Source organism: Brachypodium distachyon, chromosome 1, assembly GCF_000005505.3.
Source record: "Brachypodium distachyon strain Bd21 chromosome 1, Brachypodium_distachyon_v3.0, whole genome shotgun sequence".
NCBI classification, from domain to species: domain Eukaryota; kingdom Viridiplantae; phylum Streptophyta; class Magnoliopsida; order Poales; family Poaceae; genus Brachypodium; species Brachypodium distachyon.
Genome location: NC_016131.3, coordinates 52003021 through 52054738, shown reverse-complemented (window position 1 = coordinate 52054738; position 51718 = coordinate 52003021). Strand labels below are relative to the sequence as shown.

The 51718-nt window shown below is 47.0% G+C and overlaps 8 protein-coding genes and 3 long non-coding RNA genes across 13 annotated transcripts; 7 read left to right on the top strand and 4 right to left on the bottom strand.

Annotated features, from left to right (window-relative positions):
- The first annotated feature begins 548 nt into the window (after window positions 1-548).
- On the top strand, window positions 549-9233 carry LOC100845721 (protein RETICULATA, chloroplastic). 2 transcript variants are annotated; one of them, XM_024456627.1, is made up of 10 exons: window positions 1010-1789; window positions 1864-1951; window positions 4992-5278; window positions 5386-5484; window positions 5581-5804; window positions 6011-6080; window positions 6358-6437; window positions 7623-7687; window positions 8404-8623; window positions 8789-9233. In XM_024456627.1, the coding sequence occupies exons 1-9, from the start codon at window positions 1025-1027 to the stop codon at window positions 8595-8597; spliced, it is 1872 nt and encodes a 623-aa protein (XP_024312395.1). In that variant the 5' UTR covers window positions 1010-1024; the 3' UTR covers window positions 8598-8623; window positions 8789-9233. The 2 variants fall into 2 exon arrangements, with proteins under 2 accessions (XP_003561280.1, XP_024312395.1); XM_003561232.3 differs by lacking the exons at window positions 4992-5278; window positions 5386-5484; window positions 5581-5804; ... (3 more) ...; window positions 8404-8623; window positions 8789-9233 and adding an exon at window positions 2107-2336 and having other exon boundaries at window positions 549-1789; window positions 1864-1947.
- A 621-nt stretch (window positions 9234-9854) lies between these two features.
- On the bottom strand, window positions 9855-10967 carry LOC100846335. The gene has a single exon (XM_003557305.4). It carries the CDS (start codon window positions 10784-10786, stop codon window positions 10208-10210), a length of 579 nt encoding a protein of 192 aa, XP_003557353.1. The 5' UTR covers window positions 10787-10967; the 3' UTR covers window positions 9855-10207.
- Window positions 10968-11525: 558 nt separating this feature from the next.
- Window positions 11526-14688, top strand: LOC112269715. The gene is made up of 3 exons (XR_002961622.1): window positions 11526-12213; window positions 13025-13066; window positions 14214-14688. It is a non-coding gene; the product is annotated as an uncharacterized LOC112269715 (long non-coding RNA).
- Window positions 14689-16762: 2074 nt separating this feature from the next.
- Window positions 16763-17915, bottom strand: LOC112269714. Its single transcript, XR_002961621.1, has 2 exons — window positions 17803-17915; window positions 16763-17143 (listed from the first exon to the last, which is right to left on the bottom strand). It is a non-coding gene; the product is annotated as an uncharacterized LOC112269714 (long non-coding RNA).
- Window positions 17916-17938: 23 nt separating this feature from the next.
- On the top strand, window positions 17939-21186 carry LOC100831203 (UDP-glycosyltransferase 76B1). The gene is made up of 2 exons (XM_003561231.4): window positions 17939-18554; window positions 20191-21186. The coding sequence occupies exons 1-2, from the start codon at window positions 18020-18022 to the stop codon at window positions 21069-21071; spliced, it is 1416 nt and encodes a 471-aa protein (XP_003561279.1). The 5' UTR covers window positions 17939-18019; the 3' UTR covers window positions 21072-21186.
- A 185-nt stretch (window positions 21187-21371) lies between these two features.
- On the top strand, window positions 21372-23691 carry LOC100830893 (DIMBOA UDP-glucosyltransferase BX8). The gene is made up of 2 exons (XM_003561230.4): window positions 21372-22578; window positions 22707-23691. The coding sequence occupies exons 1-2, from the start codon at window positions 22086-22088 to the stop codon at window positions 23585-23587; spliced, it is 1374 nt and encodes a 457-aa protein (XP_003561278.3). The 5' UTR covers window positions 21372-22085; the 3' UTR covers window positions 23588-23691.
- A 1420-nt stretch (window positions 23692-25111) lies between these two features.
- On the top strand, window positions 25112-27059 carry LOC100845422 (DIMBOA UDP-glucosyltransferase BX9). Its single transcript, XM_003557302.4, has 2 exons — window positions 25112-25805; window positions 25987-27059. Exons 1-2 carry the CDS (start codon window positions 25298-25300, stop codon window positions 26868-26870), a joined length of 1392 nt encoding a protein of 463 aa, XP_003557350.1. The 5' UTR covers window positions 25112-25297; the 3' UTR covers window positions 26871-27059.
- A 1572-nt stretch (window positions 27060-28631) lies between these two features.
- LOC100845114 (UDP-glycosyltransferase 76C2) lies at window positions 28632-31667 on the top strand. The gene is made up of 2 exons (XM_003557301.4): window positions 28632-29601; window positions 30636-31667. Exons 1-2 carry the CDS (start codon window positions 29112-29114, stop codon window positions 31526-31528), a joined length of 1383 nt encoding a protein of 460 aa, XP_003557349.1. The 5' UTR covers window positions 28632-29111; the 3' UTR covers window positions 31529-31667.
- A 998-nt stretch (window positions 31668-32665) lies between these two features.
- On the top strand, window positions 32666-34418 carry LOC100844806 (DIMBOA UDP-glucosyltransferase BX8). Its single transcript, XM_003557300.4, has 2 exons — window positions 32666-33290; window positions 33367-34418. Exons 1-2 carry the CDS (start codon window positions 32804-32806, stop codon window positions 34257-34259), a joined length of 1380 nt encoding a protein of 459 aa, XP_003557348.1. The 5' UTR covers window positions 32666-32803; the 3' UTR covers window positions 34260-34418.
- Window positions 34419-35738: 1320 nt separating this feature from the next.
- LOC104581681 lies at window positions 35739-37738 on the bottom strand. Its single transcript, XR_729756.2, has 3 exons — window positions 37546-37738; window positions 36553-36979; window positions 35739-36475 (listed from the first exon to the last, which is right to left on the bottom strand). It is a non-coding gene; the product is annotated as an uncharacterized LOC104581681 (long non-coding RNA).
- Window positions 37739-40352: 2614 nt separating this feature from the next.
- On the bottom strand, window positions 40353-47609 carry LOC100830583 (glucose-1-phosphate adenylyltransferase large subunit 4, chloroplastic/amyloplastic). 2 transcript variants are annotated; one of them, XM_014897884.2, is made up of 16 exons: window positions 47311-47609; window positions 47031-47180; window positions 46689-46862; window positions 46495-46587; window positions 46322-46405; window positions 46181-46236; window positions 45777-45870; window positions 45493-45605; window positions 44414-44486; window positions 44182-44262; window positions 44008-44094; window positions 43642-43746; window positions 43059-43165; window positions 42470-42530; window positions 41924-42051; window positions 40353-40727 (listed from the first exon to the last, which is right to left on the bottom strand). In XM_014897884.2, the coding sequence occupies exons 1-15, from the start codon at window positions 47467-47469 to the stop codon at window positions 41950-41952; spliced, it is 1539 nt and encodes a 512-aa protein (XP_014753370.1). In that variant the 5' UTR covers window positions 47470-47609; the 3' UTR covers window positions 40353-40727; window positions 41924-41949. The 2 variants fall into 2 exon arrangements, with proteins under 2 accessions (XP_014753370.1, XP_003561277.2); XM_003561229.4 differs by having other exon boundaries at window positions 40353-40743; window positions 47311-47607.
- Window positions 47610-51718: the final 4109 nt, after the last annotated feature.

Sequence of the window (51718 nt, the reverse complement as noted above, 5' to 3'; positions counted from 1 at the left end):
CGAACTTAGAGAAAACCATACGGTTTTAATGATACCACTAGTTAGATTTAGTTTTGTGTGAAAAATGCATAGGTAACTTAGGAAATGGAAGAAGACGATGATATCTCCATGTTTTCCGGTCAATCCTGATTCACTTGGTGAAATTTTTATGTGAATTATTATTCATATTGTGAAGTCTGGATTTTTGCAGCATACATTTTTATCTGTTTATTGCAGCATTTATGAACAGATTTTTTTTATATATTTGAAAAATCTGGACAGTGAACAGATGAACGAGCGGTTTGACTGGTAAAAACTTGAATCGAGAGTCTCACCGGTTCGACCACTGATCTGATTTTTTGAACCGTGGGGTAAGCTTGGCAAATATTATGAAAGTTTTCTGTCGAACAGATCAATCTTTGCAATTGATTTCACATGTACTACGTACTAGGTATGGAAACTTAACACTGATTTCCATAATCTTTTTCTGAGCTACTCGTAATCTGGCTATAATTAGAGTATCCTACCAACGGAAGCCAGAAATTTTAATCTCCGGACCACCTCTCATCACCACCTGAGTCCGGTGGGCCATCCGCCACATTGGTCCACCACCATGGCGACGCCGTGCCATTGTCGTCGACACGCTCTCGGCACCTTTGCGGCCATCTACGTCTTCCTCGCCATCGTAGCGCAGCCGTTCACGACGACGACAGCAATCGGCGTCAACTACGGCACCAAGGGCGACAACCTGGCGCCGCCGTCGACGGTCGCGGCGTTCCTCGCGAACCGCACCCGCATCGACCGGGTGAAGCTGTTCGACACGAACCCGGACATGCTCCGCGCCTTCGCCGGCACCGGCATCTCGGTCATGGTCACGGCCGCCAACGGCGACATCCCCATCCTAGCCACAACGCAGGGCGCCGCGGCCTGGGTCGCGTCCAACGTGGCGCCCTTCTACCCGGCCACGGAGATCTCCCTCGTGGCCGTCGGCAACGAGATCATGGACACCCACGACCCGAGCCTCATCGACAGCCTCGTCCCGGCCATGCGCACGCTCAAGGCGGCGCTCGCCGCGGCCGCCTTCCGGAGGATCCGAGTCTCCACGCCCAACTCGCTCGGCATCCTCGTGGACTCCTCGCCGCCGTCCGCGGCCCGGTTCCGCGACGGCTGGGACGTGGCCGTGTTCACGCCGATGCTGCAGTTCCTGCAGAGGAGCAAGTCGCCGCTGGTGGTGAACGCGTACCCGTACTTCGGGTACAACGGCGACACGCTTCCCTACGCGCTGGCGCGGCCCAACAACCCCGGCGTGGCGGACGCCGGGACCGGCATCACGTACACGAGCATGTTCGAGGCGCAGCTCGACTCGGTGTACTCGGCGATGAAGAAGCTCGGGTTCGAGGACGTGGAGATCCTCGTCGGGGAGACCGGGTGGCCGACCAAGGCCATGGACGGGCAGATCGGCGTGAGCCCCGCCGAGGCCGCCGAGTACAACCGGTACCTCATTAACGAGGTCGGCTCCGGGTCCGGCACGCCGCTCATGCCCAAGCGGACCTTCGAGACCTACATCTTCGCGCTCTTCAACGAGGACCTCAAGCCCGGCCCCGTCGCCGAGCGGAACTTCGGCTTGTTCCAGCCGGATTTTACTCCAATGTACGACGTCGGCATCATGAAAGGCCCGGTAACAGCGCCCGCGCCGGCTGCACCCGCCAAAGCCGCTCGTGAATCCAAGGCCTCGGCGCCTACAGAGGTCAATGGCTCCAGCAGCGCGATGGCTCCATCCATGGGCGAATCGACTGATCACAAGACGCCGGTGCGTGCCCAGCCCAGATGCTCCACGTCTCGGATTTGATATCGGCAATTCTGATGAGTGGCTGCGTTTTGTAGGAGGCGGCGGAAGGAGGGGATGCTCCTCCGTCGTCAGCGAAGAGCGGGCCGGGGGACAGCGAGTCATCGGAGGCAGCAGCCAAGGTACATTCTAGTTTAGGCACGCCGAACGCATTGACCAAAACACAAGGAACGTGACTTGAATATCTTCCCAGTTCCCAGAAAAATATTTCTAGTCCCCCAATATATGCTTGAATGAAACAACACAGCTTATTGTTCGTCGTTTTTGTTGAACCTCGACAGGACGACCAAGGAAATAGTGAGAAAACCAGTCCCAGAGAAGGCAGTACAACGCCGCCGCCGGACGGAGCTGCTTCCAAATCCACCAGCTTTCTCTTCCACGTCTCTTGCATACTTGCAATTGCTCTGTCTGTAGTTATGCATGTCTAAATTTTCTTTCATTTCAATCCTAACACTTAATTAGATGGGTACTTCTATATGTATGTCTATATACCAAAATGAGTTCTCGCAAATGCAAACAATCTGAATCGTTCCTCCAACTAGCTAGAATTCCAATGAAACAATTTGTTTTTGTAATCTTGCAAAGATGGCCTTAATTGCACACTAACCCCCTTCCCTCCGTTGCATGATATAAAACATGCAAGATTTCATTAAGGCATGATTTTGATCAACAACACCTTCGCTCACATGTGGTTTATATGAAATTTGTATCGCTGGATTCATTATCAAAAGTACTTACTAATAGTTGTGATTTCATCTCTTACAAGCCACGCATTAATAAAATAATTATTACTCAAAATCTTGTCTAACCAAACCTAATATGCCTTATGAAACGGAGGGAGTAGATCTTAAAAGTTAAAGCCTTCAAATTCAATAGTATCAAATTGACATTCTTTAAGCTACTTGATAATATCATTTTCGTCTAGATTAATTGCTTGATGATCAGATCCTACTATTTGGATGTTTTTATTGCAACAAGTAAATTGCATAAAACTACATGGGCCCAGTTTGGTGGCAAGACACATACTTGACCCCGCCACAGTCTAGCATAGAGAACGCTATCTCCCGAAGTGGTGGTGGTTGGGGGTGGGGGGGGGGGGGTCGGCAGAGGGGACGACCAAGATAGTGCCATGTGGCTCCATTGGAGGGTCGGGCTTGTTTCTTCCTCCGTGCCGAGGGCCTCTGGTTTTTCCCCTTGACCAGTTTGAAAGGGCCTTTCGATGCCTCCGTCTCTATCACGGCATGTGCCAACTGGTGTTGTGCCTCCACCTGTTGGCCACGGATAGGACGTCACACCTTCCTCCATTCTCCTTTTAGCCCTAGGACCATTCACGTGTGGGACCAAGGTTCGAGCAACCCCGATGGCTTGCACGTCGTCCGTGGGTCTGCAATCAAGTGTTCCAGCACTGAGGCCGAGGTGCTCTTTCATTAATAAAATGGCGCCAACATTCTCCCCTAAGGTCTACACAACCGCTTTTCTACATCTTTGGTGAACTGAAGACATGCGTTGACCGTTAGAGGGCAACATTCAAGGTTTTTAAGGTGTAAGGAGCACATATTACCAAGCTGACCATAACTTTGATCATGGTTATTCAAATATATTTAACTCTGCGGGGGGTGTACAACCCTACCCTCACGACACAACTACCCAACAATTCCACTCTATCAATATAAAACACACTCCTCCAGGTGTTAGTATCGAGCAACTATACGTGAATAGTACCGGATGTGAAGACGACGAGACTTTTTGTAGAAAAACTCCAACAACAACTTACCTTGGTCCTTCCATGGTTAAAAAAACCCTGGTCATGCTTTGTGATTTATCTTCTCTAGCCTAAAGAACGATCTCCTTTGTTTTGCTTGTTGTTCGACTTGCATTGCTTGATCTCCTTGTAGGGCCCTCTAGGTCCCTTATAAAAAAATAAGACGCCTGGCCTTAACATCCACTACCCATTGCACATGTGTAGGGTAGAACTCCATCTCGAAGTAGAATTTGAGGACTGACATAGAATACTTGAAGGAACACTTTGGTTGGTTTTACATTAGATCTAGTACATAGGAACGGATCATTTTAGAGGAAAAAAGCAGTAGTTGTTTTCAATTATGGTTTTATACCATCATTTACTCTTGTTTGTAGTCGTTAGCAAGCTGGAGTATGTTTTAGCACGAGAGTCGAGAGAGATTAAAAACAATACACATATGAAGAATTCCCACGAGCCCAATTGACTGGAAAGTCGAGCAAAACCAAGAAAGCGCCACTTGCAGCTCATCAGCCGCCAATTCCATCATTCCATTTCCATGTCACCTTGACCATGACAATTACGAGTACATGATACTAGTCTAAAAAAGAAGAAAAAACCCCAACAAGAGCCTCCACCAGCCCTGTTGACCCAAAGTCAAACAAACACAAACAGAGGAAACCCCACCTGCAGCCTCTCAGCCGCATGTCCAGCAGACGCAGAGCCCACATGACAATGACACGACTGAAAAATCACTAGTGTTAGTGTACAGAGTACAGACCGCTGTAAAGACCCACGTGCCAGTTCAACAAAGGCCGCCTCCTCACGATGCCCACGGCCACCAGCCCAGCGCCCCAGCCGCTACAAAAGCCAGCCAAAACCTGAAAAAGGCTTGAAAAGCCTGAAAGCCCTCTCCGTGCACGCTTGTTCCTCGCCGCGCCGCCGCCACCAACTCCTCCGGCCGCTCTACCTCTCACCCAAATCGAACCCGCCGGTTTAGAAGACCGCCCAATTTCTCGACCTTGCAGGTGTGCGCTTCTCCCCCCACATGCTCCGATTTATTCCCTCAATGATTGCGATTTTGCAAGTGTTGCTTCATTCAATCTGAGCATTTCTGCCTGTGCGTTGCGGTCGCAGCTGTAGTGCGGTGGGGGAGCGTCAGCATGGCCTTCTCGTGCGCGAGCGTGCGCCTCCAAGGCAGCGTCGGCGCCGTCAAATGCCGCGCCTCTGCCCTGGCCAGGCCGAGCGTCTGCTCGTACCCAAGTGCCCGGAGGTGGAGCGCAAGGGCAATTCGCTCCCAGCTGCCGCCGCGGGCCAGCGGGGATGGTAGCGCCGCCACCACCTCCGACGCAGCCGTCGGCTTGCCGGAGGCGGCCCAGGTTGTTGGTCCCACTGAGGAGGTCAGCGCGGCCACCCAACCCACTGTACTCCCGGAGAAAGTTGGGGAGATTGCTAGCGTGGATGGGTCCGGTGGGAATGGGAAGTTCCCGCCTAGTGGCGGGCGTGGAGATGGGGATAATGGCGGGGGCGGCGGGGGTGGGGATGGCGATAAGGAGGGTGATGATGAGTTTGGACCGATCCTGAGCTTCGAGCAGGTGGTCCAGGAGGTGGAGAAGCGAGGGGTTAGCTTGCCCAGCTTGCCTGCCGAAATGATTGAGGCGGCTAAGAGCGTCGGGATTCAGAAGTTGCTGCTGCTGAGATACCTGGACCTGCAGGTATTGGAAAGGGCTTTACTATTTTGTATGTTTTGTTTGTATGGTGTGTGTGGAAGGGGATTTGTATGTGGCTAGCTCACAGTAATTTTGCGGTTTGCCTTTGGTAGGCCTCAGCTTGGCCGCTGGGTCCTGCCATTAGATCCTGCGGGCTTCTCCGGAACAGGATGTTGGTTGATCCTGCATTCCTCTTCAAAATTGGGACGGAGGTAGGTTGAGTTCTTTATTATCTTAGGTACTTTTTCAGAATGGTAAGTGTTTATGGGTAGAATTGCTGATTGATTGTTTGGTGGGACGTTTTGCAGATAGTTATTGACACATGTTGCGCGACCTTTGCGGAGGTTCAGAAGAGAGGCGATGAGTTTTGGTCAGAATTTGAGTTGTATGCAGCAGATATGTTGGTAGGAGTAGTTGTTAATGTAGCTTTAGTTGGCATGTTGGCCCCATATGCTCGATTCCGTGGGGGATCTGCATCAGGAGGAGGTCTTCTTGGGCGTGTTAGGCATGCTTATGATGCTCTCCCAAGCAGGTGAGTTATGAACTATGCAAACATGGCTGTGAAAGTAAAATGTGCATCCCAATATTTTCTGAGTTGAATACTACTACCTGTGCATTCTGGCCTCATTTCCTACTTTCATGGCCCTACTACAGTATGCTGACATTGTTCCTCATTCATCATTTAGTGCATCCAACTGTTCATCCTCCGTAATTCTGATGAAATCTCAATTCATGTAGTGTTTTTGAAGCTGAAAGACCAGGATACAGTTTTTCCGTTCAACAACGGATAGGATCATACTTTTTCAAGGTGAATCTTATACTCACTGCCTTGTTTTCACCAAGAAATATTACAAATTACAATCTCCTATAAAAATCTCAATTGATGATGGTGGTCCATCACCGTCATACTGTGCCACTTGTTGATTTGGACATACCATTGAGATGAGAAAGAATACGAATTATTTGGTTTCAGACAATAAATCATTTTAATTTTTTTTAAATATGCAGTGTATTTTTGAAGTCTGTGCAACGCACAGGTATTGTGCTAGTCTTTGCTAATATCTGAAATACCTTTTTGAGAGTAGGGGATTTTATATGGTGCAGTTGGATTCTCTTGTGGTCTCGTGGGCCAAGGCATTGCAAACTTGATAATGACTGCAAAACGGTATTGTGCTTATCTTTATGGTTAAGTCATTGTTGTCACTAATATGTTAATAGTTAGTTGGCTCATTTCGCTACTCTTTCTGTCTATGATATGGTTCCATTTGGTTAGGCCCTGTCGCAATAAATATAGCACGAGAGCTCAGAAACATTTGAAACCCATTTTGGTCCTTTGTTGAATCATCAAGAGACATTGTAGGAAACAAGAAACATTACCGTGCATTAGTGCAATTATGATGGTAAAAATTGGGCCTGTTTTCTTTAGAGACAACCGTGCTATAGTTTGCCAAAAAGTTACTGCCAATTTGCGCAAGGCTTGGTCAGCAAATTCTAAGCCATACTTCACCTAAGAGAGGCTTGAGTGTATGACACATGTCCTAGCTGCTACAAATGGAATCTTGCCATGATTGTGACTTGAGCCAAATATGTACCCTTTTTTTTATACCTAAAACATGGCAAGGTAAGGGTAGGAACCAAACATGCCCATTTTATCTATCGTAACATTTCTGGTATGTTAGCAAAATCATTATACAACATTGAATAACCATAGGTGTGCATGGATCACTGATACTTAGTTTTTCACGACAGCATCTGATAGTTCAGAAGTAAGAATGAAAAGAAAATCCCATTATCATGTGGAAAATGCCAAAAGCTCTTTTGATTTAGTTTACTTGTAAAACACAAGAATAGGAAAAACATAGGTTCATGATGTCGTGGCCTTTTTGAATCTTACAGGAATTTGCACCAAATAGTGTTTGGTTACACCCTAGGAAAACATAGAAATCTCTCCAAGAGGTTCAAGTGAATGGAAGTTTTCCATTAAATGCAGTGAAAAGGAATCCATATGAAAAACTATATTTCTGCTGTAATTTCATTGATGACTGGGTTGCCACTAGTAATTCTGTTTTCAGATCTACTTCTATAACTGATACTCCCTCCGTCCCATATTAAGTGACTCAAGTTTGCTAAAATATGGATGTATCTATGTCTAAAAAGCGTCTAGATACATGTAATAGAAAGTCACTTAATATGGGACGGAGGGAGTATAATTATTCTCTGCCTCCCACAAAATTCAATGCATCCTTTATATAAGTACTTTGCTGAGAACATTTATGCAATATGTCCACATCCTTTTGTGTACTATTTATGCATCTCACAACTTATTATTTCCTTGAAACTTGTAATGCAGGAGTGTAAAGAAGTCAGAGCATGATGTACCTGTTCCACCTCTTCTAAAAACTTCTGCTTTGTGGGGTAAGTGACGAGATATTTTGCCTTTAGCCAGGATATACATTAAATATTTATAAGTGTACCTCATTAGATTTATGTTTCTCTTCTATTACTTCAGTATACTGAAATACAGAAGTTTCTTTATCTGTGTCAATAAAAAGATAGTCATGAATATTATTAAATTAATCACAGATGAGACTTTGTTTACTTATAACCATGTGTCATATCTTGTGTTACTTTTTGCTAAATAGGAAAGTGAAGGAAAAATTAGGATAAAATTTTACTTAAATGAATCCTATGCACTTCTAAACTTTTGTGCTTTGATGCCAATAGGTGATTTGGTATCTTCAAAGCTGATTATATATTGTGTTTTCAATTGAAGTATCTCCTAGAATAATTGGGCAGATATGACGCGGAACTATGTGATGTGCTTATTTATATGAATTTATTTCGAACATGTGAGGGTGCTACATTTAATTTGGTATAACATGCTTTAACTATCAAAGCGACCATAGATGTAATAGCACGACTAAGCTTGACAGACATATATCATCATGTAATACAATTTGCCAGTAAATTTTGGTTCTTAGTCGAAGCCATGGTAGTGTGATGAAAACATCTGAGCTAGTCAAATACATGACTGAAATAACTCTAGCTATTTATCTCTATATATTTGTACTTCCATATGCCACATTGCATCTATTGAAGCTCCCTAAACATAATCTTCCTGATTATTTCAGGTGCATTCCTTGGTGTCTCGTCCAACACTCGTTATCAGGTTATTAATGGACTCGAGCGCTTGGTTGAGGCTTCACCTCTTGGCAAGCGTGTCCCAGCTGCTTCTTTGGCATTCACTGTCGGCGTGCGTTTTGCAAATAACGTTTACGGGGGAATGCAGTTTGTGGACTGGGCCAGATTGACTGGTTGTCAATGAGGTGCATGGTGTCCATGTTTTTCATGGTGAGTTCCCTTTTCTGTTTTTCACATATACATTTAAGCGTTACAATTGCAAGCATCCCTTCACTTCATGTTGTGACAGGATTGGACATCATGAGTAATTCGTGATCAAGACAAGTTATCTCATATAACTTTTACTGATATGAACCTTCTGATTTTTTTTTGCAGTTACTATTCACATTGATGCTGTTGCATGTGATCTGTTGTTTGTCATAACCATGAAATTCGTCGAAGTTGCTCCTTCCCAAGGTCAAGATGACATACTATTATCAATAACGGTTTTGGCTGCACAATTCCAAAATAAAGTGAAGTCTCTCCGAGAGGGATTCGAAACTTTGTATGTTCTCCTTATGTTAGGCTTCTAGGGAGTACTGTCGGAAATTGACAGAAAATCTACCAGGCATGGATAATTTGTTGAAGCTTAGCATGTCCAAGTGCTTAGTCATGGATGCAATAACTGCTAGCTCCAACAGTAAGAAGAGATCGCTTAGCTGTTCATATTGTCCAAGCTTTCGCCATGTTGATTTGCATTCGGGTAGTTGAATATTTTGATTGTGGTTTGTTTTGAGTATGGCTTCTGTTCGATGCTTGGGAATCATGATCAGTTTGTGCTGTCCAGACTTTGCCTACTTGCATGCCACATGTCCACCACATCACCAAACAAATCACCTGTCCTTGTGGATACATCAGCATGTAAGACGGAATATGATGGAGCCACAAATCAGTCCCTAACATCTTCCCGAGATAAAGGAATGGCGGCAGTAATGCATTGCAACCATGACAATAATATTCAAGTTCTGGCATAGCCGACCGTCAATTTTTGAACCACAGGCCACAGCCAGAGCAGAAGTGAGTTTCACGCCTACAGTACCATCTCTAACCTAACCTTTTGGGCCTGGATTTCTACAATGGTTGAATCTTACAAAGGAAATGGTAGCTTCCAAGTAAAACTAACTTCATGCTTTCCGAATGTACTGATATGGCTACTGTTCTTTCAAAATGACTTCCAAGAAAGTTAACTGACGAACATCTTGTGGGCTTACCGAAAGCGAATGAAATTTACACAATGATAAAGCTGCAGCCTGCACTGATATGCTCATTCTGGAGAAGTAACGGACCTGGGATCATCTGGTGTTCTGAAAACGACGTGAGGTTTACAGTAAATGGTGCCATTAACAATAGTGGTCCTAGAATTTCCCCCGTTGATAGGCAAGCAAGAACAACAGTACGATTGTACAAAGAGACGAACACATAGCAGTGTCGGCCACTGATTACCAGACAAACAAATACGTACGTGCACAATGCACTTGGAAAAATCACTGAGGATCTGCGGAAATATATACTGTCTGTCAGTTGTTTTTCCGATAAAATGATATTGTCTGTCACTCACTATTGCCTAACATACACAAAGTTCGATGGAGCAGACGACAACACTGGTTAATCACGAAGTAAAGATCGGATCGGATAGGTCAGTTCAATCTTGGAATTCTTTTCGCCAACCCAATCTTGCAATCTCAGTACTGTATAATCACAATCACAGGCAGATCTAAAGCATAACAAAAATGCAACGGAAGCCGATCCAGCTAGCTAGCGGGTGAAGGCGTAGAAGACGATGCCGATGTAGATAAGCATGGCGGCCGGCACGAGAGTGACAAGCGGGATGACGGCGCCCCAGGCCGCGTTGCCGCCGGCGCCGCAGCCGAGGCGGCCGAGCTTCACCTGCACCACGTTGACGAGGGCCATCATGAGGAATCCGCAGCCGCACACGGACCCCACCGCGGACGCCAGGATCCCGACCCGGAGCGCCGCCCGGTTGATCCGGGCCGTCCAGCTGACGGCGGCGGCGGAGCGGCGGTAGTGGGGGAAGGTGCGGACGATCTGCTTGAGGCAGAGCGCGACGAGGCTGGAGAAGAGGAAGCAGGCGAAGGCGAGGACGTGGAAGGAGACGAGGTCGGACTCGATGCGGTCCCCCGCGGCGCAGGCGCCCAGGTGGTCGGCGCCGTCGGCGAGGCCCGGCCCGTCGGAGGAGGGGCGCCACGCCAGGCCCAGGAAGGCGGCGAGGGTGAAGAGCGAGTTCACGTTCACGATGCCGTCCAGGGCCGTGACCTGGATGCTCGTCCCCCCACCGCCGCCGCCGCCGCCGGTCGCGGTGTCGCCGTGTTCCATGGCTTGGTCAGGGCGGTCTTGGATTTTGGAGGCGGGGGATGTGGAGGGTTTGGGGATCGGGCTCGGGGCTGTCGTCTTGTCGGTGAGCACGTGCCCGGAGAGCAATTTTGATGAGCTGAGGTGGTGGGAAAGGAGAAAGCGCGTGTTGGGGCCTCGACACCTTTGTGCTGTGCGGTACACGCAGCAACCTGTTGTGCCTTCCCCCAGCTCGTGCTGCGGATCCTACTTGGCATAGATCTATTTGAACATAAATGCTTAAAAGTGTCTATGTACTTTTTGTCGTCGTCGGGTGCACAAGATTCATCGCCGTCCGATGCGTCGACGGGCGAACGGACCGCAAGATTGAATCTCCTCAGCAGCGCCTTCTTTTCGGACATGACTGGACGCAAGTTTTGGGGCGGGGCCCAGCTATCGGCGTCCTTATTTTCCTGTGTCGCCCTGCTCATCTCTCTCTTCCTTCCCCCTTCCATTTTCTCTCCTCTGCACAAGCATTTTTTCGGTGGCGATTTCAGGGACGGCTGGTTTTTCGACGGCGAACGGTGCCGCTGCGCCGAACAAGGAGGCGCGCGTAGCAGGGTACCACCAGCGGCAGTCGTGGTCGGCATCGTTTTTCTGCGCCACCACAAAGGGAGCTCAGGTGAGTTCGTTAGGGTTGGGGGGGGGGGGGGCCGAACTGCATGTTGCGGGGGGAGGCCGGCCGCGTGCCTTGTTGTGTTTTTGAGAAGAGTTTAGTGGGGTTTAGTGCCACATCAAGCCCGGCGGCGACAGATAGAGGATAGAGCAGAGTGGGGGCGAGTTCGAGCATGTTTTACCTAAGGAATTATTCAGGTCGCTCCCGTGCAAATCGAGCAGCGTTCGTGTCGTTTTTTGTAGCTCCTAGGTCGAATCCATGCGTAGCCATTTTGTCCGCGGTTTTTTATGACGGTGGGTTGCAATCCATCGGAGCAGTTTACTTGCTTTTGCTGCTGGATTTTTGGGGAGGCAAATCATGCGAGCTATTCTACTGTAAAGAGCACACGGGGGGATCTCTGTGTTTGTCAGGGGGGTGTGCTTCATCTGTTCCCTAGCCTAGATGTGCTGCTGGCCCAATCACCGCCAGCGGCATGAGGTGCTGCTGCAGCGGCCACAGGCACAAGCTACTACTTCCCTCGCAGCAGCCTACGAACGCCCCAAATGTCTGGGTGGTCTGACGATGATGGCGTGGACTGCGAACTGTCTTCTGCCGCTGCTCCCTTGGCGTCCTCCTCTTCCAACGTCTCCGCGGGAGGGGTGTCATCCATGAATGCCGGCGCAGGCTTGGTGCACCAGGGGACTACGGCTAGTGCAGGAGTGGAGTCATCTACCTCGACACAGCAAGACAGTGCCACCCGCACTGTCCGGCCGTCCGCCTCGCACAGCATGTGGCTGACTTGATCCTGTACCGGCAGGTGTACCCTTAGTTTCTTTTCATTCGTTTTTGTGTGTTCTGTGTGCTAATGTGCCTGCTAATTGGGATGCTAATTTTACCCATAACTTACCCAACTTGATGCTAATCGTTCAGTAATTTTGGGATATTTTATTGCTTACTTCTTCTACTATGCATGTGTTTTGATAGGGGGTTGTTTTGGTTTGATGTTTATTTACATGATATTAGGATGATTATTAGCGAAATTGTTTTTGCTTACTTTTATGTATCCTGCGTGTGTTTTCATATAGTTTTGTTGATGTAATTAGTCCCTAGTAGTTGCCGGACTAGTGATGCTTTTTAGCTTACTATGCAATAAAAGTTGCTTACTATCCAGTTTTTGAACTAGTAGTTGCTTGACTAGCGATGCTTCTTAGCTTTTGATTATAACCTTATAACTTGCTTTTCTCGCATGCAACATTTGACAAGAAGTTGCATTATATAGCTAAAATATTGACTAATTGATAATTAGCTGTAGCAGTTTTTGCTTCATCGAGATTTCAGTTTCAGCTTTTTTTTCTATGCTTCTGTAATAATAAGTTGATCCCCTAGTTGAAACTAAAGTAGCAAATAAATAAGGCTAACTTGCTCGTGGATCTTAGCAGAGTTGCAAAGTTGGTTTTCGTTTTTAAGCAGAGTTTTTGCAAACAATCAATGTTAAATTTGCTTTTCTGATTTCAATGGAGTTGCAAAATGTATATCAGATGCATGATTTTTGTACACTATTCCCGTTAAATTCTTGAAACTGAAGTAGCAAATAAACAAGAGGCTAACTTGCTCATTGATCTTCGCAGACTTGCAAAGGAATTGTCCAAAATCTCACTAATTTTGATAAGGTAGAATTGACCACATATATCTCATCTTTAGCTTAACTGTTTCCATTCATAGATACAGAAAATTGCAACTGACCTACATTTGTGTCACCTTAAATTTGCTAATTTATTTCCATTAAGCAAGTTTCAGATATATCTATGTACACTTTGTGTTTACCTACATACACATCTGAGTTACAATTTTGTTGTTGCAAAGCTGCTTACTTGCTTATGTATAGTTGCTTCGTTTTATTATAGTTGCTTATGTATATGTTTAGATCTACCTATTTAGTCGCTTTTTTTCTTAATAATATAATTGACCACTCCCGAGGTCGAAGTTGCTTTTTAACTTAGCTAATGTAGTTTGGTTTTGATTATTAGTCGCTCACACACAATGCCTTAAAGTTGCTTTCTTCGTTTTAGTATAGCCGGCAGTAAGCAAATATAGTTGTTTTTTTTAATGCAACTTTGTGTTCTAGGTAACTTCTTATGACCTTTTCTTAATTACTTGCTTATACATATGTTTAGTTTTATCTTTGGCGCTTTTTCCTTCTCAATATACTTGCTCATACACACAAACACACACACCCTGAAGTTGCTTTTTAGTTTAGGTAATATAGTTGATTTTAATTATTTAGTCGCTCATGCAACGCCTTATACTTGCTTCTTTTTAATATAGACGGCATGATGCGATATAGAGGCATGCCTCGGTAATATAGTTGCTCTTTTTAATGCAACCTCGTGTTCTAGGTTACTTCATAAGACCTTTTCTTTACTAGGTTGCTTATACATATGTTTAGCTTTATCTTTGTTACTTTTTTCTTTCTCAATATAAGTGATGTAGGTGCTTTTAATTATTTAGTTTCTCACACAATGCCTTATAGTTGCTTCTCTTTCTTTTTGTCAATATGCTTGCCTAACCCACGCCGGCTATATGAAATTAGATTGTTGTTTTCCCCCTTTTCTTGCTTTATCCAAATCGCTCGACCGCAGGTTCATCATTGAGATCAGTAGACATTTCATTCAGGTTAATTGCATCCAACTGCAAAAATAGAATCAACACGAGCAATTTCAGTTTTTCAATGAAAACTTGCATGTTAAAACTACCTAAACTATTCTACCAACTGTTTCTATTTTTTTGATGTTCTTTTTTTTTTTGCTTTTTGAACAGGCTTTTTTAGGAGCGAGGGGCAATTTTGTGTATATGTTGTGGATAACAAGTGAAGCAGTAAGTAGCGGACTGCAGGGAGACACAAGCTTTTCCCCTACATGAACACGAGCTTGGCAAGTTTCAGGATGCGACAGTGCAGTGTTCGCAAGAATCTACTGTGATATTTGCTTTTCAAGTTGCTGAATCATGTTTGCGTTTACCTTGGGAAAAGAACCAGGAGGAGTACTCAGTGGGAGCATGCAAGCAGGGGTTGCAATGCTACTGTGCATGATCTAAACAATCGGGTGGACTATATACTCTGCTCGAAGCAATTAAACCATGCTGATGATACAAGAATATGTGAAACTGTTTGAAACAAGTTTTGTGTAGATATTTTTCTGCTTCTGTTTCATGCCTATGCTTCTACCATGTACGGGTTTTGAAAACAATGCTGCATCTCTAGGATCTGAATCTAAACCTTATCTGTCTCGTTTTTGCTTTATTGTTTTTCTGAATGTGAACTGTATAGTATCCTTGTTTGAAACAACATGGTGCCCATGTTGCAATACAACAGTTAGATTAAACCTGTGAATCTTTGGATCTTTTACAAAGAACTGGTAACTTCTGTGTTTGCAAACAGTAGGAGGATTTTCTTTGAAAAGATGTCCAGATCCAAACAGTACAGTTAGATTAAACGGTACTCTGGAAGAGATATTTTGGGGGAGGAGGATTTTTGGCACTATGCCTCTTGTTCTTGATGTTGCCGTTTTCCTCTATTTCCCTATGGCATCTAGGCAAGTCCCATCGAACATGCTTTGATAGAGAAAAGCAACTTTTTATATGAAGAAAAGCAACTTCTTATGAGAAAGGGGTGTCACGGGTCTGCTTTTGATATAGAGAGTAACGTAGAGAGGGGGGTGCTGGAGGGGCGTGTGCGGTGTGCCAAAGGCCGAGGACGATTGAAGCAAACTTGAGTCAAATATGGTGCCCAAGAGCGCGGGGAATCAGTAGGAGTACCGTTGGGTCTGCGGCCCAGTGGAATCCCATGAGAGCACGCAGAATTAGCCCGGGGGGACCAGATCTATCTATTTTGGGAAGGGGGGACCAGGCGGGTTTCTATAAATAGGTGTGCACTTTGGACTACCTAAAAGCAAACGAGCACCCGGTAGCAGCGTCCCTATTTGAAAGTAAAATGCACGCTCAATATATGAAACTTGACACAAATATACTCAGAGGGAGTATACATCAATTTTTAAAAGCTGCATTGGGCAACTATAACTTGGCATCCGTGATTATAGTTTAGTAGTACAAATCTGACCAGGGACGGATTTAGGGAGGGACGAGCGCTCCCGAAAATTGTAGACCATTTTGGATTTAGCAATTTCTTTTAGAACAACGATTTGGCTTTACTGAGTCATGAAACACGTAGTACAAAAAATTGATACACGAACTAACACAAAAGAATGAAGATACTCAACAAAACTAAAATCTTCAATGTAGTCCTTCGAAATAAATTTCTCTTGATCCACGCTTGCATCCTGATGCTTCTCCACGTATTCGTTGACAAAATTGCAGAATGTCATGTTTCCACAATCTGAACTAATCTCATAGGTTTTGAAGAGCCGCATGAGCCGCCTACCTCAGAAGGTGAAAATCTAAGATCATTGACGCACCAAGGCCGGGGACATACCCTTGCAAGACAAACTGTAAAACTACTTCTCTGTCGATAAATCAACAAAAAAAATCAAAAACATGAAAAGACTTACGTGAGAACCACGGACTCGATAGCATAAGTTGTAATGCCTACACCATGACGTGAAGAAACCAGGACACCAATCTTCTAGACAACGACGTCTCCATCACCAAGACGCTTCCGAAAAGAACACACAAACCTAACAAAAGAAGGTTGCAAAACTAGATGCCATAAGTTTATTCGTGGTTCCCCACGTCTCTCAATGTCAGATCGGCCGTGCGAGACGAGGTGAACCGCCGGAAATCAAAACTTCCTTGAAAACGGCGGCTAGGGTTTTCTCAGCTTCCCGTGAACTTCTTTTTGCTCGTCAGCAACATAACAAATTGCGATTTGGTCTGGCGTTTAGACAATTTAACCGCTGGGCCCTGGCCTCTAATTTTGTAAAGCCTAGCATGGGAGCAACAGAAAGGGCGTCCCATCCGGGCAGCCAAGCTGTCCGGGACCTGTGTCTAAAAAATACTATCCGGGAAGTGTGGTTATCAGAACTGAGGGCGGCACTCGGCGGTCCATCCCGATCGATCGGATCCCCCGATCATTTTTCCTCTCAAATTTCAGGGAGTTTCACAAGAATATTATGCAGGTTCTCCACTGAATCATTGAAGTTTAATCAATTTTATGAGAGATTAAAAAAATAAGAATGCAAAATAGACATCTAATTCCTATTAAAATGCTCCAAACCTTTTGAAGTGAAAGAAGTGCTCCAAATTTCAGATGAAATTTAGAACAACACAACTTACTGCAAGAAATGTAGTCGCATCAAAATGAGGTATGTTGTTGTCCAGGACTGCTTACAAGATCACAGTTAGTTAGTACTCCATTGTGCTATCTAATTTCACATTATTCTCGACACTGGGGGTACAATATTGGTGTATGTATCTACAAGCTCATAGAACTATGAAGGAAACATTTGTTTTAGACAGTTCTCATCAACACAGGCTCCCACTGTGCTATCTAATTTTACATTGTCCACCTCTTGTGTACGCAATTGTTCCTCCACCCATGCGCAACATTGCTTGGCGTCAGCCAATTGGTTCACCATAGCACACATGCCTTTCTTCTTTTTTTGCGAGTAACGCCATAGCACGGAGTTCTGCTGATCATCTGAAATTGAAATAGGCGTCTTGGTTTGCTGATCCTATCGAACGCTTTTGCTGCCTGTTCAGAAAGTGGATGCAAGTCGAACACCAACTAGAATAACCTGCATTTATATATCTTAGCAATTTAAGTTCATTGTCTATTTATTTTTTTAAGGTGCAGCTGCAATAGAGAGGATCTGAAAGTGGTCAAAAAAGAAAGAAAGAGAGGATCTGAAATGCACGAACATCATCCAATTTTAGATACGGGGTACATAAACCCACTGAAAAGATAACACGAAATGATTATTCAATGGCTTCAAATTGCTATGCGCGAGGAGACTAGTGTAGCTCACTTTCAAGGTTTCAAACAGAATCCTGTTTCTACACAAACTTCTAATTTTCCATGCCAGATTTTAAACACAAATTTTCGCCAAGTCAGTTAAACGGGATAAGCAAAAACCATTTGTACACTTTTCGCCATCCAACTGCCGGGAGTCACGCGGGGGAGAAGAGAGACAAATGTTTAAGGATATTCGGTGAACCTGTACAACACTTAATGCCACGAATAGTATATGTAGCTGCATTGCAACTACTTTAAGGAGGAGTACAATCAAAATCAAGTGGTTTAAGGATTTCCGGATAACCTGTACAGCCACACACGTCTACCGACCGACAGCACGGTGAGAGCTGTGCAGGCAATTTTACTCTCCAGGCTTTGCTGGAGTAGAGCGGAGAAAAAACAAAAACAAATAAAACGAGCATGCATGCGAGTGCCACGCACCTTTCCAAAACTAACCTGGCACCCAAATCCTCGTGAAGGCCTCGGGCATATATCCATCCATCCCGGCTGTACTCAATTTAATGCGATCATTAATCAGCCCCCTTTTAATTCGAGTTTATCCGATCCAAACTCCCAATATATCCCGTCCATCTTTTCTCTATGATTGGAAGCCACCATTACTATCCAACGATCTCTCTTCGTAGACGTAGCTACAGCCATGGCCAGCGCCGCGGAGAAGGCCCCGGCAATTGCAAGCTCCGGGTCCGGCGTCGTGCTGATGTTCCCGCTGCCGTTCCAGGGCCACCTGAACCCGATGCTGCAGCTCGCCGACGTGCTCCGCTCCCGGGGCTTCGCCATCACCGTCTTCCACGCCGCCTTCAACATCCCGGACCCCGAGCGCGCGGGCGGCTGCCGCTTCGTCCCCGTGGGCAGCGAGGTCCCGGTCGGCGACCTCATCCCCACCGGGAGCGACGCCGACTTCGCCGGCGCGATCCTGCGGATCAACGAGCGGCTGCAGGGGCCGTTCCAGGACGCCCTTCGCGAGGTGCTGCTGGAGGAGGAAGAAGAGGGGAAAGCGCCGCGGCCGGTGTGCCTGGTGGTGGACTCCAACTTCCGGGGGATGCAGGCGGTGGCCCAGGGGTTTGGCGTGCCGACGCTGGTGCTGCGCACGGGCGGCGCCGCTTGCCTCGTGGCGTACATGTCCTTCCACGCGCTCTGCGACAAGGGCGTCCTCCCGCCGCCACCGTCTCAAGGTAACGCCACTTGTCACTGGTGTCTCCAGCACGTAACGCTACTCGTAAATTCGCACTTTGAGACTCTGTCCGCGTGGCGAGAACGAGATAGCCCCAGATTTTTTTTATTTGCGACAATAGCAGGTTTAGTCTTATTTAAAACGGACCTTCGCTCTCTGGCCTCCTGGAACGAATGCCCTGCGATCCACCGATCGGGAATACGTGGCTGCGATTGTGTCATGTTATCCGGACAACTGCAGTGGAGCGTTAGTGTGCCGTGGTGGCTATTTTAGTTTGCACTTTTGTCTTGTGGAATGATAACTTTAGACCGTCACACCATAAACATAAAAAACAAACATTCGCCCCCTATGCATTCCTTATTTAAAAAGGGTTCTTTTGTTCCAAGCGCACCGTGAGGGCTGACGCTTGAGATCGGTCTTAGAGATAGAGATTAATCACCTAAATAATAAGTAAGAATCCCTAAAACAAATAGTTACTCCTTCCAGATATATACTGTTAACATGGAATTTCATGTACTGAATCAAATTTTGCACTAGAGACTTTGATTTGTGCCAAGTTAGTGCCTAAATTTTTGAAAATGGGCGTTCGTGTCCTAATATTTTTCTAAGTTGTTCATGCGTCTTCTTGTCTGACCAAGTGACGTGGCCGTTTGACCAGTGCCACGTAGGCTTGGGCCAGCAGTCACGGCCACGTCACCCGGTCAGACGAGGAGACACACATACAACGTGTGGTGAACAACTTAAAAACGAATCAGGATCCAAAGGTGCATTTTCAAAATATAAAAACTAACTTGGCACATTTCAAAAAGTGTCAGGACCTTTAGTGTTTTTTACTCGCTATTAAACTGGTAGTATAAGGTTTTATGACACAAAAGGTATATCATTTGGTTCATATTAAAAAAACTATCTTCCAATGCTAGAACATTTATGCACATATGTCAACTACCATTTCTCTAATAGTATAGGTGGTCAAAGTTTGGCATACTACCCTTATTAGCATTCTATAGTTGGAAGATCAGAGCAGTACTCTCCGGGAGAGAACGTTGGCTCAACAAGTCCACTCTTTGCGCAAAAGTCTTAAGCTTTAAATATGTGTTTAGGCCGTAATACCCTCCCAATGTCCAATTTCTTTAGCGCTTTTTCCAAAATTAGTAATCATTTAGTACATTTGTGAGAGAAAACTTAGCCTTATAACTTTTTTTATTAATTACAGAAAAGTTTATTTTTGCTCCATCAATGATAGCAAAGTAAAAAAATGGTCACTCAACTCGAAATTGTATGTATTTGGTCAATCAATTGGCAATGCCCGATACTTTTAGTTCCTCTCCCCCGATTTCGAATTGTTCTGACTAGTTCCCACTACACATGTCAGCGTTTTTTCTTAGACTTTTTTTTACTTCGGATCCCATGGTGCATACAGTTTTAAGTTCAGACTGTTAATTACAGTGAAGGATTGATGCAACTGGACGGAGATGATTGCACCGTATATATTTAACTAGGATGACCGGCGATTCACTAATGGACAACATAATTATCTTCATTTCCACTTTATGTGATCAATGAACTTTAATTCTCTGAGTCATAACGTTGCAATAAAAATGGTTTGTGCAACTGATCATTTCCTTACGAAATTTCAGATCAGTCGCAACTGGACATGCCCTTGGATGATCTCCCACCGCTCCTGCTGCGAGACATGGTGTTCTCAGCTACAACACCACACGAGACGATGTCGACCTGCCTAGAACGCATCCTAGAGTCAGCCAGGTCTTCTTCCGGCGTCATCGTCAACACATTCGCCGACCTCGAAGGCGCCGAGCTCCGGAAGATCGCCGACGGCGTGAGCGCCCCCGTGTTCGCGATCGGTCCGCTCCACAGGATATCTTCAGGCGCAGACAGCAGCCTGCTGATTCAAGACCGGAGCTGCTTGGATTGGCTGGACAAACAGGAGGCAGGGTCTGTTCTCTACGTGAGCTTTGGGAGCTTGGCGTCCATGAACCAGGAAGAGCTCGTGGAGACTGCGTGGGGCCTGGCCAACAGCGGCGCGCCGTTTCTTTGGGTGATCAGGCCGGACCTGGTTCAGGGTTCACAGAAGGTTAGTACCCTGCCTGGCGGATTCGAGGAAGAGACACGTGGCAGGGGAATGGTGGTGAGCTGGGCACCACAGCAAGAGGTTCTTGAGCACAGCTCGGTCGGCGGCTTCTGGACCCACAATGGGTGGAACTCGACGCTGGAGAGCATCTGTGAGGGCGTCCCGATGATCTGCAGGCCCCACTTCGCCGACCAGATGATCAACGCGAGGTATGTTCAGGAGGTATGGAGGACGGGGTTTGAGTTGGAGGGCAAGTTAGAAAGGGCCAAGATTGAGAGGGCTGTCAGAAAGCTGGTGTTTGAGGAGGAAGGTTTGGAGATGAAGCGAAGGGCAAAGGATCTGAAGAACAAAGCAAGAAGGTGTATCGAGAAAGGAGGCTCCTCAGAAATTGCAATTGACTCGTTGGTCAACTGCATAATGTCATTTTGAACATTCTTTCACCTAGATAACATTGGTGTTAGACGTGTTACTTTTTCCGTATTGATTCATTGGTGAACTTTACCGTGGATATTCTCTTTTCCATGTTATTGCACTTTTACATCTATCTCTAGTGTACTTATAAAGGTACCAACCTTTTTTTTTCAACTTTCACCCCACAATAAGAACTAACAAACACATTAGCTTCTAGTTGTGTGCATTTAGTGATTACCCATCGAGCCTGACAGTCTGCCTGGCAGAAGATAAGCCCGAAACGAGTGGTTGTCTTGCCTCTGCCTTGCGTCGCTGCCGTCGCCCTGTCCCGCCGCTGTCCTAGTCCTGACTCGTCGTCGTTCCCATCTCAGCAGCCGCCGCCCTGTGTCCTCTCAGTGCTCCGGTGAATCACGACGCCGTTGCTGTGCATTTGACACTCTTTGTAAGCTCTCGACATACATTGTACTTTCTTAATCGATGAATCTCAACGCCCATTGCTTTTCATAAAAAAAAACTATTTGTAGACAAATTTAGAATATAGTATAAATAGATGGTATGATCTAAGCACTCCTCTTTATGATCGATGTAGGCCGAAAATAATTTCTAAATTGATAGGGTTTTGATCCCTTGACATTTTGGTTCTCGTATCATATTAAAATATACGTCTTGAACTGTGTTGTCCGAAAGCTTGACCCGGCAAGGAAAATAAGACGGTGATTGGATGATATGTAAATAAGGCCGAATTGATAAGTAAATGGTCGGGGTTGTTGGAGTTGCTTTTGCCAGATTCCGTCATACATGTTTGTCCTGTTTCCCTCAGATTCCGGATCTGTGAAAGGGAAACGAGCCCATCTGAGGAGGCTGTTGTTTACGCTTGGTGTATCTTTCTGTATCGACAGATTTGTCCTCATTCTCTTCTGTACCTCTACTTGGGTTTAGGCTCGTACAAATTCTGAAGTAACCATCGGTTCTCCTCTCACTGTGACAAAGACAACCCCAGCAAGCAGAACTCCGGACGCCACAACAACAGCCATGATTTCCATGGGCACGGAAGGGAACCTGCGCCGCCGCGTGCTAGTCTTCCCTCTCCCGTACCAAGGCCACCTGAACCCCATGTTCCAGCTCGCAGGCCTCCTCCACGCGCGGGGCTTCGCCATCACCGTCTTCCACGCCCACTTCAACGCGCCCGACCCGTCCGGCCACCCGGCCTTCGACTTCATCCCCGTCCCCGACGGCATGCCCGCGGGCAACCCCGAGTCGGTTGAGGTGACCGTGGAGCACATCTTCACCGTGAACCGCGCCTGCGAGGCGCCCTTCCGCGAGCGCCTGGCCGCCCTTCTGGACGCGCCGGGCCGCAGGGCCGAGGTCGCGTGCCTCGTCGCCGACGCGCACCTGCTGACGCTCGTGAACGTTGCCCAGCAGCTAGGCGTCCCGACGCTGGCGCTCCGCACCGGCAGCGCCGCCTGCTTCCGCAACTTCATGGCCTACCCCATGCTCTGCGACAAGGGCTACCTCCCAGCTCAAGGTATCTCGTCACGCAACGCTCACGTGCTCCTCTGATCTCCCTTTTACGCTGAACACGTGCTGCCACTGGCATGTGGTTTTTGCTTGCCGTTATTGATTTGTGCGCTCGGGTCGGATGGATGTATGCAGAGTCGCGGCTGGACGAGCCGGTGGGCGAGCTGCCGCCGTACCGCGTGCGGGACCTGATGGCCATCGGCAACGGCGGCGTGGTGCACGATATGGCGCGCAGGCTGATGGCCCGGGCGGTGGAGGCCGTGAGAGCCTCTGCCGGGTTCATCCTCAACACCTTCGACGCGCTCGAGGCCGACGACCTGGCCACGACGCGGCGGGACCTGGCGCTCCCCGTCTTCGACATCGGCCCGCTCCACAAGATCTCGCCCGCGGCGTCCAGCAGCCTGCTAACGCAAGACCCCGGCTGCCTGGAGTGGCTGGACGCGCAGGCCCCGGCGTCCGTGCTCTACATCAGCTTCGGCAGCCTGGCCAACATGAGCGGCGCGGAACTCGCCGAGACGGCGTGGGGCATCGCCGACAGCGGGCAGCCGTTCCTCTGGGTCCTCCGCAGGGACCTCGTCCGCGGCGCTGCGGAGGCCGCGCTCCCGGCAGGATTCGACGAGGCGACACGCGGCAGGGGGAAGATCGTGGGCTGGGCGCCGCAGGAGGACGTCCTGGCGCTCGCCGCCGTCGGCGGGTTCTGGACGCACTGCGGGTGGAACTCGACGCTGGAGAGCGCGTGCGGGGGCGTGCCCATGCTCTGCCGGCCCTGCTTCGGCGACCAGATGGGCAACGCCAGGTACGTCGAGCACGTGTGGCGCGCCGGGATCACGCTGGACGGGGAGCTCGTCAGGGGCAAGGTGGAGGCGGCCATCCGGAGGCTGATGCGGAGCAAGGAAGGAGACGAGATGAGGGAGCGTGCTCGGGAGCTCAAGAGCAGAGCGGATGAGGCCATCGCCGAGGATGGGTCTTCTCGGCGCAGCATCGACAAGTTGGTCGATCACATTCTGTCCCTGTAGAAGTCTTACTCCGTACTGCAAGGGCCTTTCTGGACCAACGATACTCTAACGATGTTCTGTTTGCAAAGACCTGGCGCAACGATGTTCTGTTTTTCTGTTTGCAAGTGTCTTTCTCGACCAAATTGTTCGGACCTCGGTTTTTCTCTTTCTTCTCGGTAAGGACGCACGTCTATTATGGGCTTCATCAGAATTACAAAGCAACTCAAATATAAATCAAGATGTCGGAATCACCGGATGATCATTGCCGCAGTCAAAATGAGCCGATGACGCACCATTGTTTCTACTAGTTTGAGAACCTTTTAGCTCTAATTGGAAATATAGCCAACTACTCCATCTGTTTGTAAATATAATATGTTGGGGTTTGTTCTAAATGAAATTTCTGAGAGTTTGACTAAATTTGTAGAAAAATCTGTCAACATTTATAACTCTAAATAAGTATAACTAAATTCTTCCTGTTATATATTATCACAGTATACATATTTGATATTGTAGATGTCAATATTTTCTATAAAGTTGGTCAAATTATAAGAAGTTTAACTTATGACAAAGTTAAAACATTTAATATTTAGAAACAGAGTTAATAACTCATTAGTGCAAGTGTGGTCTTCTTGGGACAACGAAGTGGAATGAGTAATTGGTATGCATAATTATTTTGTCTCGAGGATTTTGGGTGCTTTGCTTGCTGCTTAGCAAGTCCGGCATGATAGTTAATCATAAAACAAAATTTATAAGGAGCGAATGTCCGCCCTTTCATCTCCTGCAGTAGACGCTCTGTTGTTCGTCCGGTCAGGAAAAGCGTGGCTTTGATCGCACCACGCGTCTTCATGTTCGGCGACAACTTTAGTGTTGCGATGGTGCCAACTTGTCTTGCGTAAGTGGCAACTTCAGTTATGCGGCGGTGGCAAAAAATTTAGCTCATCACGCGGCAAGGCTAGTGAAGTGAGCCATCTTTTTCTCTCCCTACGAATTCCCATCATAAAAATCTTATCTTAACAATACCTAGTTATGTAGCCGTGGCAACTTTATTTTATAAGATGGTGTAATTTTGTTTTAAATCAAGCTTTTTAGAGTTTGACCAAATTTACAGAAAACTATACTAATATTTGCTACAAGATATATATCATTAACTCTCTTTTTTTTAAAGTGAGATATATGCATAGCATAACTGATTTAATAAAGCTAATATTAAATGTACGACCTTATTAAAAAGGAACTGCGAAAAAATACTGGTGAAAAGATACGAAATAGTACAATTATCTATCTTTCGCAGCCCTAATATTGAACGACGAATGCCCAGACAGGATCCAGATCCATACCGAGTTAAATAAATCGGCCCCTAACGTTGACTCGCGCGACTGCGGAGACCGAGAAAAGACAACGTCATCCATGACGTGAAATAGAGCGGCCAACGAAGACATTGCCGGCGGGCCGGCCAAAGTAGCCAAGCGGGTGATCGATCGCTGTCAGGCCCAGCACTTTGGACGTAGCAATTGGAATTTTGAACCAAAGTACCCGATTCATTCGATGACAATACTACGTACTGTAATAGCCCATCACTAGCTATGACACAGTGAGACAGCGTCTGAGTCCGACAGGTAAGAAAACCACATGTGCGTATAATGTAAAAACTCTCGCACGGCCGTATTTTTGCCTCTCGCCAAAGACCAGAATCTCCCCGTCCCCGATCTTAGATTCAGAGATCAACAATCAATGGCCAGTGTCCAGCAGGAAGAACCAGCCAATTGCGATGGACGCGCGCGCCGGGTGCTGCTGTTCCCGCTGCCGTTCCAGGGCCACATCAACCCGATGCTGCAGCTCGCCGACGTGCTCCACGGCCGCGGCCTCGCCGTCACCATCCTCCACACCGGCTTCAACGCGCTGGATCCGGCGCTCCACCCGGAGTTCACCTTCGTCCCCGTGCCCGATGGCATCCCCGCGGACGTCGCCGCGTCCGGGAGCATCATCTCCATCATCCTCGCCATGAACGCCGCCATGGAGGCGTCGGGAGCCGTCCGCGACGTCCTGGCGTCCGTGCTCGCCGACGACGGGCAGCCCCCCGCCGCGTGCCTCTTCATCGACGCCAACCTCCTCGCCGTGCAGAAGGCCGCCGCGGCGCTCGGGCTCCCGACGCTGGTGCTGCGCACCGGCAGCGCGGCGTGCTTCAGCTGCTTCCTCGCGTACCCCATGCTCCACGAAAACGGCTATCTGCCTCCCAAAGGTCAGTCAATTGAGTAGTATGCCACAATTGGGATGAGACCTGAATTTAATTGTGATCCATGTTCTGGTTTTCATCACTAATTATACCATTTTCTTCTAACATTTTAGAAAAAAATCAACCGGATATAATTTTGCAACGGTCAGATTCGGCTATTGAATACTTGAATGTGTATATGTTTTAGAAGCGGAGCTCTACACGCCGGTGAAGCAGCTGCCGCCGCTGCGTGTAAGGGACCTGTTCCTCTCCAGCAGCAACAACCACGAAATGGTGCGCAAAGTCCTGGCCAGAGCCACCGAGACGGTGAGGAACTCCTCCGGCCTGGTGATCAACACGTTCGACGCCCTCGAAACAGCTGAGCTCGAAAGGATCCGCGGCGAGCTGGACGTCGCCGTCGTGCTCGCGGCCGGGCCCCTCCACATGCTGTCCGCAAGGAGCACGGGGAGCACGCTGCTGAGCGAGGACCGTAGCTGCATCGAGTGGCTGGACGCGCAGGCCACGGGGTCCGTGCTGTACGTGAGCTTCGGGAGCCTGGCATCCATGGACGCCGGCGAGCTCTCGGAGGTGGCCTGGGGTTTGGCCAACAGCGGCCAGCCCTTTCTGTGGGTCGTACGGCGGGATCTTGTGCGGGGATCGCAGCACGGATCGGATCTGCCGGAAGGGTTTGACCGTGCGGTGGAGGGGAGGGGGAAGGTGATCCGGTGGGCCCCGCAGCAGGAGGTGCTGGCCCACCCTGCAGTGGGTGGGTTCTGGACCCACAACGGGTGGAACTCGACGCTGGAGAGCATCGCCCAGGGTCTCCCCATGATTTGCAGGCCTCAGTTCGCGGACCAGATGATGAACACGAGGTACGTGGAGGCGGCCTGGGGTATCGGGTTCGAGCTGGAGGGTGAGCTCGAGAGAGGAAAGATCGAGAAGGCGATTCGTAAGCTGATGGAAGAGAAGCAGGGGGAGGTGATGAGAGAAAAGGCAAAAGAGCTAAAGGAAAAGGTCGTGTCGTGCTTGGGGAGTGGCGGATCTTCTCTGTTGGCCGTCGATAAATTGATCGATCATATCCTATCTCTGTAATGTTTTTACCTCTATCTTACTAGATAATACATTCTCGTAGTTGAATAATTTCCGCAAAAAAAGAAGAAGAATTGACGCCACCGCGCACCACAGATCATACTGCAGTCTCGTTGAACGTAGTTACTTTTTCCCCATGTTCTTTTTCTTTTTAGTGAAATCTCCATGTTCGTATTGCTCCATTGGTTTTAATTTTCCTTAATTTGTATCGTATTATTTGCCCAGCGGCCCTGAAAATGGGTGTGGCCAGCCAGCTCTAACCAGGGGCGGATTTAGGCATCAGGCTAGGGCAAAAGTACTAGTTTTAAATTTGACACTAATTTATTCAATTTGTGGATTTATAAAGATGAGAACATATGTGTCATGTGAAATTTTTAATTTAGTGAAAACCACGTAACATCAATCCTAACCGTTAGATCTTGACTAAATTGATGACATGAAAGATGAAACCTCTATCGCTTAAACGTTTTTTTGTGCATATAATATGTGAACTTCCAGCTTTCATCGCATACATGAGATCTAATGGATAGAATCGATTTTTTTTAATTTTTTCTTTAAATAAATAATTTTACATGATACATCACCTATGACTAAGATAGTAATAGTGGAAACACTAGTAATTATTTTTGTAGTGTTGTGTTTTCAGGCGAAGGGCTGATCTTATTATATAGTCGGTTTAGGTTAGGAAATCGACTATGCAAAAACTGTATCTCTAGATTCTCGATTCACAAGGGCGAGCAACGATTTGGAGTGAGGGCGTATGAAAAATGCTCTCTCTTTTTTTGCTTGAATATGTCCAGATTTTCTCTCTCGCTAGCTTCCTATGTAGTTATCTACTGTGTTGGTTGTGTGCATCGATCGATTGCAGAGGCCGGGGGTTGCCCTCCTAACAAAAATGTTATCTACCGTGTGGACTACCTTCCTTTATACTCTCTCTGTTCCACAAAACGACTCACATAGATTTTTCTGATTTGTTCCGCAATATAGCTCTTTTTCTCTTGGCTCCTGCTCCCGGCCAGTACAGTTCATATCCATTTAGTACTAATCCAATATGAATGGTCAAACACTTGGAATGAAAGCTGAGTTGTCCAAATGCACGAATTTATATGATGTATTTTGTGGAATGGAGGGAGTAGCAAGGTTGGACACAATCTCCACTAGCAAGGTGAACTAAAAGTCCAAGTGCTTGTTTGATTTGGTCCCAAACACTAGCCAAGCCGAAATATTGGCAACAAATATTATTTTCGCACTTATTTGGTTTGTGGACAAGGTTGCTAAGCTTGTGTTTAGATTAAACATTACATTTGCCGTACTAAATTTTGGCAGGCCAAATAATTGCTTTTAGTTTTGGTTGCTCTAGAGTTGGCCAATTTTGGCCAAAAATAAACTAGAGTTGGCTAAAGAAAATTGGCTTGCCAAATAGTTGGCCACCATGCAAACAACACCAAATTTTGGTAAACGACGACCAATTTGGCATGGCACATGTTGGCACCAAGGGACTATTTGGTTCGAGCCCACGAATGACTTGCCAAAAATTTGGTTGATTTTTTGTTTGCCTCTTGAGTTAGCCAACTTCGACTAAAAAATGAACTAGAGTTGGTAGTGGGGGCATTGGCTTACCAAAAAATTAGTTTTCATCCGGTAATTTTGTAGGATGAAATTTTGTCACCATCCAAATCATATATCCTAAAATCTTATGCCATCCACCTAACCGGCCTTTCAGATTTATTCTAAATTTATTGTTTTGCAGGCATGGTCCATGGCCCATTACCGAAAATTCCCAAAAGCTCTCCCGTTTATGGCTGCACGCGATAGCTCCCCTAGCAGGCAGGCTAGCGGCGGCACTTCGGCAAGCGAAGCCACGGAGACGCCGCGCGTGATGGCTACCTCAACGAAGTGGAGGAAGAAGATAGAGAGAGGCTAGATAGTGTGTTACAGTGGGACGACATGACACGTGCATGAAACCGCATGGTTCGCTGGTTGCCGATGACCACAGAAACGGTATCTCCTGTATTCTAGTACTAGTCATAGTCCACGGTCATGGTCAACAGTCGGCACTACAACATTACTTGAACTGACTCTGTCTGTAGCCTCTCAATCTCCATAGTTACCTTCATACTTACCTGGGTCCTGGGACTACAAGATCCAGCAGCAAAAAGCTGAACTTTGCTCAAGTCTCGAATAAACTCAAGGACTTCATTCGTTCGTCCCAACCCCGAAAAACTCAGCCGTTCGGCAAGGAAAATGGCAGGAGCCAACCCACAAGACCGCGGCCGAATCGCGCTGTTCCCGCTGCCGTTCCAGGGCCACCTGAGCCCGATGCTGCAGCTCGCCGACGTGCTCCACGGCCGCGGCCTCGCCGTCACCATCCTCCACACCACCTTCAACGCCCCGGACGCCGCCAGCCACCCGGAGTTCGCCTTCATCCCCATCCCCGATGAAGGCGTGGCCGACGCGATCGCCGCGGCCAAGGACGGGATATCCAAGATCTTCGCCATGAACGACGCCATGGAAGCCTCCGGGTGCGTCCGGGACGCGCTGGCTGCGATCCTCTCCGAGGAGCCCCGGCGGCCGCCTTCGTGCCTCGTCATCGACACGAGCCTCGTCGCCGTGCAGAAGGCGGCCGTGGAGCTCGGCCTGCCGACAATCGTGCTGCACACCGGCAGCGCGGCCTGCACCCGTTTGTTCAGATCCTACGCCATGCTCCACGAGAAAGGCTACTTGCCAGCCAAAGGTAAGTTGAAAGAAAGCGCGTTCGATTTGTGTGTCTTTTTGGAAAATCAAAATCAGTTTGATTTGTGACGCTTGGATTAGAAGTCCATTGAATATTTCCCACTCTTCCGTAGATGTTCAGCCTTCCAAGCATATACTGGGATGGTTATCTTATTGTGTTGACCACTCAAAGATTTGACAACTGCAAATATTTCTTTCACCTTTCTTTGCTTTTCTTACGGCACCCCTGTCTACCGCAACAATCTGACCCGGTCCATAGTTTTTCTTCGTTTCTAGCACCATTTCCTAAACAAATCATACGGTCAGCTTTCTTCCAGTATAAAATAATAAAATAACTAGTTAAGGGCCTTTCCTGCGTTGCTACGTATCACAAATTATTTATCTTCAAAACGATGATACTCAGACCTATAATTATTCTCTTAATTTTTTTAAGCATCTTAATTGTTCTTTTTAGGGCTCACTCTCCATTTTGAGATCGCTTGGTGTATCAAACATTATTAATGGGTTGCTCACTGCCTTTCTTGTTATCAATCTTGAGCCAGACCAATTAGTTGTTTGTGCAGTGGTGGTAGAGAGTCGTGATGAACGGACCCAACTTATTAGATAGTATAAGCCTAGTTCGTTGTCGATCTTAGGCTGGGCTAATTTATTCTATTGCAATGGTTGTAGAAAGTATTTTTTATGATTATAATTTATATCACATAAGTCACACCCTGGATGGGAGTAATCGTTGGTGAATCGCTAGGTAAAAATAATAATATACGCATTAACTTAAGGAACACAGAAGTAATACATAGTATGATTATGATCTAATATGTTGTCAAACTTGAGTCAAGCTCATTAATTCAGTTGGGCAATACTCGTAGGCAAAACATTTTCTGTTCCGACAATACTCGGTGAGTACTTTTCCTGAAAAAAAAAACTCGGGGAGTACTTAGTTTGTGCAGTAGCTGCGCTCGCGCAAACATTTTCTGTTCCCAGTAATTGTAGGCAGAAACAGTTGCTAATGTGAAAAGGACTCGTTTTCCATTTCAGAACATGAACTAGACAGGCCGGTGAAGGAGCTCCCACCGCTACGAGTCTCGGACCTGTTTGATCCAAGCAAATACCCGAACAAGGAAATGGCGAACAAGATCGTACATCTCGCGATCGAAACCACGGCGAACTCCGCGGGCATCGTAATCAACACGTCCGAGGCTCTGGAGACCCCTGAGCTGGAGGCTCTGCGCCAGGAGCTGGGCATCAATGGCACAAAGGTCTTCGCCATTGGCCCACTCCATAAGCTCTCCGCCATCGACAGCGCCGCGAGCAGCCTGCTTGAGCAGGACCGGAGCTGCATCGAGTGGCTGGACACGCAGGCCACGGGCTCCGTCCTGTACGTGAGCTTCGGGAGCGTAGCTCCAATTCACCGGGATGACTTCACCGAGGTGGCCTGGGGTTTAGCCAACAGTGGGATTCCTTTCCTGTGGGTGGTTCGACGAGGCCTCGTGATCGGCATGGAGGAGCCTGAGCTGCCTGATGGGTTCGAGCTCGCGGTGGACGGCAGGGGCAAGGTCGTCAGATGGGCGCCGCAGCAGGAGGTTCTAGCCCACGGTGCCGTAGGTGGGTTTTGGACGCACAACGGGTGGAACTCCACGCTGGAGAGTATCCACGAAGGGGTCCCGATGCTGTCGAGACCTTTGTTTGGTGATCAGCTCGCGAATGGGAGGTACGTGCAGGATGTGTGGAAGATTGGATTTTTGCTGCAGGGCAAGCTTGAGCGGGGGAGGATTGAGAAGGCTGTTACGGCGTTGATGGAGGGGGACTTGGCTGCTGAGACGAGGGAAAGGGCAAAGGAATTGAGGACCAAAGCGATGATGTGCTTGGAGATCGGCGGCTCCACTCGGCGAGCCGTCGACGAATTGGTCGATCACATATTATCTCTTTAAACTTTTCCTATGGTGAATAAATTTGTGTCTATGACCTGCTAAGCGTGTATACATGGATTAGTATTATATACATGGTTTCAGACGAATTGACAAATGTTATCAAAACGAATTGACAAATGTTACAAAATAATCGGAGAAATACTTCTCGGTATGGTGGTGGAGTTATGCGTGTACGACTCCACCCACCAGGATTTAAACCTTAGTGCTCATAACTATACTTTAATGGTTTCCCCTACAGTCTCCTCCTAAAAAAAATGGAAGCAATGAGATATTTTCTCAAAAACAGAAGATTTTAGAATCAAGCTCAATGTATTTGTATGCCCTTGTTACTTTAGGCAGAGTGAGCTTAATTAAGGGACATATTATATTCCCGCATCCTTTCGTTTATTTAATTCGAAATATATAATGACCGAAAGTTTGCTTGTTAGTCTTTTGGAGCGAACGCTTTGCTGGCCTGAGATAGCGCCACGTGTCTCGTGGGGTTAACTTTAGTTATGTGAGATGCCAACATTAGTTCTGTAAGATGACAACTTTAGCCTGTGAGAGTGGCAACTTTGGCTTTTTTAGAGGGGCAATTTTAGTTATGTGCGAGTGACAATTTTACCCGATCGCGTCGGAAGACAAGGGAGCGAACATTTAGTTCTGTGGGGATAGAAACATTAATTTGTGAGAGAATATCATGTGCTTCCAACCCTTTAGGTGCTACCGTGCTAACCACGGTAGCATTTCTAAAAAGTTTTCAAAAATTACAAAATAAATTAAGTAGGTTCATAAGATGTGTCTACCACCGTGTAAAGTTTCAAACCCAAATTCATTATATGCATAGAGAAACAAAAAAGACAAATGCAAGCATGAATAGTGTCAAGAATTTTGTCTTTTCTGTTTTTGTCATTTTGCGACCTATTCACATCAGGATTTGTCTTTTTTGTTTCTCTACACATATAATGAATTTGGTTTTGAAACTTTACATGATGGTAGACACATATCTTATGAACCCACTCAATTTGATGGTGATACCGTGAGTTGATAGCACCGTAGCACCTAAAAATTCTCTCATTTTTATGAGAATGTCAAGTTTAGTTCTTTTCATGCGACAACCTTACCATTCGCGCCTGGAAGGCCAGAGAGCCGAAAGTTCGCCGCATGTTCCATTCTTATTTAATAATCGATTTTTTAACAATCCAATGGGTCTCCCTACCGCCTGGCTGCGCTGACCACGGATCCCCATCACCCCTTGCTAAGCTCGCAATCTGACCACGCCACCGGCCGGCGCCAATGGCTCCGGAAGAAGGGGCAACCCATGCCGTTCGCCGACGTGTTGTCCTGTTCCCGCTGCCGTTCCAGGGCCACATCAGCCCCATGCTCCAGCTCGCCGAGCTGCTCCGCGCGCGCGGCCTCGCCGTCACCGTTCTCCACACCGACTTCAACGCGCTCGACCCAGCGTCGCACCCGGAGCTCGCCTTCGTCTCCATCCACGAGACGCTCCCCGACGAGGCCGCCTCCCCGGACGCCGACATCGTCGCACAGCTCCTGGCCCTGAACTCCGCCTGCGAGGCGCCGTTCCGGGACGCCCTCGAGGCTCTGCTGCGCGGCCCGGACGATGTCGCCTGCGCGGTGGTCGACGGGCAGTGGTACGCGGCGCTGGGCGCGGCCAGCGGGCTCGGCGTCCCCGTGCTCGCGCTCCGGACAGACAGCGCCGCCACGTTCCGCACCGTGCTCGCGTTCCCCCGGCTCCGCGCCTCCGGCTACATCCCTATCAAAGGCAAGAACTCGTATGCTCAATCTTGCAACACATGTGTGCAAGTGAATTGATGGGTTCTTGTGAAATTATTCTGTAGAGGAGCAACTAGACGAGCTAGTCCCGGAGCTGGAGCCGCTGCGTGTCCGCGACCTTATCCGTGTCGACGGCAGCGACACGGACGCTCTGTGCGGTTTCATCGCCCGGGTCGCCGACGCCATGCGGGGCTCCGCGTGCGGGGTCGTGCTCAACACGTTCGACGCCATCGAAGCGCCGGAGCTGGCCAAGATCCAGAGCAAGCTCTCCTGCCCGGCCTTCGCCGTCGGCCCGCTGCACAAGCTCCGCCCGGCTCGGCCCGCAGCAGAGCACGGCAGCCTGCACGCGCCGGACCGGGGCTGCCTGCCTTGGCTGGACGCGCACCCGCGGCGCTCCGTGCTGTACGTGAGCCTGGGGAGCGTGGCCTGCGTCGACCGCGCCGCGTTCGAAGAGATGGCATGGGGACTGGCCAGCAGCGGCGTGCCGTTCCTGTGGGTCGTCCGGCCCGGCTCCGTGCGCGGCACGGACGAGGCGCTCTCGCCGCCGCCATTGCCGGACGGGCTCGACGAGGAAGCGGGCTGGAGGAGAGGGAAGGTCGTGGCATGGGCGCCGCAGAGGGAGGTTCTGGCGCACGAGGCCATCGGCGCGTTCTGGACGCACTGCGGGTGGAACTCGACGCTGGAGAGCATATGCGAGGGCGTCCCGATGCTCGCGCAGCCGTGCTTCGCGGACCAGACGGTGAACGCGAGGTACGTGACGCACCAATGGGGCGTTGGGCTGGAGGTCGGGGAAGAGATAGAAAGGGCGAGGGTCGCGGAGGCTGTGAGGACGATGATGGCTGGGGAAGAAGGGGATCGGGTGAGCCAGCGGGCGCGTGAACTGAAATCGCCAACAGATCGATGTGTTGCTACCAGTTTAGCCATTGACAATCTCGTTCAGTACATGATGTCGCTATGAATTTGCGAACAGCTACACGCGATTCACATAATGCCGCTATATGCATTTTGCTTTGTCTGCATCTTATTTGTGATTTGTCAATTAGACGGTACACTGCCAATGAAGAACCATCTCCAAGAGTTTCTGCAAATTTTTCATACATGGAGATTTCCTATCCCATATTCTTTCTGTTCTCTTAAGCAGATTCCCCGAATCTCATCCTTATAATTCACTTGTCTATATTATATTCATATTTTCCAACCAATTTTCTAAATATCAATTTCAAATGAGTTGATTTGAATGCTATATTCGAAACGCTTATAATTGAATTTTTGTTTTATTCATAATAAATTATTTAATTAAACTATGATATTATATTTAAATTACCATATTAAATTACGGACTCTTCTTTAACGGCTATATTTTCAAGACTTTTTGCAACGGCTATATTTTCAACTGCTCTTTTTCAACGGCTATATTTTCAACGGCTCTTTTTCAAACAGTTATATTTCATGCCTATATATCTACATCTGATAATAAAGGGAATAGTGTTTCTTTTGTCGATCGTCGTCCATCACGCGATTTGGGCTTCGGCCTGGGCGCAGCCCAATTGGGTGCACCGGTCTATCCAGCCCAATAAAGGGAATAGTGTTTCTTCGACGGTCGTCGTCCGTCGCTCCATTTGGGCTTCAGCCTAGGCGCAGCCTAATTGGGGGGACTAGTCTGTCTAGCCTACCAAACCATGAGTCTGAAAGAAAAAATCTACATCTACATCTACACCTAATAATAAAGGGAATAGTGTTTCCTTCGTCGGTCGTCGTCCGTCCTTGACGCGCGCGAGATGCTGAGCCTGACCTCAAATCCGCACGTGCGCCGCCGAATCCGCTGCTGCACTGCCTCCCGCGCCTCCGATGGCCCCCACGAGCTTCTGGATCGGTACTGTTTCTTTTCTCTGCTAATTAGCTGGGGTAGCAAAAAAAATCATGATCTCTTTGTTAGTGTAGGGCGTTTATGTTTAAGAGTCCGTGGCAACTCACGGGCACCGTACTATCCATTGTCCATTCACTCTTCACCCATCTCTGTGTCTCGGTATCTCCTCTCACACATCACACACAATGCGTCGAAGCTTACTTTGGCAATGCCTGAGCTCGTCATCCTCGGATGAAGACGACGACAACGAGGACAACCAGTACGACGATGAGGACACCGCTACAACGATGAAGTAATGGTTGCTATGGCAGCCACAGTTCTTGATGAGAACCTCCATGCCAGGGCGTCAGGTAATTCACCGTGATAGGACAGCCGGGTATGCTAGATTATTTGTAAGCATCCTACTTTCCACAGCTTCCTATTTATGGCCACCATTCTTTCGTCGAAGGTATGCAATGCTTACATATGTATTTGTAAGCATTTTGTTGTTTCTCTTGTTTACATCTCATCATCTTTGTTCGTACTGGTTCCGAATGGCTCGGTTGTTGTTGTTTTGCATAGTGCAAGCTATGAAGCTGATACTAGAATGCTATGGAATAAGTTGGGTTATCATACAAGTTGTCCATGCAACAGATAGTTAGTACAAGTTGTCCATACAACAAATATTTCATACCAAATAGTTCAAATCTATCTTTTAGATTGTCGGGCAATGATATCACGTCTTAACATCTTGTAGTACTCTTGTTGGTCCTCATCCATAGAACTTAAGTCCTTGTTCATGATTTCCATTTCGTGACTTACCTCCTGTATTTCTACCTTTCTTTGCTCAATTGCATGTAGTCCAGCATAACGCTCCCTTTTTCCTGCCTCTCTTGATAACTCTCTTGATTGTCTTGCCATCTCTCTTGACATCTCTCTTGATTGTCTTGCCATCTCTCTTGCTTCCTCCACCTCTCTCCTCTTTGAAAACACATGATTCAAAGCCATCACAATAGAACTATCATCAATCGAGCTAGCATTTTTACCTCGGCATTGCCGCTCTTTCTCCGCCTTCTTGCCAATAGGTCTCCTCAAGTGATCTGCTTTGGCTCGAGATGTAGCTTCAGAGTCATCAATATGTTTAGTGTCGGATCTGGACATACTTGGACTTGCATTGGACTTGACTCCAGTTTTTTGCTACTTTGAGATGACCTATCAATTTGAGCTAACCATTTTTTATTGAAACGTAGCAAGCTCCAACATTGCAACAAAACGAATGATCTTTTAGTCTCGTCTGTTGCTTTGTACAGTGAGCAAGCCTCAACAATCTGCACAATTTAATATGGCTTAGTCCACTTGCACAAAACATGAAGAAACTATCAAAGTGAAATGATAAATAAACTACCTTATCTTGTTCTGTCTTCCCACTTGCGTTTCTCAAAACAACCACAAAATCTGCCCACTTGTTCATTCACAACAGACCAACGATGTATGAGTGAACTAATATTCCGATCACTTCCTTCAGGCTTTTGCATTTCATACTCCTCATGGATTCTCTTTCAGTAAGTAGCATTCTTTTGTTCGTTCCCTATTATTGGATCCGAACTAGCATGCAACCATGTCAAGACCAACACTTGGTCTTCCTCGTTGGTGAAATTTCTTGTTCTCTTGTTGTTTGGTCTCATGGGAAGAGTACCAAGTTCATTTTGCATTGATTGCTCTCCAAATGGGCTGCAATTTTGAGTGTCATCCCAAACTTCATCAACAACGACTTGACTCAACGGACTGGTATACATACCCATTGCATCATCTTGGGAATCCATCACAACACCCTGTAAATTTCATACATGGTATACACAACATATATCAATGCTATTTTTTACAAAAGATTGCTTCAATTTACAAGATCAAATGCACACATTTGATACAAATAGCAGTGCATTGTACAGTTGCAAAATATCCCTCTCTCAAACAAACTTCCCCAGCCACAACCGCTCATCGTCGCCGGCTCGCCGCCACTGCCCTGCCCCTGCCCATCCCCGTGCTCCTCTACTTCTCCTGCATCCCTGCCATGCCCAGCGGCGGGCGCCGCCGCCCCTCACCATGCCCAGCGTCGGCATCTCCTCCAGGCCCGTCGCCACTGCCCCTCCCCATCCCCGTGCTCCCCTTCTCCTCCTGCGCCCCTGCCCAGCGCCGCCCTCTTGCTTTCTTCCCAGCGCCGCCGGCCTGCGCCCCTGCCCTCCCGAGCCCCTCCCAGACGGTCCCAGTCCCACTGCCTCTCCCTCTCTCTTAATCCGGACGAGCTCGTGATCCGGGGCGGCTCCATCCCTCCAAGCGCGGAAGCCGGCGGCGAGGAAACCAGAACAGGAAGAAAATGGCGATGGGAGAGGGGGCGTACCTGGCGGAGAAACGGCGGGAGGGAAACTTCCGTGTCGGCGGTTGCTCGATGGGGATTGCCGAGCTCGATGCTGGGGATGGGATCCCGAGCTAGATTTGGGGCACGGCTAGTCGGTCGGCTAGATACGGGGAAGAGGGCAGGTAGTCTGTTGGAGAGTTTTTTGGGGCCATATTTTAGCAATTGGGGCATGTCCAACAGGGTGTCAGTGGACCGACGACAGGATATAAATCGGTTTTAGATTGGTATCGCTGCTTAACGAGCTTAAAAAAGTCCTAAAATACAGCTCCGAACAACCAGGCGCTTGTGCATGCCATAACTAAGTATCTGATTAAGAGTAACGCGGTGGCTGTGTCACCCTAACTATTTGCACCTCTTTTCGTAGCCACATGTTTGGTTTTCTTTCCTTTCTCTCTCTTAGTTAATTTCTGACACTTTAAACTAAAGCAGAAAATTAACACTATTACGACCTGACAACTTCTTCTTTTCTCTTTCTTTCTTTCTCTCCCTCTTTTAAGTACATTACGGTACATGACATGTTTTGAAGTACATATTTAGTACATTATGATATATGAACCGTACATTATTAGTATTTATAAATATCTCGTGTACATGAACTTATGAGACGAGTACATCATAGTAAATAGCAAGTACATCAGGGTACATGTCAAGTACATTACAGTACATGTCAACATATCGTCAATTCTATGTATCTCATCAATTTAAGTACGCGTCAATACTCATCTACACTACGATTACAAGGAAAAGTACAAAGTACCTTGTCAACATACCTCATCAATTTTTAGTACCTTATTAATATTCACAAGATGCTACAACAAACAATTAACAAGTACGTCATCAATTACAAATACATCACAGAACAATCACATCACCTTCCTAAGTACATCGGCAATCACAGTACCTTCTTAAGTACCTCGGCAATCACAGTACCTTCCTAAGTACCTCGGCAATCACAGTACATCATCAATCAAAGTGCTCAAAGTACCTCATTGATGAACGTGTGTACTCTCACTTCAAAGAGAAACCGCGAGATCAAAAATCAAAATACTTCATGTACCTCTGTCCAAAGCCCGCGATGGGGATACACAAATAAAATCAAAGAGGATCGCAGCAGATGAAGGCATTGGAGAGCAGCAGTTCGTGCCGCCCCTAACCCCTCCATTCCTCTTCCCCTGTGTCGGCGCCCCCACTCACCTGCCACTGCACCCCCGGCCTCTCCCCTGCCATGGGGGCAGCCATGGCTGAGCCCATGGGCGGCGGCGGAGGAGGCCGAGACAGGGCCGGTGTGACGAGGCCACGGGTCACTTCAGCCGAGAGGCAGCCAGTGCAGAGAGTTGGGGGCGAGCAGAGGTGAGAGAGGGAGACGCGAAGAGAGAGAGGGCCAGAAGGGAGGAGGAAGCGCAGAGAGAAAGGAAGTGGGTCAGTGCTAATCACAGCATGCAAGAGATTAAAAAAAGGTGGGGGTACACGTGTGTGGTAGAGACAGTGGGGTTAGATAGTTGGGGTGGCACCGTGTGGTTGGCGATTAAGAGTATTGCCGCTAGACAAACCTCTTGAAGATGCTCTAGCTAGTCAATAAAACATGTTCTCTGCTCATATATGCAACATGTGCTATGATACGAGTATATCAACGATAGCTGGGTACAGAGAATTGAAATCGATGGCTCATGGGGAAAACTCCTAAGGCATCAATCCAACCTTGTTGCGCAGCCAACTCTAAACCCCATGGGGAAAAAAATTCTTGCTGAAGAGTAAACGCAGCCAAGTGTTTAAACCAAGTTTTTGGCTTTGAAATATAGGTTTTGTCAATTAATAATGTGCGTTTGGAGCTCACGCGTTGGACAGGTAATTACTCAATCATGTTATGGATAAGAAATGAACACATGGTAAATTACTTACGGTGTAGTCATGACAAGAAATTAAACAAAGCTAGTCGTTTAATCTTCTTAATAATTTGCACCGGCGGTGGCATCGCCCGGCGGGAGGAGCCTGAGCCGACGAGCAGCTCCGTCTTTCTTGCGCGTGCCATCGGCGACGACAAAGAATGCCGCCGTGACGCGACGCCAGCAAAGGAGAAAGGACTGTTCGAAGCCATCTTCGGCCCGATTTACAAGGAGGAGCAGCTGCTAAGATTGAGCTGAAGAGAGCTGCCGCCGCACAACGGACGAAGCCCGGCAAGATTGAGAAGAAGGCGTCAAGCGGTGGCAACGTCGCTGGGTTTAACCTCGGCGGGTTGTCTCCATGAAAGCGTGAGCATAGCTCTAACCTTTAAGACGGCGTTGCTTGGACATGCGTCCAGCCTTGTTTCGGCACCTTCTCACTGCGACTTTCCAAGATAAGCATGACTGAAACTTAGTTTTACTGGGCTCAGATATAAATAAGTTGTAAATAATTCGTCCGAACTGTTTTCTCGAACCGGAGTCCGAAGGACTCGATCCATTATTTAAGAAAAGAGAATAACAGAAAACCGGACGAAAACCGTAACAAACGTCCATGACGCAATCAAAAGACCACACACAAGACACCCTGGTCGATCTGGCCACCCACACTCACTCCCCACGCTACTGAAAGAAAGCTGTCATCAAGATGGCACGCAGAAGTCATCGTCATTACAGAAACACTCCTCCTGAGCTGGCGACTCCGACCCCCTCCACCAGCACCCACGAACAGGCCCCAACCCCAGTCGCCCAAGCTCGTGTCGGCCCATGCCAAACAATCGACCATCATGCTAGCGAGCAAGAGGCGCGATTCTGATGATGATCCAAACTGTGAGTTACACACTCCAGATATAAAGCAACAGAAATGCATTCTTTATTTAATTGTTCGTTTCTTAACATGCAATACAATGTATCAGCGTTCTCCTCACACTCCAGCTATAGCTGGCTTCAACATATACAGTTTCCGATGTGAACACATCCAAACATGTCCCCTGCGTGCCAGGCGATGCTTGTAATCTCATAGTGAACTGTTGATGCTCCAAGATGATCCTCCAAATCATTGCCTGGGAAGCTTGGAAGAACCACAATGTTTTGGCCGCGCCAGTGCTGCGGTGCAGGTGTTCAATCCTCAGGTTTAGCAGGATCGGCATCCTGGTGGTATTCGAGCCACTGAAGTTTATTCACTGCATGGTTCCGCTTTGACAATATCCTTCAAATGCAACACATCTGCATGGATTGGTATCTGCAACTTACAATCATGGAGTTATAGGCACAGAAATGTATGTTCAAAAGCATTAGATGGTATGAATGTAAGTTTAATCAGTCTGGTGTTGTGGGAAGGTAAGTACAAAGGAGCCATTCTGACCAGAACAAATTAGTTTCTGACATAACCTGAACAAATTTTAACATGTCTTTTACCTTTGTTCGTGCAAATGACAACTAGACTAGTTACCAATAATTCAGAGCAATAATTAAAAGTCAATGTGAATATTAACCAGCGGAACCCTTTTGACTGTGCACATCTTACAATGCACAGGCTGAGTTATCTCTTCCATGATCCTAAAATATAGAAGAACCCCTAAATCAACTAATGATATGAAAGCTGTTAAGATTAGAATTTACCGATCCAAGAGCTGTAGGCCTATACACAAACTACCTCTAGAATTGCGCACTTTTATGCAAATACGATACTAAACCTAGACAACCACACACAAACACTTTATGGTTAATACCGGATGGAAATACGGATCTGTAGGAGCAGGACCTGTAGTAAAAGCTCTTTCCAACTATCAATGCTGAAAGGCTACGGTATCTAGGTAGGATGTTGTACAGAAAAGTGTATAGGCAACTCCTTGAACTGACTTTTTAGATGCTATTTCTTTTTCAATGTGAACAATCGAATGAAACCCTCCTACCTAGACAACCACACACAATCCTTGATGATTAATACCGGATGGAAATACTGGATCTGTAGGAGCAGGACCTGTAGTAGAAGCTCTTTCCAACTATCAATGCTGAAAGGCTAGGGTATCTAGGTAGGATCTTGTACAGAGAAGTGTATAGGCAACTCCTCAAACTGACTTTAGATGCTACTCCCTCCGATCCATAATAAGTGTCGCTGATTTAGTACAAAGTTGTAGTAAATCAGCGACACTAGTAAATCAGCGACACTTATTATGGATCGGAGGGAGTATTTCTTTGTCAGTGTGAACGATCGAAGGAAACACTCCTTTGTTAAGACTAGAAAACTTCTAGTTGTGAACATATCAACAAAGATCTCTGTCGTGTCAGAATAACCATATACTACTACTTTGTTCTGCACAAAGAAGGCATTGGCACATATGACATATCCCCTAAATCATTAGACCGAAGCACTGACCTTATTGTCTATCCAAACTGAAGAAATGTTTGCATAAGCTCACCTGAAGATATTTCCTGTGCTGATCTTCTAGATAATTGTGTCATCTGGAATAACTGCATTTTTAAGCACCACAGTTATCCCAGAACGAATATAATATCCCTCCGATGGTCTGTCTGCTTCTTGCACATTCTGCACTTACAGGTAAGGGAAATTACTCAGCAATTTGTTTTGAGAAGTTCCGTAACTAGAATATTTAATAGTAACCTCACCTCCGGAAATAATGTACCAGTTCAATCATTCTTTCAGAAGAAATGCTAGATGGAGTGAATGCTGTGATCATTCGTGAAGCTAGGAGCTTAATGTTTTTATTTCATTGATTGTAATGTTCTGTACTGCCCAAGAACTTGTTATATAGTAGCTCCCAAGTCATGGTGCATCTTTTGAACCGGAAGGCGATATATTTTGCTTCGATGGTATCCCACAAGTTGTATCTAAGATGGTGACTACTGACTAGCGACATAGTGAGTGCACCTAGTGGTGTGTCTATATGTAAGTTGCCTGAGAAATAAGAAAATGTTTTAAATCATAGTCATGTGAGGCATTATACCTCTGAATTCATAATGACCACATTCTTCCCAATTCTAGCATTCTTGTCAATAATACAGTTCCTGTATATATGTCAAAACATAGAATTAGAAGAATGCACCTAACAGGTATATGACCAAACAGAGCACATTTTTAGAACCTGGGTACATATGGAAACATATTTTTAAGCTTAGCAAAAAATAAATATTTTAAATTTTTAAAAATATGAAGAAAAAATGCATGCACAAAGAAAATGGGTATAAATTTATATTTTTTTGGTTTCATGACAAAATATGATCACTAGAGTTGTGTGGAAAAAAAAATGAAATTCTGCGTAAACAAGTTACCTAATTTGTGCTGTTGCAATTTGTTTCACAACTCGGTTTATGACTTTTACACAGCTCACAAATGAAATAAAATAAGCATGTTTTGTCATTGAAAAATTACAAGGATAAACTACCCATCCTCTATCTTCATGATTCATGATTTTTTTCCCTAAAATACTTGAAACTTAAAAATAGATTTTTGCTAAGTGTTAGAAAAAGTGTTCATATGGACCAGGATTGGATTATCAATTTCCTATTACCAAAGTATGTACAGTGAGGTATAACCTTATTTTGGTGTTTTCTCCAACACCAACCGGAACTTTTCCATCAGAAAGTTCAGAAAATCTCTCAGCTTCAGTTTGATAGTAATCTGCCCCCATCATCATGGTATCCTACACTCAGTTCATTTTTCAGTTAAGGATCTTGAAAAGAAAAACACACCGTAGGTTGAAGAAAAATAAATACATAAATTGTTTACCAACACGTAAACTACTCCCTCCGATCCATAAAAAGTGTCGTCCATTTTGTACAAAATGGACGACACTTTTTATGGATCGGAGGGAGTAGTTAGTAATTGCTTAAGCACAAAAGGTCGTTAATTACCACTACATGGTAGCAATATGCCATGTTGTTACGACGGAAGTGCAAAGTAGTAATCTGGAAGTTATCATTTCCGGCATGTTCAAACAATAGTAGACAAGCTTACACTGCCTTCCGGTTTATTCTGCATTGGTAGGGCTTTCTAAAAACAGATCCAATTATTAACCATGCAGGCTGGCTACCAATGTCTAAGAGTAAGTTTTGGTCTGGTTTCCTCCCTCTTTGTACAATCTGTGGTTCAAATAAATAACAGAAAATACTGATTTACCTTTAGCTGTACCCCTGGTTGTAATCTTGAGCGGATACCAATAACAGAGTGCTCAACGCTGCACTCTGTTAGAAAACATCCATGTGAAACTATAGAGTTCAAAACCTGCATAGAAAAAATACATCAAGAAAGCCATGTAATGTATCGTGAAAGAAACAAAACATATGTCCATTTTAACAAAAAATTGTAAAAAGTCAACTTCATCCGCTGAACAGCAAAACAAGGTATCCCAAATTGCTTTGCGGTGTAAAATTTTCCTGGTTTAGTGAGATTAAGGGGTTAAATACTTTAATAAGATTTCAGGTAGTTAAGTCCACTTTTTACAGCTGACTTATTCCGAGAAACAATCTGATAAGAGAATCTAACCTTGCAATCTTCCACCTTGGTTGGAGGTAAAAATCTGGGAGATGTAAAAATGGGCTTCACAGGTTCATAAAAATGGAAGTTCGGAGACTACATAGATCATCAATGAGTTCATCAGAAAAAATAATCTAGCACAGAATATTATAGTTGATAGTGATGTTAACTAAAAAGGTAAACCTGATCTGTGAGAGCAAGATTTGCCTCAAAGAAGGACTTTATGGTCCCAATGTCTTCCCAATAACCATCAAATAGATAAGCCTGTCATAAAAAAAACATATTGTTGCCATAATCTTTTCCAAATTTAGAATGCATGTCAATCAAATGAATTCTGACGCATGGTTATCAAAAGCATGGAGACACATGAATTTATTATACCTGCTGGATATGGAGGATTATAAGAAGTACACACCTGCACATTGTAGTCTTTTGCGGCCATCGGAATAACTTCTGAGCCAAAATCATTAGCTGTTGGATAATGGCCTCTAACAGATCAAAACAACAATATAAAGAGTATCAGCATCCTCTCATCTCGAAAGTAACAATTATGATGTAGAGATGTTTCTAAGAAATGTGAACTTAGCAAATAAATCAGCACCTTCATCTTATGAGGTAATATGATACTTCTGTATGATTTGGCATTTGTCACACACCAAAAAGGAAAAAAAACACATCAAGAGAAGATTTATTGTGTCATAACTTGCATGGACGTGTCGCTAGGGAATTGGGAATCGGACCTTAGCACTGCATGCTTAAAACCTTACCGTTGTCCTTACTTAGGTCCTTACACTTGTGTAAGTGTGTTAACCAAAACATTATCCATTGACATGTCCCGGAGAACTTCCTTCAAACAAAAATACCTTCTGTTCTTGATGTAAAATGATCTCATGGTAAACTTGTGATTTAGATTGAGGCAAGCTAATCTCAAATATTGAAGGGTCATTCAGACGCTCATATGGGATGGCATGGGATAGTCGAGTATATAGGGTCGCCAAAAGTTTGGTTCGATTGATGGGACAGTCCCTAAATGATAGATTGATCCAAGTTAGATGGCATTCCTTTTTTTCCCTTTTTATGGGTGGCGAGATGCAAGCTTCTCGGGAAGATCCCAGACTCAGCACTCAGTGAACAATAAAGTGAATTATCGTAATGAGTGTTAATTAGGTTATTAATGCAATTGAAGAGTGTATATTTTTGTTGATTCATGAAAAATAAATTGAGATATGCTAAGTTTATAAATTTTCTTTCATAAAAGTTGGTCCATAAAGTATCATATAGTCAGTACCATGCAATACAACTAACCAGGAAAATCTTCTATCAATGCAATTGCTTGCCCAAACCATCCCGCCGACATATCCCCCTAACCAGACACTATCTTAGTCCTTGGAGATCTATGTTGAATTTTAGTCCGAAACAAAAAGGAACTGATAAATGTATGTGTCAGAAGTGTATGAACAAAAAATGCCACCTGCAGGACTGTTAAAATTTTACCTCAGAAGTCTTAATAACACATCGGTCTTGAATACATATATTCCCATGGAAGCCAAGTAGTTATACACATTTGCAACTTCTGGAGACAAACCAAATATTTCCATATCTACTACCTGCACTAACAAGGAGCAGAATTTGAGATAAAGACGACAAGTAATTTCAAATAATCCAGACAGCAACAAAAAAGTAATAGATACAGTATGTTTTATGCAAATCATTTTACACTTCTGTAGAAAAATCATGTAGCTGGTATTTGTCTTTAGATTTGGTCTGAGGATATGTACCATTGATTTCAAACTTTCACCCTTGGGCTTTTCAAGAAAATCGGTAATGCGACCATTCCTGTCAGTCTTCATCAATCCAAAATCAGAAGCTCGACTGCAGGTAGACAAGATGAACAAAATAGCTCAAAAGAGAGGAATATCTGATTGTGGTCCATCAATGTATTAGCTAGTTGTTACAAGACACTGAAATTCAAAGCCAATACGGATGATGGGCATAACACAAGTAAACTTTCAAAGCTAATTAACGGTACACTAAAGTCGTGCTGACTAGCTAGAATATCGTTAGTAAAAGAAGGCCAACTGAAGTACTAAACAGATTAGAAACTAGAAACAAAATGGAGAAATAGGACTAGCTAGAACATCGTTAGTAAAAGAAGGCCAACTGTCTGATAAAGATGAATGACCTCTCATCCATAGGAACACATGCAACTGAAATGTCGGCACCAGAGTCAACATGTTTCTGCAAAAAGATATCACTATTTAGATGCCTTCTAAAACTAAAACAGAAAACAAGCCTGAGTCTAAAACATCAACAAGGAGTACACCTGCACAAAGTCCATGTAATCCATCCTATAAAGATGATCACCAGATAGAATCAGTATGTTCTCTATGCGTTTGAGCCTTGCATCCTTCACAGATAACAGGAAAGAAGTTAAAAATTGGGAAAGATCTAGCATCCTATCAAACATACAACATCTTGAGATGGCACTACAAGGACCTCAAACAGCCATAGGAACTGCCTGACAGCATCCGCTGTTCCCTGAAACCATCGCTTTCCGGATTCCCCTGCTGTTTGGGTAGCCGCAAGCACCTATCATCAAGAAAAAAAAAATCAACCATAAAACATGACCACCAACGCATCAAAGCTGCACGCCACTCAATTACACATACTATTTAGGATCATAAGTATACCTCCACAAATCCATTACCAAAACCAACTCCCTCGCCAAAGTTATATGTCCGCGCAATGTGCCGGTTGAGAGACTGGGAATTGAACTGGGTGAGAACGTAGATCTTGTTAATCTTGCTGTTTATGCAGTTGCTCATGGGAATATCGATCAGTCTGTAACAACCCCCGACAGGCACCTGATGGCAATAGAAGACAACGCAATCACTACTTAGCTTCCTCAAGGTTTAATCAATGGCGTGAATTGCAACACGAACCCACATTCGGTGTTTTACATTCATGGAATGTGTTACAAATGCATGAAGAAATGTGACTTATGAGTAGGCGGAGCGAGGATAGGTGATTACCGCGGGCTTAGCCCTCGTCCGTGTGAGCGGAAAAAGGCGCGTGCCAGCGCCTCCCCCGAGGATGATGGACGCCACCGTATCCGGGCCAACGTCCCTCCGCGGCGCCACCACAGTCGAAGACTCCGGGGAGGGCGCACCCGACGGCTCCATCTGTCACAAACACCGACAATCACCACCCATTATTACTACGCGCGGTATAGATCAGCAATGCGGCTCGCGGATCCAGCCAAGCATACAAGAGGCGGGAGACGAAATAATGAGCGGCGATAGAGCGACATACCTTGATCCCCTGGGGGGCATCAGTGAGCACGCAGCTGGTGGTGGCGGCAGCCGCGCGGCGAGGCGCGGCGAGACGCACCAGCCGCGGCGCCCGGCGGAGAACTACCGGGCTGAAGGGGCAGGCCGCGTGGGGCGCCATGGGCCCCGTAGAGGTCGCCATTGGCCGCAGGAACGCTCTAGATCAAGTTCGCGACGTCGGGGAGGAAGGAAGGAGACGAGCTGGCGAACGGCGAGAGGGGATCGGGGAGTGTGAGAAATGGGTGCAGTGGAATGAATGGATGGTGGTTTTTCGAGTCGCGGGTTTTTGGAACGTGAACGGAACGGAACGGGGGGCCGGGAAGAGTGGGGAGGCGCGTGGGGGCACGGGATTTTTCGGATCCAGCTAGCGACGCGAGTCACGAGGGCATGGCGGCCGATCACGCTGACCGGGCCTGCTGAATCCTTCCAACCCCGTTCCGAATTACGTTACGCTGAATTGGAGTACAATTTATATAAATAAAAAAAGGACTGGGAAAATGGAACACAAAAATTTATCGCGATACCAAAGAGAGCTGAGAAGGAAAACCCACAAATTCCATAGAATTTTTGACAAACTGTTTTGGAAAAAACAATCAAGAGAACAACTTGTAGTGATGGTATTCAAGACTACCTAAATCGGCCATTTAAGAATAGCAAAACATAAGTCTATACCAATATATATTATTATATATTATATTTATACCAATATATTAAATTGGAGTTGGGGGTGATGATACGGTCGTCGCCGTACGTCCATCCCTCAACGATCGCTGCATCCTCGCAAGAGAAAACGGACAGAAAAGCCCGCAATGCTTCGTCTCCCCTCCCCGAGTCTTTGCCCGACCCCCAACAGCGACAATGACCAGCAAACTAACGAGCACGGCCTGCCCCGTCATGTAACCTGACGGGCCCAGCCTGCCATACCCGCCGCCGCTGGCGCTCGGCCACTGTGGTCTGCGAGTCGATGTCGTCGTTGTCGTTCACTCCGACTCCTCCTCTTGCGCCGTCTCCCTCTATTGATCGTGGCGGTACCACAACAAGGAAGCCACCCGAACCTCACTCCGGCGAGTCATCGGACCCTTATGGCTCCCTGCTTCCCACCTGCGGCACCGTCATGATGACAATGTCTACTCCGCCACCACCTCCGCTGACGACGCCAACTGCGCCACCGCCTCCACGTCGGAAGACGCCGCTGCCGATCTCCATCGTCGTACTGCGCGGCCTCGAAACCAGGATCGCCCACCATCACCGTCACTTCGGCGCCACCTCCTCCTCCCTCTATCGCTGGCGAGCAGCAGCTAGTAGAGGCAGAGCCGCCGCTACCATTGTTTCTCCCGAACGGAAGAAACTCTCGTGCCCTCCTACTTGGGCCACCCTCCCAGGCCCAATGCCTCCCAAAAACCCTAAAGGCCTTAGGCCACTCCCTCCCTCGTTTGGGCCTAAGCCAAACCAGCCCACAAACCCCCCAAGCCTTTTTCTTTTTTTGAAAATTATTAAACTTCTCAACCATCGGGCCACTTCATGTATTTTATTGTTCGTAGCAACGCTGGGGCGGAAAATTATCTTCTCAAAGTTGCAATCGGTTAAAGTTTAACTTACGTGTGGGATCCTACATAGCGGAGCATTTCAATCAAATACAGTACTTTTTGACTGGGTGGTGTTATATAAATTTCAGAAAGAATGCATTGTTGTCTTCTTAGTAAGTAGATATATCTTGAGTGTATCTTTTCATTTTGTTGTTCCGTAGCAACACACGGGCATTCTGCTAGTCTATACCAATATATTAAATTGGAGTTGGTGGCGATGGTACGGACGTCGCGGTACGACACTTCATCGAAATTATGAATCTGCCACCGCTGTCCCCACGCGTCTTTTAATCCCGGCTCCCACGGTCCTCAAGCGCAGAAAAAACACGTACCGCCCAAAAAAGAAAAAAAACAATAGAGTCCTCCTCGCTCCTCTCCTACGAATCTCACCCCCACCCATGCTCGACCCGGATCACGCCGCCACCCTCCGGATCTCGCCGGCGCCCGACGCCGCTCTTGGTCGCCTCCACCAGCTCGTGCGCATCAGCAACGTCCGTGTGCGGAAGGCGGCTGCGGACCCTCGACGGACTGATCGCCGCCTCCACCGGCTCGTGCGCGCCGGTGGCTCCCCGCAGGACTTGGACGGCGATGGGATGAGCCTGATGCCAGGATGGCGGTGGCCTCGCGCAAGGCAGCAGGGACCGCGTCGGCGCGAGCCACCGGTGGCCCTCCCGATGGGCAGGGGCGTGCGACGACCAGTGGCCGGACGCGATGTGGGGGCACATGGGTGGCGAACGGGCGGACAAGGCTGCGAGAGGGCGCATGCGGGCGGCGCATAGGCGTACCGGGTGGCAAGTGGGAGCAGGCGAAGCGCAGGAGCGGACGGGAATCTACAGGCGGAAGCGGTGCGCATAAGTGGGCGGCCGCTCATGGCGGCGCGATGTTCGGTGGCGGGATGAATCGGGACGGGGAGAGAAAGAGTTTGCACTTAGTGTGGATGGAGAGGATAGTAAGAGGGAGAGCAAGAAATTGGGAAAAAGGATTTGATAAATAACGTACCGAGTAAGAGTAACAGGAGAGCAGGGCAAGGATAAATATAGAAATAACACATGTGCAAAAGATAAAGAGACCAAAGTATAGCCCAGGAAAATAAACATATCATAATCGTTATATACATATGTGCTCATGAAACACATCAACATTTAATTTGACGTTTTGATACAATTTTCCGTTGTTCCGTAGCATCGCACGGGTTCTTTTGCTAGTATATATTAAATTGGAGTTGGTGGTGATGGTACGGACGTCGCAGTAGGTCTTTTCCATCAAAATTACGAGAGATATGCCATTCCCGCACGAGAAAAAAAAAGTTTCTCTTAGCTGTTGTCAATCCCTGCAAAAAGAAGGCCTCCCGCATCCGAGCCGTCTGCGGCACCCCCGCGACAGCGTATCTCCCAGTCACGCTGACGAGCTCCACGTGGCACAGCGCCGGCGACGGCCCTGCCTCCCTGCAACGCGACATGCCCATCCTTCCCCACGCGGATGAGCTCCCCGCGGCACAACGCCGGCGACTTTTCTCAGTTTCCTGCAACGCGACATGCCTATCGATCCCTCCCCACGCTGCGGCGCGGACGAGCTACCCGGTCCCCGCAGCACAACGCCAGTGACTTCTCTACATCGCGACATCCACATCCCACCCCTTCCCACTGCGGCGGCGCTCCCTCCTGCGGCCCTCCTTCCGGTGACCCTCTCGTTACGCCCTAGTCCGCCTCCTCTAGTCTCACGTCCCGAGCACGACGAGCAGGCCGTTGCTAGCTAGCCTGTCAAAAATACCAATGCGTCTCAAAACCAAATGTTACTAGAAGAGGAGTCAGCAGTGGCGATGGCGTCCATGGGAAGAGCAGCTGTCTGCGGCAGCGACCATTGAAGAAGGCAGCGGTGCCGTGGGCCACAACAGGAGGCGGCGGCGGCGGCTCTGCGGGAAAGGAGGTGGCGGTGGTGGAGTCCGCTAGAGGAGGAGGAGGCGGCCACTTCAGGAGGAACTAGCGGCCAGCGGGAGCCATGGAGTTTCAGCTAAGCCACAAGTATGGGGAAATTGGGTAATGGGGAGAATACGGGAGGGAGAACGCCAGAACGGTGTGCTGAACTAAACCAATTGAAAAGTTAAAATCTATACCAATATATTAAATTGGACTTGGTGGTGATGGTACGGGCGTCGCGGTACGTCACGTCACCAAAATTACGTCCAATATGCCACCTAATACCCCGGGTCCTAAAGCCGTCCGTCTTCGTCCATCCTCAGCGCAAGCCCCCTCCTCTCGATCTCTCACATGACACGAGTGCAAGCTCCCGTCCTCCTCAGTCCTCACACGAAACGGATCTCCCGCATGAGAAAAATTATTCCGTAGCAACGCACGGACACTCTGCTAGTGTTTATATGTTGTCACTGTGTAAAACCAAAGTTTTCACAATACCAATCAAATAACCACTCATTCCAAGATACCACAACTTCTCATGCCAAAATACCACTACAGACTAACATCTCCTAACAGCCATAAAAATGGACATATATAACTTACTCTTCACAATTCAACAACATTTGTTTGCATTTCATCATCGTTCCAGCAGCATATTCAGACATCATTTCAGCCGCAATTTAGACAGATTTCAGCAGCATATATATTTCAACAACTGTGATCTCACGGGCGGCGGGTCAAGAGCAGCACGGGCACACCATTGGACGGGGGCCATGACGGGTCGGAGCGGCGCAGGAGCTGCAGGAACTTGGATCTCACGGGCACGACGGAGAGACGACTATCCTCAAGGCGGTGGGGTAGGAGTTGCACAAGCGCATTATTGGAAGGGGGC

Coding starts and splice junctions, on each gene's coding strand:
- LOC100831203 (XM_003561231.4), top strand. CDS start 18,020: ATGGCCAGCGCCGCGGAGAAGGCCCCGGCAATTGCAAGCTCCGGGTCC. Junction 18,555..20,190: donor CCCGCCGCCACCGTCTCAAG/GTAACGCCACTT, acceptor ACGAAATTTCAG/ATCAGTCGCAACTGGACATG.
- LOC100845114 (XM_003557301.4), top strand. CDS start 29,112: ATGGCAGGAGCCAACCCACAAGACCGCGGCCGAATCGCGCTGTTCCCG. Junction 29,602..30,635: donor AGGCTACTTGCCAGCCAAAG/GTAAGTTGAAAG, acceptor TTTCCATTTCAG/AACATGAACTAGACAGGCCG.
- LOC100845721 (XM_024456627.1), top strand. CDS start 1,025: ATGCGCACGCTCAAGGCGGCGCTCGCCGCGGCCGCCTTCCGGAGGATC. Junction 5,279..5,385: donor TGAGATACCTGGACCTGCAG/GTATTGGAAAGG, acceptor TGCCTTTGGTAG/GCCTCAGCTTGGCCGCTGGG. Junction 6,081..6,357: donor TAGGATCATACTTTTTCAAG/GTGAATCTTATA, acceptor TTTTGAGAGTAG/GGGATTTTATATGGTGCAGT.
- LOC100830583 (XM_014897884.2), bottom strand. CDS start 47,469: ATGGCGACCTCTACGGGGCCCATGGCGCCCCACGCGGCCTGCCCCTTC. Junction 44,263..44,413: donor CAAAAGACTACAATGTGCAG/GTGTGTACTTCT, acceptor TTTTTATGACAG/GCTTATCTATTTGATGGTTA. Junction 42,052..42,469: donor TGGTCATTATGAATTCAGAG/GTATAATGCCTC, acceptor CTGTAAGTGCAG/AATGTGCAAGAAGCAGACAG.
- LOC100845422 (XM_003557302.4), top strand. CDS start 25,298: ATGGCCAGTGTCCAGCAGGAAGAACCAGCCAATTGCGATGGACGCGCG. Junction 25,806..25,986: donor CGGCTATCTGCCTCCCAAAG/GTCAGTCAATTG, acceptor TATATGTTTTAG/AAGCGGAGCTCTACACGCCG.
- LOC100830893 (XM_003561230.4), top strand. CDS start 22,086: ATGATTTCCATGGGCACGGAAGGGAACCTGCGCCGCCGCGTGCTAGTC. Junction 22,579..22,706: donor GGGCTACCTCCCAGCTCAAG/GTATCTCGTCAC, acceptor GGATGTATGCAG/AGTCGCGGCTGGACGAGCCG.
- LOC100846335 (XM_003557305.4), bottom strand. CDS start 10,786: ATGGAACACGGCGACACCGCGACCGGCGGCGGCGGCGGCGGTGGGGGG.
- LOC100844806 (XM_003557300.4), top strand. CDS start 32,804: ATGGCTCCGGAAGAAGGGGCAACCCATGCCGTTCGCCGACGTGTTGTC. Junction 33,291..33,366: donor CGGCTACATCCCTATCAAAG/GCAAGAACTCGT, acceptor ATTATTCTGTAG/AGGAGCAACTAGACGAGCTA.